The 59669-nt window shown below is 51.0% G+C and overlaps 2 protein-coding genes, 2 non-coding genes and 1 pseudogene across 5 annotated transcripts; 2 read left to right on the top strand and 3 right to left on the bottom strand.

Moving 5' to 3' along the window:
* Nucleotides 1-5931: 5931 nt before the first annotated feature.
* On the bottom strand, nucleotides 5932-6072 carry LOC142429958 (U4 spliceosomal RNA). The gene has a single exon (XR_012780459.1). It is a non-coding gene; the product is annotated as a U4 spliceosomal RNA (small nuclear RNA).
* Nucleotides 6073-6844: 772 nt separating this feature from the next.
* On the bottom strand, nucleotides 6845-6985 carry LOC142429962 (U4 spliceosomal RNA). Its single transcript, XR_012780463.1, has one exon. It is a non-coding gene; the product is annotated as a U4 spliceosomal RNA (small nuclear RNA).
* A 4014-nt stretch (nucleotides 6986-10999) lies between these two features.
* On the top strand, nucleotides 11000-19465 carry SIRT4 (sirtuin 4). 2 transcript variants are annotated; one of them, XR_012780405.1, is made up of 5 exons: nucleotides 11000-11094; nucleotides 14597-15097; nucleotides 16058-16352; nucleotides 16466-16679; nucleotides 18381-19465. XR_012780405.1 is itself a non-coding variant. In XM_075533754.1 (4 exons), the coding sequence occupies exons 2-4, from the start codon at nucleotides 14598-14600 to the stop codon at nucleotides 16616-16618; spliced, it is 948 nt and encodes a 315-aa protein (XP_075389869.1). In that variant the 5' UTR covers nucleotides 11000-11094; nucleotide 14597; the 3' UTR covers nucleotides 16619-17392. The 2 variants fall into 2 exon arrangements, 1 of the variants encoding a protein (XP_075389869.1); XM_075533754.1 differs by lacking the exon at nucleotides 18381-19465 and having other exon boundaries at nucleotides 16466-17392.
* An 11403-nt stretch (nucleotides 19466-30868) lies between these two features.
* On the bottom strand, nucleotides 30869-38025 carry LOC142429474 (phospholipase A2, minor isoenzyme-like). Its single transcript, XM_075534571.1, has 4 exons — nucleotides 37992-38025; nucleotides 33631-33790; nucleotides 32225-32352; nucleotides 30869-30993 (listed from the first exon to the last, which is right to left on the bottom strand). The coding sequence occupies exons 1-4, from the start codon at nucleotides 38023-38025 to the stop codon at nucleotides 30869-30871; spliced, it is 447 nt and encodes a 148-aa protein (XP_075390686.1).
* Nucleotides 38026-41720: 3695 nt separating this feature from the next.
* On the top strand, nucleotides 41721-58937 carry LOC142429605 (uncharacterized; annotated as a pseudogene).
* The last annotated feature ends 732 nt before the right edge of the window (nucleotides 58938-59669 follow it).

The following is a 59669-nucleotide window of genomic DNA, read 5'->3' as shown; positions in this document are numbered from 1 at the left end:
ACTGCATTAGAGCTTTGGTGGTGTGGTGACCTGTTAACTGAAAGGTTAGTAATTCAAAACTCCTCTCAGCCGCTCCTCGGGAGACAGAGGAGACTGCCTCCTCCCCCCAAAATCCAAAGGCTTCCCACTCCAGAGGAACTCCAACAGCTGAGTGACACGCCCAGTCCCAGGGCTGCACCCTGTCGGAGGAAGCAGCTGGGGGCTCCTGGGGGCAGTGTGTGCAGAGACAGTGTCCTGAATCAAACCATAGATGTCCTGGTGGGTGTGGGGCTGGGCTGCCTGCTCCAGATCTCCAGGGGCCACCCGGAGGTGAGGGTGAGTGGCCAGAAACTTCTAGAAGGGGCCTCCTCGCAATGCTCTCTCCTCTCTTCTGACCCCCTGGCCCAGGAGCCCCTGCAGGTCTCAGCAATCCCCACTTGCCGAGGAAGAGACCAGGTCACAGTCCATGACCGGGGAATGTCTTTTACTTCTTACACAGTGTGTTTGACAGGGTTCTCTAGAGAAACAAAACCAGGGCACTAATGATTATATATAAAACATAATAAACAGTTAATTAATCTATAAAGTAGTACAAATGGCTCAGTGTAACTCACTTCCGTGAGACAGTTGTGAGACACTGGCAGTCCTTCGAGTCTTGAGGGCCACGGGGTAGTCCTCTGTAGAGTAACTCAGGCTCTCCGGGCACAGGCAGCAACCAGCAAGGCAGGTCACCAACAGTCAGCCAGATGACAGGGTCCGACAATCCCCAGCTCAAGTGATGTAGACTCCAGAAGCGTGGGGAAGCAGGTCTTGAAGGAATCTCAAACTACAGTGACACAGTCCACGGGTTAGGTGTCCCACAGGCAGTGTAGCTTGCAAACTGGGACAGAGAAGAAGCTCAGGCAGCCAGCCGCACACTGGTCTGGTCATCAAAGAGCAAGAGACAAGAAAGGCGAGGCTCGCTGAGCCATTTATCTTCCCGCCCTTCAATTAATCCCACATGTGTTCATTGACCATGTTGGCACCATAAACCTACCTATCACACACCCAGAGGACCGACCACATGTGCCCACGTCCTAGGGAGGGAGGCCTGAGTCCCCTCTCCTAAGTTCCTTGTTGTGCGAGCTGGGGAGTTAGCACACCTCTGCGCCTCGGTTTCCTCATCTGGAATGAGGCTATTGACACCTACTAAGTGTCCAGAATCAACGGGCATGAAGCACGGGACAGGCCAAATTCCATAACCCAACACTGCCCATATGGGGGTTACTGTGAAGAGAGGGAAGACCCCCCCCCACCCCCATGCCCCCGTTGAAGCCAGCTCAGAACTGGGAAAGTGGAGCCCAACAAGGTTTGGAGAAGGTTCTGGAACACACTGAGCAGCAGAACTTATACTTCAGGGGTGCCTAATAGTTTCTTGGGCAGCATGAGACCCACTGACCCCCTGGGCTCCTGGAATCTGTATTTAGAGAAACAAATCTACAGAAGCTACTGTGGGGAGCCCAGGGCCTCCTTCAGAAACATTTTTCTCTTGGGGGTTTGAGTGGAGACACCTTGGGGGCAGGCAGGGGGTGAAATGGAGTGGAGGATTCAGGTGGTGTCTTATGGCCGGAGAGTCCCATTTCCCTAGGGAAGGAGAGACCCAGATATTTGGGGAGATTTTTCTAAAACATGTTGCTCAGGTCAGACCAAACTCCACACAAGACAGATCAGTGTACAGACCCAACCAGGCTGGGTGGGTGGGGAAGGCAGGTGGGGCCCGAGGCTGGTTGGCACCTCAGCCCGGAGCCCCGAGCCAGAGGGCACAGGGGATGCCGGGAGGGAGGCAGTCTGCTTCAGTGAAAGCTCACAGCCAGGAACACCCCGTGGAGCAGCGTGAGTCAGCGGCAACCTGATGGCATCTAACTGCCCCAGAGCAGAGGGTCTCAGCATGGCTTTTGGACTCAGGCCTGGGTTCCAGTCCTGGTCCTGCTCAGTGCCTCAGCCTCCTTAGCCAGTCTCCCTGAGTGGTCATTCTTGTCTCTGTACACCATTGAGGTCACTTAGGCCACAGTTCACACTTGGAATGGTGTAGCGCTGGCATCTACCGAGCACTACACACACACACACACACACACACACACACACACACACACACACGGCTTCCAAAAGTTCATGGACAAATGAAGACAATGGGATTTTCCCATGAACTTTTGGAAGCCCCTTCCTGCATATGTGCGTCCCCATTTCATCAGAAAACATAAACAAGCAGCCTTCTAGCCGAGAAGCAACAAACTCCTCATGGAAGAAGCACACCAGCCTGTGTGATCATGTGGTGTCCATGGGATTACGTATCAGGCATCTAAGACCCAGAACAAGAAATCATATCAGTGTGAATGAGGGGGTGCGCAGAGTGGCGATCCAAAGCCTATCTGTAGACAATTGGATATCCCCTCACGGAAGGGTCACAAGGAAGAGACAAGCCAGCCAGGGTGCAGTACAGCACCGACAAAACACAACATTCCTCTAGTTCTTTAACAGGTGGAGTCCGACGGACTGCTGGTGTGGGTCCTGGCCGGCGCTGGGGCTCAGCCTCGTCTTCTCCCTCATCTCGGTCCCCATGCAGTGCTTCCAGCTGAGCAAAGCCGAGGGCAGCTGCCTGCTCCTCTTCTACCTGAGCTTCCTGGTCGTGGCCCTCCTCACCGAATTCGGAGTCATTCACTTGAAAAGCGTGTGACTGAGCCCATGCCGGGGTCTGTCCCTGCAGCTGGGCACCCAGCAGCCTCCTGCGAGGGTCCCTTCCATGGGATCCAATGGGCGCGCAATGGAGTGGACAGGACCAGGGCTCCTGCGGGTGGCAGTTGCTGCTGAGGGTCTGAAGGCACCGACCACTCTGTGCTGGGAGGAGAGGGGAGTCAGGACCCCGTTCCTGCCAGCACCCCCAGTGCCCTTTTTGACGCAGACACCACTGTCCTGGGGTCTAGCTCCTGGGCTTCACTGTGGACGGAGCTCTAAGGGAAGCCAGACGTCTTTCTGGAATGACCTCCCGGGCCCGAGGAAGGCTAAGGTGTGGGGTGAGTGGATGAGAGAGCAACGTCCAGGCTGCTTTACAAAGACCCTCGTCGTGTGCGGGGCTGGAGGCCATTGCTGCGGCCCGGGCCCTCCTGCAGGTGCCCCTGATGCCTTCCTGTGTCCCCACTGGGCTCTGGGCCTGCCAGTGTCTTCTTGGGGCTTGGCTGGCCACCATGCCCTAGTGCAGAGATCAAGGGTGACGGCTCCATTCCTCACTAGGGTGGGCCAGGCCAGGGGACACCTAAGGGATGCTGAGCCTAGGCCTGCGCCATCCCTGAGACACACCTGTCATGCTGCGTCCCCCAGAGGCCATGCTCAGGAGGCAGAAACAAACAGGTGACGTGAGTGTGATGCGGTTCCTCATGAGGTGGCGTTGTTGGTCCCGACCCATAGCGCCCTGTGTGGGACAGAACGAAACACCGCCTGGTCCTGCGCCCTCATCACCACTGTCCTTAGGTCTGAGCCCATCGTTGCAGCCATGGTGTCCGTCCGTCTCTTCAAGAGCCTTCCTCTTTGTCGCTGTCCCTCCACTCTACCAAGGGTGATGTCCTGCTCCAGGGACTGACCTCTCCTGACATATCCAAAGTTGGCGAGATGAAGCCCCGCCACGCTTGCCTCTAAGGAGCCCTCCGGCCTTCACTTCTAGATCCAGTCTTGTCTCAAGTGTGTGGTGCTCCCTCCAGACTCTGCTTCAGCTTTGGGCATCCCTGGCTGCAAACAGGGCTCCCCACGACTTCCCTGCACCTACCTCGGGGAGGCCAGGCCAGGGCTGCCCATGCCTACAGACCTCAGGGGGACAGGCCAGAGTATCCCGTGCTGTCTCACTGCAGCTGCCCAATGAGCTTGGTGGCTTTATGAGGGTCATAAAGAAAAGGGACTTTTTTTTCTTTATTCTTGAAACAAAAGATACTGTGTTAGTCTGGGTACTTTAGAGAAACAAATCTACAGAAACTCATGTATAAGAGGGAGTTTTATATAAAGGTTAAGTGTTTAAAATAAATAAAGATTAAGTGTGCATCAAGAAAACATCCCAATCCAGTGCTGCCCAAGCCCGCAAGTTCAACATTAACCCATATGTCCAACACCAATCCACAAAATCCTCCTCCATCTCACAAAACACATGCAATGATGCCAACTCAGGAGGAAAGCTGAGTCAGTGAATGTGTAAGCATGTCAGCGCTGACAGGGGTCTCCACACGGCTGCTCCAGCACCCAGGGCTGCATCAGGGTAGGTCCATGCGGCTTCTCCTCAGGGATGTCTTGCAGAAAGTGAGCCTTGCCAGCTGAAGCAGGGAACTGGCTAAGGCAGCTGCACCCTGATCTGACCATCATATAGCAAGAGACCCGAGAACTAGAAAGTTGAGGCTCACTGAGCCATTTATCCCTCCTCCTTTCATTTAACCCCCCATGTGTTTATCGGCCAGGTTGGCACAATAAACTACCTCAGACACTTATGAATGAATGTCAACTACTCAGGAAAAAATATCCAACTCTGCTGGGTTTTTCTCACTGGGGCTGCTCTAAAGGCTGCTGGGTGGTGGTGGTGGTTTGGGGATGGTGGTGGCTCCTGGGGTGGAGCCAAGGCCAGCATAGGACCCCTCCCTTCTCCCCACAATCTCTGACTATTCTAGGTAGCAAATCAACTACGTACAAACCTTCCGGCATTGCTCCGCGAGTCTTACAAAATGATTGTCTGCATGGTTTGGGTGGGGGGTGGCCGGGGGTTGGGGCAGCTTCACTGTGCCAGAGTGGGGTTTGCCCTACCTCGCACCCTGCTTCTTTCAGCTACAGCAAGGGAGCCCACAGGACACCGGACGCAGTCGTCATCCCCAGGCCTCAGGGAGTCCACAACCCAGGTGAAACCTGTCCCCCTGCTCTGTGGGTTGTGTGCAACATGGAATCTAGTGACCAGCTGCAGGGGGCTGTGGTCCTCAGGCTGGACCAGCCTCTCCTACCTGCGGGGTTGTGGGTGGGGAGGACGAGGCAGGGAGATAGGTAAGACGGGGGTCCAGAGTGACAGTATTGGAAAACCCACTGGGGCAGTTCTACCCAGTCCTCTCTGAGTCGGAATTAACTCAATGGCCATGAAAGCTTGCTGATGGAGTCCTTGGACCATGGAGAGCTGGCTCAGACTCAGACGGCTGTGTGAACAATTGTCCCTTCATCAGAGTCAGACCCTTTACCTGTGGATGTAGACACAGGTGATAGGGTGCCAGTTCTCTGCCAGTAACATTCCAGATAGGTCTTATGGTGGGCGGGATCTCCTTGGTTCCTACTTGGGACTCTCCCTCTGCCCCTGGTGCCCCTAGCACTATGGGGCTAACCTCCGGAGGCTGAGTCCGCTGTAGTGGGGTGGTCCTGCCCCTGTATCCACAGGGGGACACGTGGATAGGGTGGGCAGTAAGAACTGGAGGCCATGGGGAGAGTTGACCAGAACCCGGTTAGTCCCCCCCCAGAGAGTCCACCAGAACCTGCTCAGTCCCACCACAGAAGGCTGACAAGAACATAGCAGAGGGAGAAACACAGTCGGCTTCAGTAAAACAATACAAAACAGACTGCCATGGGGGTTGACGCCAACTCAGAGCAGCCCCTGTAAGAGGTGAGTGGAGTTGGCTCTTTCTATAGTTTCCACTCAAGCCCTATAAGACAGGTGAGTGGAGTTGGCTCTTCCTATAGTTTCCACTATGCCACCGGAAACCCCCTGCGAAAGATATTAAACACTCACTCTTTAAAATACATTGTATAAAGCTTGAAACTCACCTATGTCTCCAAGGTACAGATTACCTGCCCCAAGAATTGGAAGCTCAATGCAATATAACTCACGATTGGTTAAACAAAAGAAATAGAGAAACAAAGCGACAGTGTAACGAAAACTAAGTCTAACTTTGATACACAATTGCTCAGTCTCCGTAGAGACTGTCAAAAATTGCCAATGCCGACTATATTTCAAGTCGTCACGGCGGGGTATTGGGAAAAGTTTTCAATTAGCAATAATCGCGCCTCGGATAAACCTCACTGGCTACGATATTGCCACTGCGCAAAGCTAAAGAACGATGGCGCTCGCCCCACTCCCCCACGGATGACAACGGCCTTTACAGTGACGGTAGGCAAGTGTCAGCGTGTTCGCGGGTATTAAGTGTTCCCCCTCGGTCGGTCACATTTATGTCTCCTCCGCGTGGAAAGTTTCTTATTGTCGGATCATCTCGCGTGAAACATCCCAACTTTGGAAAATGCAGCGCTGCCGCGAAGGATGCTGGGAAACCTTATGCAAATCAACATTACGTCATAGTTGCCGGGGTTGAAACCTGGATCTTGTTAGTGTGAACAAACGGGCGGGAAAACGAGATGAACTGAATGAGAGGGCGAAGAGGGAGTGGCTTGATAAAGTGCAGGACATATCGGGAAGGACCTTGAGGAGGTATGTTCAAGAACGGGAAACAAGTAACATTCCAGTGTAGCAAAAAGCAAAATGGAGAAATACAATGTGGCGGAAAAAACAGCAAGACAATAAACGAAGCAGGAAATAGCAAACTTTCTGCAGCGGGTAAAAGGAAAACCAAGTAAGATTAATTCTCAGGAATCAAAGCCTGAAGATAAAAGATCCATTAAGTAGGTTTTATAAGCCGAGAAAACAACTATGATACATAAAATAGTCTAATTTACAAAGCCTGTAAAACACTCCTGCCCTGCGTACTTCTGTTACTATCAAACACAAAATTAAAAAGACCTGCTGGAATATATTTAACTCAGTATGTATACTTAGTATCTAAAGCAACTACAAGGAAAGCAAATCTTACTTTTAAACCAGATTAATCAGTCTCCGTGGAGACCGTCAAAAATTGCCAATGCCGACTATATTTCAAGTCGTCACGGCGGGGTATTGGGAAAAGTTTTCAATTAGCAATAATCGCGCCTCGGGTAAACCTCATTGGCTACGATATTGCCACTGCGCAAAGCTAACGAGTACCTGCCCCTGCTCATCATCCCCAATAAGTAAAGTTCCTATTACAGAGCAGTGAGTTTTAACAACGAGGATTAAACCACAATTGTTGCTCTGTTGAAAATTATCCCACCGTATGAAAGCCTTCAGAAAACGCAGAAAAGTTTTCTGAAGATTCTGTTCGTGGTTTCTTTGAAATAGCTTTTGGTGGAAAGCGAAGCAGAGCATGATGGGAGATAACATGTTAATAGGCTTAACATTTCGGGACGTAGGAAGGGGCGGTTAAGAAATGAGCTCATTTCTGGTCGGTTTCTCATTGTCTTTGCTATCCATTTGGCTCTGATGCACAGTGTAACTATAGTTTGAAACAGATGTCTTTCCGTCGACGACATAATTCAGAGAGAAGGCCAAAAGATAGAGGCACATTCCAGATGTCCTGTACTTGAAACGAGGCAACTTTCACTCTCACTGTTGGAAGCCTATATATAGTAGGTCTGTTTCCCTGAAGGATGTTCTCCAAAGTATTTTATTTATTGCAATTAAGATGCAAATATGGAAGATTCAAAACACCAAAAGTTCAAAGGATCGCTCAGTAAACATTCATGGACTAGTCACCTAGATAAGAAAATGACATTTTGTCTTTGTCTGTTCCCCCCACCGGCACCCCCCCAACACTGAAGGGTGAGTAAAGGATAGCTCTCTTTTGTTTTTCTTGCTTATCTTTTCTTGGATTTATTCTTTACATATGTCGTCTCATGTATTTTATTGTTCTTGAGACTAGGTGGGTAGGTCAAAAGGACATCGTTCTAAAATCGGAACAGATCCTCCACTGAGGTCTACACACTTGGTGGTAGGGTTTTCTTCTCGCTAACCCGTTCCTGAATAATACTGCGCTCTTCAATTTACACGGGAGTGAGAGGTGGATTTCTACTCCCGTCAGCAGTTACAGGCTCAGAAACCCACTGCAGTTCTATCCTGTCCTGTAGACTGGGAATCGATCCAATCGCGGTGAGTTTGGGTACTCAATTTACATCACGTCCAAAGGGCTGTTTTGGCATCTTTGAGAGAGACTCCATGACTGTTCCTTTTAAATCAGCGGTTCTCAACATGTGGGTCGCGACCCCTTTGGGGGGGTGGGTCAAACGACCTTTTCACAAGGGAAGCACATATTTCTGATGGTCTTCGGAACCGCGACCCTGCTCCTCTATCATCTCCAGGCGGGTCCTCCCACATGTAGATATGCCCACCTAGAGTTACTCTGCCTGAAGACCGTTACCCAGGCTATATCAAGCTTCAAGACAAAATTTCATTGATTTGTCATTAGAAATAAATATTTCAAAAAAGAGAAATATTTCACAATATAGAATTATATATTGTTTTGTGATTCATCACTATGCTTTAATTATGTTCAGTTTGTAACAATGAAAATACATCCTGCCTATCAGATACTTACATGACGATTCATAACAGTAGCAAAATGACAGTTATGAAGTAGCAACAAAAATAATTTTATTTAAAAAATAAAACAATTTTATGGTTGGGGGGATGCACCACCACATGAAAGGGCCGCACCATGAAGAAGGTGGAGAACCCCTGTTTTAAATATTCTTTGAGTTTGGGGATTGAAGAAGATTGAAGTGGGCAGGACCAGGGCTGCAGGGTGGATGGGTAAGGTTTCCCGAAGAAATCCTCATGGGACAACGCTCGAAGAATGGGCAAGATGATGCATTGCCATAATGAAAAGGGGGAAAAATGACTGTGCAGGTTTTCTGGTCTTTTCCTCACCAACACAGCTTTCCATTTTCTTAGGACTTCTTCCTAATAAGCCCCCGCCCCCCGCAGAGAAAATCTAAGAAGACCCCTTTGTGAATTCTAACCTTACGCTGGCCTCTGCCTTGAATGAACTGGCCCAACAGATCCCCGCCCACCTCCCCTAGAAAGGCACTGTTTTGATTGGCCTGGCTCTCTGCATCTTAGTATTCCAAGATGTGTCCCCAGTTACGATTTGTCCCATAAAACCGTCTTCATTAGCTCCATCTCACTTATAAGGATATAGAAAAGCCAGCTCTATGAGCTGGCATACCCTTGCCCACTTTTGTTTTGGTACCTACTGTGTTAGACAGGGTTCTCTAGAGAGATAAAACCAGATTGCTGATTATATATATATGTATATATATATTTATAATGATAGATAGCACAAGAAATGAACTGTTATATTATATACAGATAGATAGATATATAAGAAATGAACAGTTAAATTATAAAGCAGTACAAATGGCTCAGTGCGACTCACTCCCGTGAGAGTTGTGAGACACTGTCAGTCCTTCAAGTCTTGAGAGCCATCAGGTAGTCCTCTGTAGAGATCCAGGCTATCCCAGCACAGGCAGCAAACAGCAAGGCAGGTCACCAACTGTCAGCCAGGTCACTAACTGTCAGTCCATAGCTCCAGAGATGTAAATTCCAATCGTGTAGTCTTAAAGGGACCTCGACTTACAGCGACACAGTCCACAGGCTTGGCGTCCCACAGGTAGTGTGCCTGTAAATGGAGGCACAGAACAAGCAAGGCAGCTGCACACTGGTCCGACGATTTAAGAGCGAGAGACAAGAAAGGCAAGGCTCACCGAGCCATTTATCTCTCCGCCCTTCAATTAATTCCACTTGTGTTTATCGGCCAGGCTGGCACAATAAACGATCTCACCTACCAAACCAAAAAGCTTGCTGAGGCCAAATGTACTCTTAAAATGGAAAATGCTGAGCCATGTGAGATCCCACACGCAGAACTACTGGCTTTTAACAGGTTTGCTTCATCCAGCGTGCAAAACTCCGTGATTTGGGAAGATGCTCCACTTGAGTTCTGTTCAAAACTTCTTAGCCCTGATCACAAAACCATTTGTCTTTCTATGGCACAAAATGTATCCTTTTTATTTTTTGAAGAGACACCTTAATGGAACTAAGACGAGTGTGCTTGCATGAGTGACATAACTTGTCTGCAACCATCCACTGAGCAGGGACATGTTAGGATATGTTTTATGTAGAATAAATTCATGTGCCAAACACATAGGAAGTGGAACTTCAGTAATAATACTTTTTAATCTTAAAAAAAAGCAAATCACTTTATTGAGGGCTCTTACAGCTCTTATAACAATCCATGCATCAATTGTATCGAGCACATGTGTACATATGTTTCCATTATCATTTTCAAAACATTTCCTTTCTACTCGAGTCCTTGGTATCAGCTCCCCTTTTTCCCTCCCTCCTTACACCCACCCTTGTGAAACCTTGATACATGGTAATTTTTTTTTACATTTTAGATATAGTAAATTATTATTATTTTCATATCTTACACAGTTCGCTGTCTCACTTCACCCACGTTTCTGTTGTGTGTCCCCCTGAGGGGAGCTTTTTTACTCACCCATGTGTCAAATATGGCAAAACACATCAATTCAAGTTTCAATTTGTATAGTTCATTCAAATACATTAATCCGCGTGCACATTGTTTGACTTCTGTCAATTAAATCTTTTGTTTGTTTAATTGTGGTGCAAACATATTCAGCAATGCAACAGTTTCACACATCCACAATCTGGTGACACTGACTACACTCTTCACACGTTTGGCTTCAGTTTTCCTGAGATTTGTGAATGCGGTTTCCTCACAAGGCCATTGAAAGAACTCTCTCCCGTGTCTCCTGTCTCTCTTTTTAGACTGTGTAACAAAAGCTTAGCTTGTTGTAAGCTGTTTGGCGGAGAGCCGGGAACTTGATGTGTCACGGTGAGTGGAAAGCTTGAAGTCAGCAAAAAAGAGAGAATTAATTCCTAAACTACAGCGGTTTGGATTTACTATTTCGGACTCAGGATTTTGGTAAGCGGTTACGTGCTCTCTCTCGCAACGAGCCGAAGGCGTAAGAAGGGGTTTAGAGAGAGCGTTTGATTTAGGTAGTTCTCTCTTAAAATAGAACTTCAAATACTGGAGCTAGATTTAACCCTGGGCAATCCGAGCCTCGTAATTGCAAGCGCAGAGGATCGTGGGACTTGTAGTCTTTCCTAACTGGTATCCGCTTCGTGAACTACATTTCCCAAGATGCAACGGTAGTCCACCAGTCTGGCGGTCCGCTGTGAGGGACCACAAGGTAAGTGTGTGCTGTACGAGCTGCAGGTTTCTCGAAGTTGTGAAATTCTTTCTTGTAAGAGGCTCGATTTGTCCTGTTTGCCGTTTGGTGGGACCTGGAAGGGTAGAGGTCGCACACGTTGTCGTCTCGTGTGTTTTCAGCGGGGTGTGCAGTGCCCTTTGGTCGCGGGGAAGCGGACACAAGGTTCCTGCTTTGCTGTTCACGTGCCGCTGGAATGTCAAGGAGAAAGTGGGAAACTGATCGCAGATCTGGAAAGCCAGTCATAAAATAATGTCTCCACTTGGAGCGCGTGCCAGTAGAGAGTTCCTGCGTTGTATCGATCTGTCAATGCCTTGTTTTCGTAGCTATCAAAGCTGACCTGCAAGGGGAGAGCGCCTTAGACATGTTAGCGGGTGCGGTGCTCAAGAAAGAAAGCGATACAGCTGGATTCTAGCATGGCATACCATAAGGTCGATATGTAACTTACATTACAAGGTCTCTATGTATTCTATTTACAGTACAAACTATATTTTATATCGAGTTTCCCTCCAGTTCAGAAAGCTTTGGCAGGCTCACCACCGGCCATTTAAAATTCATCCTCCGCTGATGGTGGTAGTGGAGCAGAGTCCCGGTGATGGGTTCTTAGGGAGTCAGAAGACAAGATGGGCTTAGGCTGGACTGAAATAGTCCGGTGTGCACAAGGGACTTTATTTGTGGAAGCTATTAGAGGTTCTCAACCACAATATAATCTTCAAAAGGAAAGATTATTTAGGAAGCACCAAGTATCTGCTAACGGTGATGGAGAATTTGTCAGGGGATACGGGTTTTGGTTAACTCTGAGCTTGCCACCGCGTATGCAAATAATGTTGAGCTGGCAAATGCTATGTTCAAGGGGCTTCAAAAAGTTCATGGGGGAAAAAAAGTTCATGGGAAAATTCCATTTTCTTTTCCCCAACAGTTTTATTGAAACATAATTTGTGTATCATACAGTTCAGTCGTTCAATCATACCACAATCATTACTAGATCAGCCCGCTCCATGGTTAAATCACCTTTAAACTTTGTTGTGCACTTACAGCCAGTTCTAGTGCTCCCCCCTCCCTCTCCCCCTTTCATTGTTTACTCCTGAAATCTTCTTCCCCATCCCTATCACCCACCCCACCCCTACTTCCCCTCTAAACCCTTGTTTCAGTTATTATCAGTATGCATCCACTCCTCCTGTGCTTCACACACTGGGAAACCCAACAGAAACAATAAAAAGCAAAATGGAAATAAGGTGGTAAGGATAAAATAATAATAATATAAAGACAAAAATACAAATAACGAATAAGAAAGAAAGGACCCCTCTCAACATTCAAAAAGCCAGGGAAGAAATTTCTGTCATGGAACAAGTAAGAGATACTTACACCCAGAAACAGTTCAGGTCAGGTCTATAGGGGGGTCAACTAGCCGAGTATCTACTTTGATCCAATGTAATCAAGATTACAGGTCTCTGCCTGAAAGTAAGGCTGTTCCAGACTCCTGCCTGTGGCTAGAGTGGATCTGCCATCGGCTCATTCTGACTAGATACTCTACAGATAGGTTTGGGGCTCCCACTGCCCTTCATCGCCTGCTACAAATCGGATGTTCATAATTTTAGCTCAGCTACTTTTCCCTTCGCCATATTCGGATTTTGTAATTGTCATCTTTGGATCACACAAGCTGGTGTGCTTCTTCTGTGTGGACTAGTTAATTCCTTGCTTAGAAGGCTGCTCATTTGAATACAAGCCCTTAAGATCCCAGGCACTATTCCGATTGATAGCCGGGCACCATCTACTTTCTTCACCACACTTTGCTGTTGCACCCTTATCTTCAGTGATCATTTCATGAAGGTGAGTATCAAGCAGGGCCATGTTATCAGAACTAATGGTTCTTGGATTGAGGCTCCAGTTAAGTAGGAGACCAGGCTCCATCTGTTTGTCCATGGGGTCTGCATATCTCGGGTTTACATTGGCGGTTGTAATATGAAAAAATCACAACCCTATCAGACCAACTGCATCAATAGCAGCCATAAGCCAACCAGCAACCAAACAAACAGAACACACACACCAAAAAAAAAGAAAAGAAAGAAAGAGAAAGCAAGCTACAAGCCGGAAAGCAAAATCCATATAAATAAAGAAGTACAGCATTGCCAGTCACCCCCTGGGGGACAAGTGGATTGCACTGTTATCATCGTTAATTTTCTCAGTAACCCAGCTCTCCGGACAGTGCATGAGGAGTCTGTGTGAACACAGTTCCACCTTGAGCCGCACAATTCAATCTCCCATTCCATTGGGCCCTGTTGGCCCTAAGTATGGGCATTCATGCCAGCGGGGAACCTTCCTGGATCAGTTCTTCCGAGGGCAGATCTCTGCTCAACAGATCAGACCCTGTCGTACCACTGCAAAGTGGGCATCGAGATCCTGAATATCTGGTGATCCTGGGTCCCTTTCCACTGGCCACCCATCGAGCCGGGTTTTCCCCCCAAGTCCATTCATTATCATTTCATCCCATGTTCCCATGAACATTTTGCAGCCTCCTCCTCTCAGGTTCAGGAATTGGGTTTCTAACCTCAAGGTCAGGAGTTCAAAGCCACCAGCCGATCTATGGGAGAAAGATGAGGCTGTCTACTCTGGCAAAGAGCTTCATAGTCTTGGGAATCCACAGGGGCAGTTCTCCCCTGATCAATAAGGGTGCCACCATGAGTTGGCATGGACTCGATGGCAGTGAGTTTTGGTTTTGTTTGCTTCAGGTTTGCCATAGGGACCCTGATGCTGGGGCCCACTGGTACCTGTGAGGGCTGAGGGTAGACTGGTACCTCAAGGACCTTCTCTTGCTTTTCCCTTGAGGGTGGCGGTGGACGGGGGTGGACGGGGGACAAGTATATTAGCATCACCCTGGCGAGGGGTCTGTTTTCTGGGATCGATCGACCTGGAGCCCCAGGGTCCAATGAAAGCTTGAGCGATCAGATCTTGAATTTACTCACATCCCTTCTACAGGTCACCGCAGATTCCCCGAGAAGACCGATTGTCAGCACACTGTGCTTGTGTGTGTGTGGAAGGAAGGGGGTCACCAGGACCTTTATTTTCATCACCATCGAGAGAAACCTTTGACCCTGTAGCTGCTGCGCCCCCCAAGCTAGCGCCTTCATTCACCCTAAACCTGGACAGCCCACTAGTCTCCTTTCTGTCCATAGAGATTTGTCTTGTGCATTCCATACAAATGCAGCCGCCCGCGGACTTCCAGTCATTTCTCCTAATGGCTTCAGTCTTCATCCACCCCATCGTGTGTAGGAATAATTTTTTGCAGCCCGAAGAGATTCCATTATCACAACAGGCCATGTGTGTCCATCCATCCATCAGTTAATGCTTGGCTTACATATTTTTTTGTTGTTGAAAACATACATAGCAGTTTGTGGTTTGAAAACCTAGTTTCTCACTTGAGGTTGTTTTTTTGTTTGTTTTTACCAGTCTTACTGGCATATACATTTTGTTTTGTTTCTCCTAGAATGAAGATGAGCTTTGGGTGGACTGTCAGGTCAGCGCCGGGTCGCTGGACCACCCCAAGCCCCAGCAGTCGGGGCGCGCACGGATCCACTGGGTTATTTGTACCCTCAAGTCCCCCTGTGGACCCGGAGAAGGTCAAAGAGCTGCAGCGCTTTATCAGCCTTTCCAAGAGGGTCCTCGTGGTGACCGGGGCGGGCATCTCCACGGAGTCGGGCATCCCAGACTACCGGTCGGAGGGCGTGGGACTGTACGCTCGCACGAACCGCAGGCCCATCCAGCACAAGGACTTCTTGCGGAGTGCGTCCATCCGCCAGTTCTACTGGGCCCGGAACTTCGTGGGCTGGCCGTGCTTCTCCTCCCACCAGCCCAACCGCGCGCACTGGGCGCTGAGCAACTGGGAGCGACTGGGCAAGCTGTACTGGCTGGTGACCCAGAACGTGGACGCCTTGCACACGAAGGCGGGGAGCAGGCGCCTGACGGAGCTCCACGGGTGCATGCACAGGTCGGGCCAGGGCCACGTGGTCTGAGCAAGGGACACTTGTGCATGCGCAGGGGATGCTGGGGAGATGCCGGCAGGCCTTTTATTTATTTTTGTCTTCCCCGCCAAACTTTTGTATTGTGTATGAGGTCTGGGTGTGCTTGGGGTAGGGTGGAGGGGGGTTTACATATCAGATCATCCTTTCTGCATTTCACAGCTTAAAACAGCTTCTCGAAGCTCACAGTGGCTTGCCCTGTTACCCCTCCCCCCCTTTATTTTATTTCAATATCCCACTTGTAGTCAATTCTCCTCCCCTCGCCTGAGGAGTTAGCATGCCCGCCTGCACCCTGCAGCCTACTGCTGCTCTGGTAACTAGCAGTCTATTTTCCTTTTGATGTGGAAAGATTTATCTTGTTCCCCCACCCCCCTTTCTTTCAACTGCTTTGGGGTAGTTCTGATAGAATTATAGGATCACTGTGAGCCAGAGTCGACTTGAAATGTTAAGATACAGTCCTTTTTCCGAAGCACCTCTTCTCAGCGATGCCCGTGGGCACATCGCCCTGAGCCACTCGGCCCTTTGGCCTCTGCCAGGCTCGGGGAAGTGAGTGTCACAAAGCTCCTGAAGCGGTGATAGTGTCCACCTTCACCCCCTCTACAAAGCCGGCCTCTTTCCTGCTGCTTGTCTCTGTTCCATGGTGTCTGCTGCCTCAGGGGCTGTGTCTCCACAGAGATCTCAGACATGCTCCGCTGGGGCGCTTCTTCCTGTTCGCTCCTCCTGCTTCCGAGAAGACTCACTTTATACACAGTGGGATTGTAAAACTGACCAGTCCCCTCCTGAGAGTCCTGGGACCCTATTTGCATATCCCCACCCAGGCATTTGGAAGGGGAAATGGGGAGAAAGCAAAAACAGCGCCAAGAACTGAGGACAGGATGGGTGGGGATCAGAGGCCATCGGGCGTCCAGTGACTGCTCCTTTGTTTCCAGGGTGCTGTGCCTGGCCTGCGGCGAGCAGACTGCCCGCGGACAGCTACAGGGGCGCATGGTGGAGCTGAACCCCACCTGGAGCGCGGAGGCCCACGGCCTGGCTCCCGACGGCGATGTCTTCCTCACAGAGGAGCAGGTGCAAAGCTTCCAGGTCCCTGCCTGTGCTCGGTGTGGAGGGCCCCTGAAGCCAGATGTGGTCTTCTATGGGGACACGGTGAACCCCGACAAGGTCAACTTTGTGCACCAGAGGGTCAGAGAAGCCGATGCCCTCTTGGTGGTGGGATCGTCCTTGCAGGTATCTCGTTTGGTCAGGGTGGCAAGTACTGAGGGTGCAGAGCCCTACACAGGTGCCCTCTGTGGCTTCTCTCTTCTGCACCTAGAGTGCTCACCTGGGCTCTCCCTGTGCAGGTGTACTCGGGCTATCGGTTCATCCTCACGGCCCAAGAGAAGAAGCTGCCAATTGCCATACTCAACATCGGGCCCACCCGGTCAGACCCGTTGGCGTGTCTGAAACTGGATGCTCGTTGTGGCGAGCTGCTGCCTCTGATCGACCCGCACTGAGCCGGGGCGGATGTTCCTAAGCCAGACACTGGGGCTTCCACTTGAGTCCGACGCTGTAAAGGTAAATGCACACTCAGCCATCAGACCCCAGCTGAGAGCCGCAGACTGCGCAGACGCCACGCTACCCCAAAGGTTGGGGGTTTGAGGCCACCCAGAGGTGCCTTGGAAGAAAGGTTTGGGCATCCTTCACCCCAAAGGCAACCCTTCGAGATGCTATGGTGCCTCTATTACAACTGCCTCCTTTGCCAAGGGACTAGACGGCCAGTGTTGGGGTACAGGGGTCGAGCGGGCCCTCAGGAGAGACTTTGCGATTGTGGGAAATATTAAAGACGGGCAGACAGACAGCGGGGCACAGGGACTCCTCGTCCCATGTCAGGACTGAGGGTAACTGTATTTTCCAGTGGGTGTATAGAATGCGGCTTACAGATCACACCACACAGCTAACAGACAGACAGACAGTCAATGGGTGATATCTTAAGTGGGTAACGATAAACAGACAATGAGGTGAGTCAGCGTCTTGAACCAGTGCTAGTTGACTCTGAACGACTTGAGCCAGGAGTAGTCATCTCTGCTCAGTATCAGCAAGAGACTTCAAAATAGAGCTTGCTACATTTGGGTTGGCTGTAGAACCTGCTTGCTCTTAGCTACACATAACTTTCAGGCATGGTGAAGTAGCCAGACACAGAAATGATTCATCTATGATGGTAGCTCCTGTAAGACTGCTCCTTTGACACCGGATAGAGCAAAATAACAATCTATAAATTATTAAGGGCTCATGAGGGAGGAGGGAGTGGGGGGAGGGGAAAAAAAAGAGGACCTGATACAAAGAGCTTAAGTGGAGAGCAAATGCTTTGAAAATGATTAGGGCAAAGAATGTAGGGATGTGCTTTATACAATTGATGTATGTATATGTATGGATTGTGATAAGAGTTGTATGAGCCCTTCATGGAGAGCTATTGTGGGGGGTGGGGGTAGGGGGCACGTTATTCTGCCTGGAGAACGTGCATTTGAAAACATTTCTATCAGGACAATGGAAATCTTTCTCAAAATAGGGCTAATTTTCCATGTCCCTGCTTGCGAGTGTATTAATATGGTCAAATACTTAAAAAAAATTAAAATCTCTTTATTTGCAGATGGTATAATCTCATATATAGAAGATCCCAAATATTCAATTAAACAATCACTTGAACTAATTGAAAATTTTGGTAGCAAGATAGGCTATAAGATCAACGGAAATCAATTGAATTCTTGCATATTAAGGAGGATGATACTGAAAATATATTAAAAGAACAATATAATTTACAATGGTCAAACACTTTTTACCAAGTCCTCAGTTTACCACAGACCAGTTAACCCCTGGTGGCCATTACTGAATCTTTTGAACAAAGATTCACTAGAAGAATCCTGATCAAAAGGGGGTGGAGATACAGAACAGAGTTGAAAAATGTTTACCTAATTTAGTAAAGAAGGTCAGCCGAAGTAGCTGTGTGGGATAAATTGACAGTACCAACTCAGTCGATAGGAACCCTGAGGGGCAGTGAGTTCATATGTTAATGAGGGAGGGACAGGACTCAGAACAGCAGGGGGCATCCCAAGTTTGTAACCAGTGACAGATGGTTATGTGTGGACGGTTGACTTTGTCTGTGTTTGGCTATGTCTGTTCTAACCAAATAAAATAATTAAACAAGACAAAGGAAACCCCATGGAGCGGCATTCTACACTTGGGGCTATGTTAGCATGAACGCATTTCATTTCTTCTCAGATCCCTAAGGAGTCATCCCCACTTCCTCCTGACTCGCTGAGTGTGGCCTCTAGAGGGCAGTACGCCCAACACCTCTGCCGTCCCAGCTCTGGACCCGGAGATTGTCGGGCCAGGAGTTCAGGAGGATGTGCCAGGATTTGCCCCTGAAGACTTTTTCCGAGAGGCAGCTGCTCCAGATGGAAAAACCTGCCTCCACTTACGTTTTCTCTCTGGGAGCAGAAGGCCAGGCCAGGGAACGCGGCAGCGAGTGTGGCCTCTGGCGTGTCCACGCAGGGCGTCCACCCAAAGGGGAGACAGAATGGAACGAAACAGCTTCTCATCCCAAGAGGTGAAGTGTTTGAAGCAAGTCCACACGGATGCCTTTCTTTTCAAGGATCTCGTGACAAGAAGGCATTTTTCAGTCACCTCGGAATAAAGGAAATCTCTGTTTTAACACCAACAATGGGTGGGTGGGCTGCCTCTTTAGGGTCTCTTTTTGTCCGAGAGCCAAAAGGAAAGGGGCTTCAGGACACTGTTCTCCATGGATGCGTCTCTGGCTTCCACTGCCAGAATGAGACACCCGTCTGGAACCCCCACCTGTGAGCAGAAGTGCCGAGTTCCCAGCAGGCCCTGGGGTTCATCTGTGTCTGCAGAGGGAAGTGACAAGGGGGGTGGGAGAGTGGCTCCAACCGGCCAGACTCACTGCAGCCAAGGAAAGTCTTGGCAGCATCCCATCACAAAGTGAGGCGCATGAGAGGAAGCCCAGGCCCCTATTCTAGGAGCCTTTTGTCTAAAAGGAGGGCAGGTCAGGAGGGATGTATTCATTCTGCACCTGCCTAGGAAGTCAGTTGAGGCGGCCTGAGATCCTGAGAAGACAAGGAGGTCCTTTCACGGCAGGTTTGCTAATTCACTCGGAACCAGTGGTGGATGATGGGGAGCCTCATTCCAGCATGTTGTTTGCAAAAGGTTAAGGACCAGGTTGTAAGGGCCCCTGAAGCAGGTTGATTGCTCCCTTACCCACAGGCAGGAAACAGGAAGCCCTGGGTCTTTTGAATATCCACCAGTGTCATCTAGAGTCAGTGACTGGTGGAAGCAGCCAGCCTCCCTTTTCTCCCTCAGGGCAGCTGGGGAGGGGTGGTGGTGGTGGTGGTGGTGGTGATGGGTGTGTGTGTGTTTCACTCCTGGTGCTCAGCAGCCCCATGCTCAGCCCACAGTGCCGCCGGGGCTCCTGACAGTGATTAGGAAGGACTTGGCACCCTGTCTCCTAAGAAGGGGAGAAGGTAAAGAGTGCCCCCCCTGCCCCACCATCGAGCCTCACTGAGCCAGCCAGAGGGATGACGCCCTGAGCCAGCACCACTCGCGTGGACCTTGAGATGCCAGCTGAGCACAGGGGCCCAGTGTCTGCCATTCACCGGATGATGTCATTCTCCTGGGAGGTCCCCGCTGGGCTGAGACACAGGCACCCAAAGGAGAGCAGTGATTGCTGAGGGCTGTGCGGGGAGGTGATGGAGCTCGGCCACGGAGACAGCCCCGGGCACACTATGTCTTTTGGGGGGTCATGACAAAGTTTGAAAATGGACTTTGGGGGTGTTTCCCAAACTCTGAGTCTGGTGAAAAGCCTGATATTGTACACTTTAAGGGGAACTTGTCTGGTCTGTGAATTTTCTCTCAACCGATCAGTTTCTAACAAACCCACAGTGACACACACTGTATTGAGGTCCTGGGGCCACAAGCATACAGCTTCCTGCCCTCGTGTCCAGAGTAAAGCCACCTGATGCCCAGAGTCAACTGTTAGGTTCATGAGCTGTGGCCTTGTGGAAGTGGACTACCAAGCCTTTCTTCTGAGGACCCTGCGGGCAGCCTGGAACCAAGCCCTCTCCATGCGAGTCCAGCGCTCACTGCACACGGCACCGAGTGTGTGGAGGCCGCCTGATCCCCTCCCAGCCAGCAGGAGAACCCAGCCTGCAGACTGCATGCGGGATACCTGGCTTGCAGGGCGCTGTGGCATCTGTGTTCAGGACAGGAGGGCAGAGATTCTGCCTGGTAACAAGTACCAGGCGGCAGTCACAGCGGCCAAGGCATGTGCCGGTGGGAGCTGGACAGGCTCTTCAGAGCCTTCACACAGGCACGGAGCAGGCAACCAAGTCGTGAGGGCCTTGGGCCTGTTCGTTCTGTCCATTATTTCCTCCCCAAAGGGAAAGCTCTTTATTTAAAAAAGAACAATGCACAGAGGAATCTGGCACTTTGTGACTTTCTCCTTGTTTTGACATCGTGTGTTTTCAAGCAGTGCGACACTTTGTAGCCCCTTCTAAGTGAGGTCAGCTGGAGAATCACGCATCTTCTGGGGATTGTCAGCTCTCACTCTGCCCTCAGTCTGTGGGCCCAGGGCATCGGCCCGGCCTGCTGCGTGACACCAAGGTGTGCCGTGGTCACTCTGCCTTGCGACTCCAACAACCACAGCGCTGTCAGCAGAGTCAGAGAGGCAGCAGGTCCCATCCCTGTGACGGCGCTCCCCCTGTGTCACTGGGTCCCACCGTCCCTTGCAGAGGCCACATAGCACTCAGATGGTGTCTAGGATTGTGAAGGGAGCAGGTTACAGCTGTGCAGAGAAATGCTCAGGACTCAGACCTTCAATCAGGACAGCTGCTTTGCTGCCGTGCCCGCAGGCAGGGCCCTCTGGCCCTCAGCCTCTTGGCCTGGCCTCTGCCCTGCTGGTGCAATAGGGCAAAACTCTTTTAGGGCTACCAAGACTGGTTCAAAGGGCACTCTGCTCTTCTGTCAACCTCATTCCAAAGGCACTCAGCTCCAGCTCCCACAATTCAGTGTCCCAGAGTCACCCCACTCCACAGTCCAGACTCAGCTCTATTTGTTTGTGGGCTGGATGATGCACCGCGGTGACCCAGGTTCTGCTGCCCCCGCTCCTCGGGCACTTCCTGCATCCACTAGGTTCAATGTGCAGGGACCTTGGGATACAAAGGACGGGCTGTGCTCAGGGCTCTGCTCTCTCGCTGGCAGCGAGGGCTCCACTTGTGCTCCAGAGAGAGCTATTGCACACCCAGTGGAGGGGCAACCCCACACAACCCTGTGCCAATGGAAACCTGTCACCCAATCCGCATTCCCGTACCCGGCACCCCCCACTCTGCACCCATCCAGCGAACAAACATGTCAGCTACATCACCCTTGAAACTTCCTTCCCAGGAACTCAGTCCTTCCCAGGTGCTGTCATGAACTTCTTCTCCTTTAAAAAAAAAAAACGGGCGTGCATGGGTGGGGTCCAGCAGCATTTCCTGAAGCCATCTTAGTAGATCCTAAGCATTTCTGTGAACCTGTGATAGAGAATGCATCAGCTCATGGAAGAATTTACTCCCTAAGAGATGCTGGGGGGACTGCGAGTCTCTCTGTGTTGAGTGCTGATGTTTCCTGAGAGATTCCCAGGAAGGGCCTGCAGGATGCTCCCCACTCCTCAGCAGGCTCCAGAATGACCAGGGCAGGGGCTGCCAGAGCCACAGCCTGGACGAGGGGGTCGGCCTGCTCTGAGGGGCAGCAGAGGCTGCCACCAGATTTCCCATCTGTTGTCCTTGATGACATTCAAGAGGCCGCAGTGAGATCCATTTCCTCCCGTTCATTTTTATGTCAAAAATCATGCATGAATAAAAGACAAAGTAAAAGTAACTCACAGAACCAGGCCTTGGGGGGATCTGCTACCTTCAGGGGGTAAAAATCGCAACTTGGAATTACTCTCAGCTCAGAGTGGACCACTTCCTGGCCCACCAAGCCTTGAGGATGATATTCTCGCTCAGAGCAGCCAATGCACAGAGAAGACCATGTGGTTGGCCCCATTATGAGACAGGACATCCCTCACTGATCCATAGTCCTACAGTGAACAACACTGGAGACACAGTATGGGAATTCCGGTCGATCTGATCCCACCACACTGAGGCAAAACACTAAGGGCGTGGAACAGAACAGCAAGGGGAACAGAGCAACGAAGTCCCCAGGGAATAGCAAAAATAGACTTTGGGGCTAGGGCTTGACACCCCATCAGACTCAACTGGAAAACTCTCTGAAAGGCAAACAAACAGTCCTTGAACTAACGTTTCTTTCTTGTGTGTTTTTTTGGTCATTGGCTTTTTGTTGTTGTTTTGTTTTATTTTGTTACTTTGTTTTTCTCTGTCTTGTTTTTGTGCATGTCATTATCTCCTCAGGTCTGTCTAAAAAAAGAAGGCTGGATGAACAATCTGGAGGAGAAAACAACAGGACGGACAGTTCCGGGGGGACATGGGAGAGGGGAAGGTGGGGAAAAGCAGTGGTGTAAACAAACCCAGGGACAAGGGAACAAGTGATCCAAATCAGTGGGGAGGAGGGTGTGGGAGGCCTGGTAGAGTATGACCAAGGGTAATGTAACTGAGAGGAATTACTGAAACCCAAATGAAGGCTGAATGTGATAGTGGGACAAGAGGAAAGTCAAAGGAAATAGAGGAAAGAGCTAGGAGGCAAAGGACATTTATAGAGGTCTAAATAAAGGCATGTAGATATGTAAATATATTTACATATGAGGATGTGGAAATAGATCTATGTGCATATATGTATATGTTTAGTATTAAGGTAGCAGATGGACATTGGGCCTCCACTCAAGTACTCCCTCAAAGCAAGAATACTTTGTTCAACTTCCCGACACAATCGCTGAAGACAAAGTGGGTGCATAAGCAAATGTGGTGAAGAAAGCTGTTGGAGCCTGGCTATCAGAAGATATAGTGTCTGGGGTCTAAAAGTCTCAAAGGTAAACAAGCGGCCATCTAGCTCAGAAGCAACAAAGGCCACACAGAAGAAGCACACCAAGCTGTGTGATCACGAGGTGTCGAAGGGATCAAGTATCAGGCATCATCAGAACAAACATCAAATCATTGTGAATGGGGAGGAGTGCAGAGGGGAGACCCAAAGCCCCTCTGTAGGCAATTGGACATCCTCTTACCGAAAGGTCTCAGGGAGATGAGCTAGTCACAGTGCAGTGTAGCAAAGATGAAGCATACAATTTTCCTCTAGTTCCTAAATGCTTCCTCCCCTGAACCTAGTACCACGATCCTAATTCTGCCTTATAAATCTGGCTAGACCAGAGGATGTACACTGGTACAGATAGGAACTGGAAACACAGGGAATCCAGGACAGATGATCCCTTCAGGACCAGTGGTGAGAGTGGCGGTACTGGGAGGGTGTAGAGAGGGTGTGCTCGAAAGGGGAAACCTGTTACAAGGATCTACATATAACCTACTCCCTGGAGGAGAGAAAACAGAAAAGTGGGTGAGGGAGACATCAGACAGTGCAAGATATGATAAAATAATAATTTATAAATTGTCCAGGGTTCATGAGGGAGGAGTGAGCAGGTAGGGAGGGGGGAAAACTGAGGAGCTGATGCCCAGGGGCTTAAGTGGAGAGCAAATGTTTTGAGAATGATGAGGGCAATGAATGTGCAAGTGTACTTTACACAATTGATGTATGTATGGACTGTGATAAGAGTTGTATGAGCCCCTAATGATTTTTTTAAAAAAAGAAGAAAAAAAATGAAGAAAATGTTCTAAAATTGATTGTGATGACTGTACAATTCTCGATGTGACTGAATTATTCAATTGTGTGATATGAGTTATATGCCAATAAAACTGCTAATAATAATAATAAGAAATTACTTTCAGCTCAACTTGTTTTACGTTTTTATCTCCTCAATGTATTAGAAAAGGACTACAGCATGGATCTCAAACTTGGGGTACAGACAAGGCTTGGATTTCAGCCCATGCCTGGCTACTTGCTCCTTCCCGGGGCTCACGCAGGTGATTTCCCGTCACCTTCATTTTCCTGCTCAGTAAATGGGAACAAGAGGAGCTGTCACACCTGGTTGTGGCGATGGTTAAACAAGATGAGGTGTGTGAAGCCCAGACACCTACTAGCAGAGGGAATGAAGGTCAGTGTGGGATATGGGAAGAGGGGAGGAGAGTGAGCTGGGAAGCTGTACCACAGACTGCAGGTACAACATCCGTACAATGGAACAGGGACAAGGTTGGGTCTTTGTGATCTGTAGGTTTATTGTGCCCACCTGGCCAATAGGAACATGTGGGATTAGTAAGGTCACAGTTTGATCAGAGAGTAAAAAGATAAATGGCTTGGCAAGCCCCACTTATCTCTTGCTTTCTGGTGATCAGACCAGCATGTAGTTGCTTTTGCTCAGTGGTTCTCAACCTGCCCAATGCCGAGACCCTTCAATACAACTCCCAGTGTTGTGGTGACCCCCCAACCCTAACATTATTTTCATTGCTACTTCATAACTGTCATTTTTCTACTGTTATGAATCAGGTGACCCCTGTGAAAGAGTCATTCGACCTCTGAAGAGGGTGCGACCCACAAGTTGAGAAATGCTGCCTTAGCTAGTTCTTTACTTTAACTTGTGAGCTACACTACCCATGGGACACCCAACCCGTGGATTGTGATCCTAGAGCTTGAGGTTCCTTCGAGACCTGTTTCCTCATGCTGCTAGTGTCTACATTGCTTGAGCTGGGGACTGTCGGATCCTGTCATCTGGCTGACTGTTGGTGACCTGCCTTGTTGTTTGCTGCCTGTGGCTAGACTGCCTGCATTACCCTAGGGAAGACTCAGCTGACCTTGGGCCCAGCAGCCCTCATGAGTTGAAGGACTTCCAGTATATTAACTGCTCAATGGAAGTGAGTTGAACTGAGCCCTCTGTATTGCTGTGTGGACTAATTAGGTGTTATATTTCTTTGTGCTGTATACATCTAACAATATCTCTAACTATATGGTTTTGTTTCTCTAGAGAACCCTGTCTAATATAGTCTTGCCCCGGCCTCACAATCCTTGCGATGCTGCGGCCACTGTCCCCGCCTCACGGAGGGTCTTCCTCTGTTCCCCTCCCTGCCAGAGTGTCTTCGTCAAGTCTGATGACAGGTCTGAAACCTGGGAGGCAAAGTCTTGCCAGCTTCCCATCCAAGCAGCAGTCTGACTCTAGGGCTTCCAAGCCAGACCTGTTCATTCTTCTGGCAATCCATGGTCATGCCAATATTTCTTGCCAACCCCTAATTCAAAGCATCCATTCCTCTTAGGTCTGCCCTCCTCACTGACGAGTTTCACAGGCATCTGAGGCAATGCAGAAAGCCATGCCGTGATCAGGTGCATCGTAGTCCTGAAAGTGACGTCATGATCTGTGTGATGTAACACTTGAAAGAGGTTGGTGCAGATTGGCCCAGTGGAATATGGGGCCCGGTTTCTGTCCTGTCTCATCTCTAAGATTCAGACCTGCCTGCAGAGCAGTGGTGTTGGGTTTGTGAATTCTATCGCACGCTGAGAGAACTCACGCCAAAGCACGTTGTGTGATCCAAGTGAGCTTTTATGAAGGGTTAAAAAACTCAGTCTTAAAAGGGTGCCCGCTCTTTCTGGGAAGCATGCCAAGCTGCGGGGAAGGCACTCTGGGGTTGACAACTGGGCACAACAAGCATGTGGAAAAAAGCACCCACATGTGAGGAACTGGGGTGACCCTGGGGGGGGGACAGAAGCCCAAGAACCCTAGTGGCTAAGAACATGTGCGCCAGAGCCTGGGAGCCCAGAGTAGGCCTGGAGCCGGCCGATATGCCCCAGCACGGGGGAGGGAGACCCTCACCTTCCACCTGGCACTGACCAGGAGCACGTAAAAGAGAGCAGGGCCTTCTCACAGCCAGGGGAAACCAAACCTCTGGCTGGGGAGGTGTGGTGGATGGTATTGGTTGACCCCATTGGCCGTGTTAGGGCCACCTGTGTGATGTCCCTCAGGTGGTTTTGTCCAAGATATTAGTTTTGCCTGGGCCAAAACACCGTGTCTGTGCAGGATTAGTTGGGGTCTTTATAAGTGTTCAATGGTTGCCTGATTTCTTCCCGGCCTCCTCTATGGGGGCCTTTGCAGGCATGGGAGGGACAAATCCTGTCCCTAAATCTAGCTCCCCTAAGAGTAGGTCCGCTGTTGGTTCTCCTTTCTGTAGTCCTTACAAGAAATTCCTGAAGCCCCACGTTCACTGTCATGTGTGCGGTCTCTGTGTTTCTCTCAATACCAAAGCACACTCACTGCATGGAGGCCAGGCTGACTCATACATAGCCTCCCCCAGGGCTTTCAGAGACTGGAACTGTTTACTTCTCCCACGGAGCTGCTGGTGGTTTTGAACTACCGATCATGCGGCTCACAGCCCAACGGCTAACCACGGGACCACCAGAGTCCCATAAGGCCCGATGCCAGTCCTGCTCACTGCAATAAATCCTTTCTAAAGATAGTGAAAAGGAAGTGCCCCTTCCATCTCCCCAAAGCATTTTACAACACATTCCCTGATTTAATCCCCACATTCCAATGACACAAGCCCTCTGACTGATTCTGAAACATGAGCATCCTGAAGCCCGGAGACCTAAAGTAACTTGCCCAAGGGCACCTAGGGTGATCAGGCCTGAACTCCAACCCACTCTGTCCGGTTCTGGTGGCCCCCCTTTCAATGCTGCAGAAAGCCGATGCAATAAAGAACTGCTCTAAGGCACCTTGGGAAGAAAGAGGGGCAGGCTCAAGAAACATCCACCAGTGACCCAATCGAGGTCCTGAAAGATGAAGCCGGGTCCCCTGATCAGCGGACGGGGAGAGGGGGAGAGGGGAGTTCTCTACAGACAGGGCACTAAGTCACCCCTATGTTTGAGGGTCAGACTCCCCTCTCTTTATCCCCCGTAATGGGGGAGGGGATTTGAGTATAGACTTTGGGGCCACAGAGACCCTTGGTTCGCTCCACATCCACTCACCTCTCCTCCTAGCCATCCCTGCTCCCTAGGCCCTTTGTGGATTACCCACAATCCACTTTCTTTTTCTTAAAATCATTTTTATTGGGGGCTCGTACAACTCTTATCACAATCCATCCATCCATTCATGTCAAGCACACATGTAGTCATTTTCATTTTCAAAAGATTTCCTTTCTACTTGGTATCAGCCCTTGGTATCAGCTCCTCACTTTTGACCCTATCCTCCCTCCCTCATGAACCCTTGATAATTTATGAATTATTATTATATTTTCATGTCTTACACTGACCGATGTCTCCCTTTACCCATTTCTCTCTTGTTCATCCCCCTGGGAGGGGGTTATAGCTAGGTCCTTGGTTCTCCCTTTCTTGCCCCACTCTCCCCTCACCCTCCTGGGTTTGCCACTCTCAATGTCGACCCTGAGCGGTTCATCTGTCCTGGATTCCCTGTGTCTCCAGCGCTTATCTGCACCAGTGTACCTGCTCTGGTCTAGCCAGATTTGTAAGGTAGAATTGGGGTCATGATAGTGGGGGGCGGGGAAGCACTAAAGAACTAGAGGAAAGGTGTATGCTTCACTGCTGCTAGACTGCACCGTGACTGGCTCGTCTCCTACCCGCCACCCTTCTGAAAGGGGATGTCCTATTGCCTACATATCAGTTTTGGGTCTCCATCCCACACTCCCCCTCATTGACAACGATATGATTTTTTGTTCTGGGTCTTTGATGACTGATACCTGATCCTACCGACACTCATGATCACACAGGCTGGTGTGCTTCCTCCATGTGGGATGTGTTGCTTCTCAGCTAGATAGTCGCTTGTTTATCTTCAAGCATTTAAGACCCCAGATTCTACATCTTTTCATCGCTGGGCACCATCAGCTTTCTTCACATTTGCATATGCACCTATTGTCTTCAGCAATGTGTCGGAAAGGTGAGCATCACAGAATGCTGGCTTCTTAGAACAAAATGTTCTTTCATTGAAGGAGTCCTTGAGCAGAGGCCCAAGGTCCATCTGCCACCTTAATATTAAACTTATAAATATATGTACATAGATGTATTTCCCCATCATCATATAGAAATGTTTACATATGCACATGCCTGTATTTAGACCTCTGTAAATGCCCTTTGCTTCCTAGTTTTTTGTTCTACTTCCATTTACTTTTATTTTGTCCCCCTACACGTTCAGCCTTCCTTTGGGTTTCAGCAATTCCTCTGGTCACATTGCCCTTTTCTTTTTTGTCTCTTTTTGGATACATTGCCCTTGACTGCACCCTACCAGTCCTCATACACCCTTCTTGCCATGAATTATATATCACTTGTTGTTCCCTCCTCCCTGGGTTTGCTAACACCCACTTCCTTTCTGCCACCTCCCCCTCTCCCATGTGCCCCCACCCACCTGGGAAGCATCACTCTCTTGTTTTCTTCTCTGGATAGTTTATCCTGCCTATCTTACCTCGATAGACATGGAGAGGTAATAATACGCACAAAAACAAGACACAGCAAAACAAAGCATCCAAGAATACAGGTCAACCAGCCTCCCTGAGCTGTGGGAACAGGGGAGGAGAATGCGGAGGGGGGGGTGGGGGCTCTGAGTGACCCCGGAGGGACAAACAGCCCTGCTAGACCACTTGCTTTCCACATTCAAACCTGTCCCTTGGTCTTTCCGATGAGATTCAGGCTCCGGACTGGAAGCAGCCAGGAGGGTGGGGGGGATCCCAGCGGGTCTCAGGGAAAACCACCTCCGCTGCCAATGCACTTAAGGCAACCCTCACACTAGCCACTGCGCCTGCGCAAGAGGGGGGCGGGCCTGAGAAGGGTGGGGGGGCCTAAGCAGGGTGGGAGGGGCCTGGGCAGGCCGGGGGCTGGGCCATCCTGATCAATAGGAAACAGAGACCAGACCCAGAGACAGGTGTGCTCAAGCAACCTACCTGCTCCCTTACTCAGAAGTCCCTCTGGCCCGAAGATGATCTACGTTGGGATTATTGCATTAGTGATATTTTGGATTTCATTTTTTGTCAAAGGAGTGTAACTCCAGGCTTGTGGTTTTCCCGAAGCTGCCTCTGTTGGTGCCTAAATCGAACAATTCTTTCAGGAACGTGTGTAAAGTGCTGGGCGCTGTGAGGAGATTGGCAATTCTTGGTTGAGGGCCCGGATGGCGGTTCCTTTCAGTTCGGCTTATTTGGTGATTACTGAGGCCCTCAAACGGAGCCCTGGTAGCATCGTGATACCAGGTGGGCTGCAAACCTCAAGGCCAGCAGTTTGAATCCACCACCTGCTCCGAGGGAGAACGATGGAGCTTTCTACTCCTGTGATGAGTTAGGTTATTGGAAACTCATCGGAGCAGGTCTACCCTGCCCTATAGGGTCATGGTGAGTGGGCATCAAAAAGGTGACAGTGCGTCTTGTCCAGTGTAAACCCTCTAGAGACACCTGGGAAGACAGGCCTGGTGAGCTGCCTCCCAAAGGCCTCAGCCTTGACAGTGGGCAGGAGCCTCGTCCTATGGCCGGATCTGAGTGGACTGGACAGCAGCCAACAGCAGCCCCATTATTAACTGGACAGGAGGCTGTTGTGACCATCAGGTGAACCCACACCTCTGTTTGCTCACTTGGCATGCTTCGGTGCCATGAGTCAGTTCTGACTCACAGTGACCCTGGTTTCCCCAGAACAAGACCCTGCCTGGTCCAGGCCATTCTCACAATGGTTCCTGAGCTTGTGGTCTTTATCATGTTGAGGTCTTGCCCTTTTCTCTGCCCCTCTGCTTTCCCAAGCATGATGTCATTCTCTAGGGATGGACGCCCCAGATAAAATGGTCCAAAGGATTGAAGGCGACCTCTCGTCATCTTGGCTTCTAAGGAGCATTCTGGGCTGGCCCTGAGCAAAGCAACATTCACAGCAAAGGGGATGTGGGCCCCAAAGTGCAATTCCACACACAGGCCCTCTCCGTCAGCCTCTGATGGTGTGAGGAGCCCGTTGGAGGTGTTTCAGGGCAGTAAGCGCCTTCCTGGTCACTGTTTTTCTGATAGACTTTCCTCCTCTGCCTGTCCCTACTCACTCTGCTGCCCTGCAATGTCCGAGTAGACATAACTGAAACCTGGTGGGCAAATGGGCCAGCGACTTAGTCCTTCAGAGTTCAGGTGTTTTCCATCTGATCCAGAGCAAACCAATCACTGTCCACTCACAGTGACCCTCTAGGACGGAGTAGAACCACCCCCATCCTGGTTAGCAGACCCACAGGGACGTGAGTGGATTCTGACTCATAGAGACCTGACAGGACCAAGTGGACCTAACTGCTCCCATGGGTACTGAGACTGTGCACAGTGTAGGGAGCAGACAGCTTCACCTTTGTCCCTCAGAGGTTCTGCTCGGTTGGGACGATTGGCCCCACCCACACCCAACATCACTACGGAGACACCTTCCCATCAGACACATGTGGTCCTATCCTGACTCCCCCATCTCTGTGCTCTTGGGAACGAGACCTCCTTCTCGGAGGTCAAGGTCCTCGTGCGTCATGCAGATGAGCGCCCATCACGTCCATGACTGGCAATCTGTGCGGAGCTGGGGATTCCCCTACGGCCAGCCTCACGGAGCTGCTTGCAGGATGCTCCCAGGCTAGAGACAAAGCACCTGGAGACACGGGCCTTTCCACAGGTGCTTTAATGGAGGCAGGGTGTACGCAAAGCACCTGGAAGGCTCCAGTCTGAGGGGGGTGCTCAGCTCTGACAGTGCTCCCAGAAGTTCAGATTCTTGTTAGCTGGGTTGTATGGTGCCTTTGAAAAGCAGATGGCAGCATTGCGGTCACACTCACAGATGAAGGCCTGGCATTTGTTGTTGCTGCCTGGGGAAGGACAAGGAGACAGGAGGACAGAGTCAAGGCAGATCCTGGATGGGACAGTTAGGGACTTGAAGGCAAACATGAGGCCTAAATAGGGTATCTGGGATCTGACTCTATCACAGAGGGCTCACCGTGAGCACCAGCTGCATAGCCTGATGGTTAAGGCCAGAGCCTTTGAGAGCACATGCGACTGGTTTCCAATGGCCGGGTCCACCACGCGTAAGCTCTGTGGTTTGGGCACCAGCAAGTGTACTGAACCTCAGCTCCCTCATCTGGTAATTGGGCTACATGCTTAGCTCAGGGCATATGCCCCAGGCCTCCTAAACGCTGATTCTCAGGCAGCGTTCTGAATCAGGAAGCAGTGTAGCCAGGCCGCCACGCAGAGAGTCAGCGACCAGCAGAGAGACCATGGAAAGCCAAGCACCACCCCTGGGACGACGTGGGGAAGGAGAGCAGAAATGGATGCCCAGCTTGAAGACTGTAAACAGCATCACTGACTTGGATATGGAGAGGTCTTTGAGATTGTGTTTGATGTCACTGAATTGTGTCCCCACCTGCCCTGCCCCCCCATGCCCTAAGTCCCTGTTGTACGCTGCTGCAGAGTCACAATCCCAGTTGGGGGTGGACTGACTGTGAAGTGCAGGAGTTCAGGATCAGTGCAGGCTGGGTGTGAGTCAGTGTCTTTGGAGATATAAAAGAGATAGACTTCTCAGGGAGGGGCAGAGAGAGAGGTCAAGTCACAGGCAAGGCACTCCAGGATTGAGGCCCAGAAGGGACAAAGGCTTCCATCAGAGCAGACAGAGAGAAAGCCTGCCCTGGGTAGCCCCTTGAAATCGGGCTCCTAGCCTCCTACAGTGTGAGAAAATAAAGTTCTGTTGATGAAAGCCACCCCCTTCTCACGATTCTGTTCCAGCAACGCTAGCTAGGTGTGAAGGTGGATAATTTGTTCCACGGTGAAGCAATAGATACCGACATAGAGACATGAACACCACCCTCCGGGAGCTTCCCCAGCTCCATGACTGAGCCTCAGTTTTCTCATCTGGATAAGAGAGATAATACTAGTCTATCTCATAGCGATGTCATAGTATTAAAGAGACACACACTGACCAAAGGAAAGGGAGCAATAGATGATGGGCATCATAACGCTTTCAACTCCCCCTGCCCCTAGCCCCCTCTTCCTTCCCCCCCCCAACACACACTGGGGCCTAGAGGCCAATGAGGAGGGGGTACATACTGCTGCAGATGATTTCATTGTTGGAACATTTATATTTGTAGGATGTGGTGTAGGCATTTCCTGGGGTGAATTTACAGCTTAACAGATCATCGGCCCGCTGGTAGCAGGAGTCATGAGCCTGGCAACACCTGGAGGGGGAGGGGAAGAGAACTGAGTCTGCAGCAGGACCCAGGGCCATAGGTCCTCTTTCCTCTCAGCACCAAGTAGAGTTGAGATGTTCCAAGTCAGAAGGTCCTGTGACCTGCAGGAAGCCAACCACCCCTCCTCCTCCCCCTGCCCCACCTTCTTAGGTCCTTTCATCACATGTTTGTTGACAGCGATTTTAACAGGGTCATAGAAGCGACTGACAAGTCAAAGCCATTGAGTGGATTCCAATGCAGAAGGAAGCTACAAATCTTCCTAAGACTGTGAGTCATTGTGGAAGCACCAAGCCTCCTCTTCCTTGTGTAGCGCGGCTGGTGAGTTTGAACTGCCCATCTTGCAGTGAAGAATGGAAAACCCAATGCACTGTCATTGAGGAGATGCTGAGTCATAGGGACCTGTACATAGGGCAGGTAGAGCTGCCCTGGAGGTTCTGCTAGCCCGCCAGTCTCTGTCAGAGCAGATACCCCCACCTTTGCCCCACAGACTGGCTGGTGGTTTTGAACTGTACACCTTGCGGATCACAGCCCAACACGTAACGACTACGTCACCAGGGCTCCTTAGAAATTAATATGGTAGGAAAGTACATGTCCTAAAGATGCAGTGATAGTTTTGAAGCAGGACTTCAAATCATTTCATTCAGGCGTGAATTTCCATGGCTACAGACTGAATCAGAATCTATGCTGTTAAGAGCCCAGAATCACCTTGTTAAAATGTAGATTCAGGATCAGTATATCTGGACTGGAAACAGCAGTTCTCCATGTGAGGGGACAGGGAGCTTACCCCGCTGGGAGCCCCAGGCCTGGGGGTAGAGTGGGTAATAACCCAGCTGCTAATAGAAGGTCAGCGGTTTGATTGCACCAGCTGCTCCGTGGGAGGAAGCTGAGGCTGTCTACCCTGTAAAGGGGTCCTCTCGGAAGCCCTGTGGTGAAGATCTAGTCTGTACAATAGATGCGGGTCCCTGGTGTGAGAATGGGGTCCCTCGGCGCAGGCAGAAGACACCTGGACTGTTGGGTTGATGTGCATTACCGTTCGGTGCCGCTGGAGGGCAGTAGGAGGCGCGTTCCCACAGCCCCAGCTCCTTCAGGAAGCACAGGATGGACACAGGGTCCTCTTGCAGCTGCTGGGATCTCCGCAGCCCACATGCCACGTGCAAGTCCTCTCCCTGTGCCTCGCTTCCGGGTCACGTCAGGTCCTTGTCCCGTGCCCGTTCCCGCCTGGCCCCTCACCCACCAAGCCCACCCCCTTCCCTCCAGATCACCCACCTGTCCAGCTCATCGACTGGAGTGCCGGATCCGCCCAGGCCACAGTAGCAGCCGTAGTCGCTGTAATCCCAGACGTTTCTGTAGGGCTTGGGACAGTGGAGCATGAAAAAGAAATCCCACAATGCCCGAGGTCTTAAGTCCAATTCCATTGAGGCAGTCACTGCAAGGAGAGACAGTTAGAGGTCAAGTCCTGCCTGGCAGGGTCAGTGAACCCACAGTGCCTGCTGGCCGGCCTCTCAGACTGTCGCCTGGCCCAGTGTCACCTGGGAAAAAGAGCTGCCCACCAGAAACTGGTAGGGTGAGTGTGCTTAGTTGGTTGGTGTGTTTACAGGAGAATATTTAAAGATATTTACCTCAGCACTGAAGCTACCGTTCAAGAAGGGAAACTTTTCAGATCAGAGCAAGGAGGATCCAATGAGGGCGGAAAGGGAAGAAAATGAAAGAGTGAAGGACATCCTGGCTCACCAAGCCCTGCGGACAATGTTCCTGCTCAGAAGAGCAATGCACAGAGATGACCCCAGGGCTGGCCTCGCCACGGGACACAGCGTTCCTCATTGACCCAGAGCCCCATTGAGACAACACTAGAGACACACAGCGGGAATTGTGTCTGCTATGAGCTCACTACCCCAAAGCCAGCCATGGGGGCATGCAGCAGAGCAGCGGGGGAGCCGAGCAACGAAGTCTCCAGGGATAGAGGCGGTGCCTAGCATGGCACCCCATCAGACTCTACTGGAAAGCACCTGGGAAGGACAACACACTGACCCTCAACTATTCATATGGTCGTTTTGGGTGTTGTAGCTATTGTTCTACTTTCTACTGTTGCTTCCTTGTACTCAGTCTTGTGATGGGACATAGCATGTCTACCTGGAAGGATAGGTGGGCTAACCAAGCCAGAAGAGAGAACAACAGGATGACAGTTACGGAGGGACATGGGAGTAGGGGAGGTGGAGGAAAGGAAGTAGGTTATTAACAAACCCACGGACAAGGGAACAACAAGTGATCCCAAATCAGTGACAAACAGGGTGAAGGAGGTCTGGCAGGGCTCCATCAAGGGCAATGTAACTGAGAGGAATTCCTTAAACCCAAATGAAGGCTGAGCGTGATAGTGGGACTAGAGGAAAGTACAAAGAAATAGAGGAAATAACTAGGAGGCAAAGGGTAGTGATAGAGATTTAAATATATGCAGGTGCACACAGATGTAAATCTATTTATGTATGTATGACCTGGGGAAATAGATCTATGTACATATATTTATAGGTTTAGTATTAAGAAAACAGATGGACAGCGGGCCTCTGCTCAAATACTCCCTCAACACAAGAACACTCTTTTCTAACAATTTGGCAGTCTGAGATGCTCACCTTCCTGGCACGATCGCTGAAGACCATGGATGCAAAAGCAAATGTGATGAAGAAAGCTGATGATGTCTGGCTACCAAAAGATATAGCATCTGAAGTCTTAGAAGAGTGATCAATCGATACCCTCACAGAGGGGTCTAGGGGAGGAGATGGGTCAGTCAGGGTGCGATGTAGCACTGATGAAGAATACAGCTTTCCCCCAGTTCCTAAATGCTTCCTACCCCCCAACTACCATGATCTGAATTCTACCTTGCAAGTCTGGATAGAGCAGAGGTTGTACACTGGTGCATATAGGAGCTGGAGGCACAGGAATCCAGGGTGGATGATACCTTCAGGACCAGGGGTGTGAGGGGCGATACTGGAAGGGTAGAGGGTGAGTGGGTTGAAAAGGGGGAACCGACTACAAGGATCTACATGTGACCTCCTCCCTGGGGGATGGACAATAGAAAAGAGGGCGAAGGGAGACGTCGGACAGGGCAAGATATGACAAAATAATAATTTATAAATTATCAAGGGCTCATGAGGGAGAGGGGAGCAGGGAGGGAGAGGAAAAAAGAGGACCTGATGCAAAGGGCTTAAGTGGAGAGCAAATGCTTTGAAAATGATTAGGGCAAAGAATGTACTGATGTGCTTTATACAATTGATGTATGTATATGTATGGATTGTGATAAGAGTTGTATGAGCTCCTAATAAAATGTTAAAACAAAAGAAAGAGTGATCAATCAGTGGCCATCTAGCTGAGAAACAATAAAACACCATGGAAGAAGCACACTAGCCTACCCCAACACAATCTCTGAAGACAAAGCGGGTGCCTAAGCAAATGCACGAAGAAAGCTGATGATGCTTGGCTGTCAAAAGATATAGCATCTGGGTCCTCTAGGTGGGAAGATAAACAAAGGGCATCCAGCTAAGAAACAACAAAGCCCCCTGGAAGAAGCACACCAGCCTGTGAGATCACAAGGCTTTGAAGGGACCAGGTAACAGGCATGAAAACACACACAAAAATTTTTTTAAATCATAGCACTGTGAATGAGGGGGAGTGCGGAGTGGGGACCCAGGACCCATCTATGGGAAATTGGACATCCCCTTGCAGAAGAGCTACTGGGAGGAGATGAGCCAGTCAGGGTGCAGTGTAGCAATGATGAAATATACAATTTTCCTCTAGTTCTTGAATGCTTCCTACGCCCCACTATCATGATCCTAATTCTCTCTTAAATATCGGGCTGGACCTGAGGATGTACACTGGCACAGATAGGAAGTGGAAACACAGGGAATCCAGCACAGACGACCCCTCAGAACCAGTGGTGAGAGTGGTGATACCGGGAGCGTGGAGGGAAGGTGAGGAAGAAAGGGGGCACAGATGACAGGTCTATATATATAACCTCCTCCCTGGGGGACGGACAGCGGAGAAGTGGGTGAGGGGAGAGGTCAGAGGGTGTAAGATATGACAAAATAATAATAATTTATAAATTTTCAAGTGTTCATGGGGGAGGGACATGGGGAGTGAGGGGTAAACATGAGGAGCTGATACCAAGGGCTCAAGTAGAAAGCAAATGTTTTGAGAATGATGATGGCAAGAAATGTACAAATGTGCTTGACAGAATTGATGTAGGTATGGATTGTGATAAGAGTTGTTTTGAGAATGATGATGGCAACAAATGTACAAATGTGCTTGACAGAATTGATGTAGGTATGGATTGTGATAAGAGTCGTATGCACCCCCTGATAAAATGATTTTTTGAAAACATTTCATTGCAAAAAAATCACATGGCGTTGACTATGTTGTTGGATAAGCTTCGTGGCTGATATGCGAGCATCACCACGGCCATGTCAAACATGTTCATGCTCTCATGAAGTCATCTCCGACCTGTCGCTGTTACAGCCCAAAGCCTGGGCAGCTACCGAGCTCTGCTCTCGCTCTATGCCTCTGTCCACTAGGAACACGGCACATGAATCCCATGCTGTGTAAGGACTTTCAGTCTGACTCCTTTGCTTACAACAGGGGTCCCCACACTTCTATGCAGGGGCCAGTCACTGTCTCTCAGACCTGCTGGAGGCCCGGACTATAGTTTAAAAAAAAAAACCCAAAACTATGAACAACTTCCTAAGCACACGGCACACATCTTACTTTGAAGTAAAAAAATGATCGGGGCTAAAACACCCGGCGGACCGGATAAATGTCCCCGGCGGGCCGCATGTGGCCACAGCCGTAGTGTGAGGATGCCTGGCTTAGAATAGTGCTTTCTGGGCTCATCTGGGTGGGGTTCACTCTGATGCTAACAGAGCGTCCACTGTAGGGATGGACCACATTCTGTGCATCCGTCACTTGGGCTGTTTCTGCTGCGGGGTTGTCACACACAGCTCTGCTGGGACATTCAGGGACAGCCCTTGGGTGAACGGGTTTCAACAGGATGCTTTCCGCCATCCCTCTCAGTCAGCATTGGCTGCGTGGCAATGAGAATGAGTCATCCTTTCTCCAATAACTATTTCTGGGGCATCTACTATGTGCCCTGGTGGCAGCGTGGGGTAGGCATTGGGCGGCGAGCTCAGGTTAGTGTTTCGAACCCACCAGCCGCTATTCGGGAGAAACAGGAGTCTGTGTTCTTGTAAAGATTTCCTGACTCAGAAGAGCCTCGGTGAGCTGGACGGGACCGGGGGCAGCAGGTTTGCTTGGGGTTTCCTGTGTGCCAGGTATGGTGCTCAGAGCAGAAGAGAAAGCTGGGCAGAAGTGGGTCCTGGGACAGAGTCTCCTGGGACACTGTGGGGGGAGTGGTGGGGAGAAACAGGGGTCGCTCAGCATGATAGGGTGGGGTTGAAGGGGGTGGCTGGCAGTAGGGTAGGTTCTTCCCAAAGGACCAGAGAGCTTAGAAGACATCGTGGGGACAAGGAAGAGAAGGGAACCCCCAAATGCCCAAAGTAGGGCCCTCAGGGCCTGTGGGGAGCCCCACAGTTGCTGGGACTGTGGCCCCATGGCCTGCATGGAGGGCTGAGCATGGTGGTGCCTACCTGAGAGCAGAGCAGCCAGCACAAGGAGCTTCATCCTGCTGCCAAGGAGGTGAGTGGAAGGAGCCAGTGGCCTCGGTCCTTATAGCTGCTGCCATGGGAGCCCAGGACAAGGCTGGAGTGTTTGCTTTGCTCCCATTGGCCTGAGTCTGCATGGGCGAGGTCATGGAAGCAGTGGGGGCCACTGTCCGCAGCTGAGCCTGGGGAGGAAGGACAGGGGAGTGGCTGCTCCTGGAACCTGGACCCTCAGGCCTACACTTTGGCCCCTGCCCAGCATCCTCACTGGGTGGCCCAGGCAGCCCACCTCACTGCACAGCAGGGGACTGGAGAGGGGAGGGGCAGGAGTGGTGCCTCCTGTCTGGCTGGAAGTTGGAGGGGCACAGGGCAGAGCCCATCAGTCTGCACTGTGCTCAGGAGGAAAGGGGGTCAGAGAGGCAGTGTCCCCCGCCCAGGGATGCACAGCTGGGGAATGGCAGCACAGAGGGGACTCCAGCTGAGGCCGATCTGAGGGGGAGACCCGGGCCTTCTTTTTATGTACAGAACCGGCACCCGCACACCTCCTTGTTCTCTGTCTTGGGTTTTGGAGGAGGCCCTGGGCTTGGGAGCGCCGAAGGCTCAGGTGGGACCTGTTGGGGGATGAGCAGGGGTTACAAAGGTCAGGAGTTGAACCTTGATCGCCTAAGCTAACACAGTATTTTTTTTTTGTAAGCGCCACATAACATACAAATAACCAATGTGAAGTATCACCTATGAAGTAATATTTGTTTCACTGATACATTTGTCAAATCAGCGACTCCTTTCTTGGAATGTTTGCTGGTGGTTTCACCCTTCGGACCGTGCAGATCATGACGACGTCACCAGGTTCCTTCCATAGCAAAGCCAGCCTGCTTGTTGCCATCAATCTTCCCAAAGGAAATCACTTCCCCTGAAACACTTCACATTCACTTTCCTTCCCCTGAAACACTTGACTTTCCTTCCCCCCGAAACACTTGACTTTCCTTCCCCTGAAACACTTCACAGTCACTGACTCGATTCCCACACTCCAGTGACACAAGCCTGTGAGTGATGCTGAAACGTGAGGCTCCTGGAGCTCAGAGATCTTAGGTAACTTGTCCAAGGTCAGCGAGGTTGCTCAGGCCTGACCTCCAAGCTAGTCTGTCTGGTTCTGGGGGCTCCCCCTTGAACGCTGGAGAGAGCTGGTGCAATAACAAGCGGCTCAGGGGCACCTTGGGAACCCGGAGGAGCAGGCTCAGGAAACTTCCTGAAGGGATGCTATCTCGGTTCTGAATGATGCGTCCCAGCTCCAGGGCCGGGGTGTGGGTGGGGGAGAAAGGGAACACTCCAAGCAGAAGCACTCAGCAAACTCAAAGCATGGAGGTCAGGCTTCCATGTTGTCATGCCCCAGGATGGAGGGATTTCATTACGGACTTGGGTACACGGGGAACCTTGCCTCGCTCAACGCCCACTAACCTCTCTTCGTCCCTTCCCCTTCTTCTCAGGTCCTTTGTGGAGAACCCACATTCCACCCTCTGGCCATCACTAAGCTGCCTCCCTTCCTAGTCTGGCCTCTGCCAGAGGAGGTCTGGGAATAGGGGATGGAGTGTGCTGGTGGCAGGGGGACGAGGTTGGCATAAGGGTCCCCACACCAGGTGGACTGCTCCATTCCAGCCAGGCAGGAATCAGGAAGTGCTGGGTTTGTGAATCTTGACTCCTTCTCCTCCACCAGTGTCCTCCAGAGTCAGTGCCTGGGGGAAGCAGACAGCCTCCCTTTTCTCCTTCAAGGAAGCTGGTGGGGTGGGATGGTGTGTGTGTGTGTGTTTGTGTGTGTGTGTGTGTGTGTGTTTCACTCCTGGTGCTCAGCAGACCCATGCTCAGCCCACAGTGCCGCCGGGGCTCCTGACAGTGAACAGGAAGGACTTGGCACCCTGTCTCCTAAGGAGGGGAGAAGGTAAAGGGTGCCCCCCCTGCCCCACCATCGAGCCTCACTGAGCCAGCCAGAGGGATGGCGCCCTGAGCCAGCACCACTCGCGTGGACCTTGAGATGCCAGCTGAGCACAGGGGCCCAGTGTCTGCCATTCACCGGATGTTGTCATTCTCCTGGGAGGTCCCCGCTGGGCTGAGACACAGGCACCCAAAGGAGAGCAGTGATTGCTGAGGGCTGTGCGGGGAGGTCATGGAGCTCGGGCACGGAGACAGCCCCGGGCACACTATTTCTTTTGGGGGGTCATGACAAAGTTTGAAAATGGACTTTGGGGGTGTTTCCCCAACTCTGAGTCTGGTGAAAAGCCTGATATTGTACACTTTAAGGGGAACTTGTCTGGTCTGTGAATTTTCTCTCAACCGAACAGTTTCTAACAAACCAACAGTGACACGCACTGTACTGAGGTCCGAGACTACAAGCCACAGCTTCGTGCCCTAATGTCCGGGTTCACACCCCCCCTCCACGCCCAGAGTCCTTGCTTTCATTCCATGGGCTGTGGCCTTGTGGAAGCAGATCACCAAGCCTTCCTTCGGAGGATCCTCCAGGCAGGCTGGAACCCACACCCTCGCCATTACTGTCCGGCGCACACTACACAGTACAAGGAGGGCCGAGGAGACCCTTGCACCCTGTCTCAAACACCACCGGGGCCCAGTGTGCTGGCAGAGACGGGGTCTTTAGACCCACTCCTATGGACACAGTCATCAGTTCAAGTTCAACTTCACTGCGCCTTATTTTCCGCATGTACTGGGACTTCAGATTATGATACTGGGGTTCTCTTGTCTCCTTGTTTCATTTTCTGGATGGGCAAAGAAGGGTCTGTTTCCAGGGGAACAGCGTGGCACAGTACCCTGTGTCATTGACATGCATTTGACCCGAAGACGCTAGAGAAACAGCAGCTCATATCTTTCTGCAACACCATCTGGCCTCAGTACTTCCCAGGTGCTGGGGAATCCTAGGTGAGGAACGGCGTACTTTCCCTTCCAGTCCTGGTCCAGCTGGAAGGTTTTGGCAAAGGGACGGGGAAGTGTGTGCAGTCCCGCCTGTTAAAGCATTTTTCCTCTTGAGAAACAGTAAACACCTTTGATCCACGCCACTGCCCAGCCACGCCACCCTCGGTCCCTGAGCCTACGGAAGATGGGGGAAAGGTGGCCCCGTCAAAGTGCCAACTTTAACAGAGGCAGCTGAGGAGTTGGGTCCCCGGGCCCTTCACAAGCCTTTGACCCTCATGGAGCTCAGGCAGATTAAGAGTGAGCGAGGCAGTTAAGCAGACAGGCTAGGACTGTACATAGAGACCTTTCAGCACCTCACCCTAACCTATGACTTCACTTGGAACGATATAATGTTTATTCTGGGGCACGCTGTGACGAACTTTGAGAAACAGCGAGTGCTGGAGGAGCTAGCAAGTTTGCAGAAGATTTACATGTCATGAATGTAAGTATCCAATAGGAGAAACAGCTGTGCCTCCGGCTGACCCCACCTGGCGTTATAATGATCCCAATAACAGGTGGGCATGGGAGCATATTCTGGAGTGTATCAAAAATGGACTAAAGTCATGGCAGTAGAAGGCCATCAGCTGCACTAGAGTGACCGCTACGAACCTATTCAAAGTCCCGGACTCACACCACGGCAGACATGGACTCATTCGAAGGACAAGTGCTATTCAGAGACAAATTTCTCACACAGGTCGCACCAGACATTCGGGAAAAGCTCCAGGAGTTAGTGCAAAGCCTGAGGGACTGACCCTGGACGAGATGGCCGCTAGTGCCAGTGCACGCTTTGACCACAGGGCCAACGAGCGGGACGTGCACGCTCAGGAGAAGGAGAGAAGGAAGAATGTTGGGCACGCACAGGTACTGGCCACCATTGCTGACCGATGCCCATCGACTGCCTCCCAGCTTTCCAAGACCCCTGAACAAAGCACCACGTGTTATGTGGGCCATCGCCGGGCCACTGGCCACCGGATTGGCTGAACGCTGTCTCTGCAAATAAACTGGCCATTGGGCAGCACTGTGACCTCTGGGCACCCCTATTAGGGCAGGTACCCAGGTGAGTGTGTAGCTAGACTGAGGATTCAAACGGCCCAGCCCAGATGGCCCAGTAGCAGGAGACCGCTGTTCCTGGTCTGGTCTGTGCATGGATGTTTGAAGGCGGGCCAATCCATTTTCTCTCAGTTGGTGCTGTCTACTCTGTCCTGGCCTCCTTCCCGGACTTCTGGCACCACACGTCTGCACCGTCATGGGTGTGTCAGGAACACCTGTAGTCAAACACCTTGAAGAACCCTTAGGTGCCTCCGGGACCACTTGTACTTCTCTCGTAGCTTCCTTGTCGACCCTGAATGTCCAGCTGCTCGCCAAGGCTGAGATGTACAGTCTGAGCCACACACCGCCATGGCCACAGGCCTCATCCAATTCCCACTGTAGCTTTCCAAATGTCCCTTACCTCAGTCCGCTGGCCACCCTGCCTGTGCGCAAAACCTGCCGTGGCACTCTTGGTCCAAAAAGCAGTTCAGATCCCCAGAGCAGGAGCTCTAGAGGTCCTGACTAACCACAGGATTGCTCAAGAGCTACAAGCTAAAGTCGATAATTGGCTTTCTAACATCCGCCAATTAAAGCACCACATCCTTCTCAGAGAGAACTCTGTTGTCACCATCCAGACTTCTAGCGCCCTCTATCCGGCAACGTTACTCCCCGATTCTGCATAGGATTGTGAGCTCCTCCACTCCTGCGTTGAGCTACAATCTAAGAACTGGCCTCGGCCAGACCTTAAAGTGTGTTTAATAAAGACCAACCGCTTGCTCTCACAGACTGTGTCTGGTTCTCTGACAGTAACAGCTTTATGACCGATAGAGTGCACGGGGCCGGTTATGCCAATGTTTCCAGCAACCAAGGCAGTGAAGCCAATCCCCTGGCCCAGGGTACTTCAGCCAGCTGGCTGAACTCGTGGCTCTGTCAGGGGGCGTCAAGGTAGCAGAATGAAAGTTATTAACTCTGTGTACGGATTCAGAACATGGATTTTTAGCTTTCCATGCACACTCATCAGTCTGGCACAAAAGAGGGTATCAAACTATGCAGGGAAGCGCCGTTAACGGTGGGAACGGAACCAAGACAGTGTTTTTGATTAATTGCTTGTGGAATAGATGTTTCTGCTCCCTGCCCCCCCCATGATTTTATTGTGGGGTCTTACAACTCTTATTAACATTTCATACATCAATGTTATCAAGCCTGTTTGTACCTATGTTGTCATCATCATTTCCATGACATTTTCTGCATTGGCGCTTGATATAAGCTCCTCTTCTCTCTCCCTCCCCCACCCTCCTGCATGTTCGATCAATACTTGATATATTTCCTATATTACACTGTCTTTTGTCTTCCTTCACCCATATTTCTCTTTTTTGTCCCCTTGGCAGAGTGGGTGGGTACTATATATCCAATCTTGTGAAGGCTTCCCCTTTCTCCCCCTTCCCCCTTCTTGACCATCCCTCAACCCTCCTGAGGGGTTTATCTCTCCTGAACTCCCTGTGTCGAGAGCTCTCATCTGTACCAATGTGTGTTCTCCAGTCTAGCCAGATTTGTAAGTTAGAACTGGGTCATGGTAGTGGGGTGGGGTGGGGGGAGAGGGAAGTGTTCAGGAACTAGAGGAATGATGTGTGATTCGTCAGGGCTGCGCTACACCTTGATTGAGTCATCCCTTCCATATATCACTTCTGCGGGGGGTGGGGGCATCCAGTGATCCACAGACGGGCTATGGGTCCCCACTCCAACGGCCCTCTTCGCTCGGGGCCCTCTTAGAGGCTGCCTAAAAAGCTGCTGAGGTGGCAGTAGTGCATTGCCAGGGCACCACAAGAGGGACTTGGAAGTTGCGTGGGCAACCGAGCAGCTGACAGGGCAGCCAGACTGGCAGCAGTGGGCACAAACCCCTTAGCCTCCTCAAATGCCTAACTTCTCTAAAATCAGCGCCCTCTTCCAGATTACTCTCCAGAAGAAATGGAACAGGCTAAAACTCAGGAATGCTGCCTCCGGCTTGATGGGTAGCAGGAGAAAAGCAACAAACTCCTATTTCCCAAAGGTGCAGTGGAAAGTTGCAAAAGCTGTCCATGATGCCACCCATCTTAGCTATAAACCCTCTTTGACCCCGCACACTCAACAGTTCTGAGGGGCAAACCACACCTCGACTATCAAGTCAGCCACCTGTCACGGTCCCATCTCCAGACCGTCAGTCTCCAAGGGACACTTAGAAATCACCTGGGTCAGCCTGCTCAGCGCAAGGGATCCTACTCTGGGGAAGACGGGCAGATAGATCTTACTCAGGTTCCTGCCATCCAAGGATTGAAGTATCTTTTTTTTTTTTTTTTTTACATTTTATTAGGGGCTCATTCAACTCTTATCACAATCCATACATATACATACATCAATCGTATAAAGCACATCTGTACATTCTTTGCCCTAATCATTTTCAAAGCATTTGCTCTCCACTTAAGCTCTTTGCATCAAGTCCTCTTTTTTCCGCTCCCTCCCCGCTCCCCCCTCCCTCATGAGCCCTTGATAATCCACAGATTGTTATTTTGTCATATCTTGCCCTATCCGGAGTCTCCCTTCCCCCCTTCTCTGCCGTCCCTCTCCCAGGGAGGAGGTCACATGTGGATCCTTGTAATCAGTTCCCCCTTTCCAACCCACTCACCCTCCACTCTCCCAGCATCGCCCCTCACACCCCTGGTCCTGAAGGTATCATCCACCCTGGATTCCCTGTGCCTCCAGCTCCCATATGCACCAGTGTCCAACCTCTGCCCTATCCAGTCCTGCAAGGTAGAATTCGGATCATGGTAGTTGGCGGGAGGAAGCATCCATGATCTGGGGGAAAGCTGTGTTCTTCATCGGTACTACATCACACCCTGACTGACCCGTCTCCTCTCCTAAACCCCTCTGTGAGGGAATCTCCAGTGGCCGACAAATGGGCCTTGGGTCTCCACTCTGCACTTCCCCCTTCATTCACTATGGTGTGTGTGTGTGTGTGTGTGTATATTTTTTATGATGCCTAATACCTGGTCTCTTTGGCACCTCGTGATCGCCCAGGCTGGTGTGCTTCTTCCATGTGGGCTTTATTGCTTCTGAGCTAGATGGCCGCTTGTTCACCTTCGGATTGAAGTATCTTCTGGTGTTCATAGACACTCTTCCTGGGGAGATTGCAGCATATCCCACCTGCACTAAGAAGCTCACCAGTGTCTAAAATGTTACTTTGGAAAGTGACTCCTCGATTTCGGCTTCCCAAATCACTGCAGAGTGACAGCAAGCTAGTTTCCCCAACAAATCACTCAGGAAGTGTCTCAGCACTTAGGAATAACCTATCATCTCCACTGTGCCAGAAGCCTGCAGTCCTTGGGGGCAGGTAGAGAGAATTAACCAACACTTAAATTAATCCTGAGTTAACTGGAACAAGACACTCAGATGAACTGGCAAGATGCACTGCCAGTAGTTCTGTTCAGTCTCAGAACTGGTCCATGTCATCCTACATGTTTCAGCCACTGTGAACTCTTATATGGGCGATGTTTCCTTGTCCGTGAGCCAGGTGTAGACACTGAAGCAGCTGTAGGACAGCAGTATGCCATGAGGGAGGCCCATGCCAGGGGGCATTCCATCCGTGTGGGCTCCTCCACGCCCAAGGGGGCGAAAAGCTACCAGCCCTGTGCCTGCCTGTAGACCAAGTTCCTATAAAAACCTGGAAGCACGGGGCCCCAATTCCTAGCTCAAGACAGTGTGGAAGGGTCCTTTGCCAGTAATTCTCTCTACCCCAATGGCATTAAAGTTCCCAGGGAAAGTGCTTGGATCCACCATTCACGGGGGAAAGGGTGGAAGCTGTCACAACTGTACGCTCAGAAGCGGAGCCTGCAGACAAGGCGTCCTGTGATCCGCGGACGGTCTTCAGAGGGCGCTTCTCCGCCGCCCCAGAGGGCTCAGTGCTGACAGAAAGCCTGCCCCTACACCAACAGCCGGTACCCCGTGAGGGCTCTCCCACAAGGCTGGTGTTTACAGGAAACTGGCTCCCTTGCCTGTCTGTCCTAGGACTGTTTTCCTTTCTCCATTCCCTCCTTTTCCGATTAGTTGTGTTTGTTGTATCATGTTTTGTCTTTTTTTATGTTTTCGCCCCGTGTCTATCTGTATCAGCTAGGTAGGACGAACATTCCCGAGGAGAAAACTATGGGTCCACGGTTCCGGGAGACCATGGGAGAGGAGCGGATAGGAAGGGGGAGAGGGGAGCCCAAAGCTAAGAAATCATGGAACAATGAGATCTGAAACTGATGATGAGGCGGGCGTAACATGTCAGGTGGAGCTTGATGAAGAACAATGTATCTGAGGGGAAATGCTGAGAGCTGAATGGAGGGTGCGCATGATAATGGGATAGGAGGAAGGTATAAGGAAAGGGAGGAAAAATGAGAAGAAAAAGCTATTTACAGAGGTATAGCTAGCTACTGGCATGTACGTATGTAAATATATTAATTTATAAAGAAAGGGATAAAAGCCAATGTACATATATTCATATGGTAGGTATTAAGAGAGCAGACAGACGATGGGCCTCTACTCAAATTCGCCCTTAACAAAAGAACACCTTGTTCTGACAACAAGGCACTCCTGGATACTCACCCTCCTACATGATTGCTGAAGACAACATGGGTGCATGAATCAATGTGGTGCACAGAGCGGATGGTGCCCGGCTATCAAAAGATAGAGCGTCTGGGATCTGAAAGGCATAGAGCCAAACAAGTGGCCATCCAGCAGGGAAGCCCACACGGAAGAAGCACACCAGCCTGTGTGATCATGAGGTGTCCATGGGATCGGGCGTCAGGTGTCAAAATAATCTACTACAGACAAATCTATGGATGCGCAAGAGAAGGCTGGAGTGGAGACCCAAAGCCCATCTGTAAATAACTGGATATCCCCCCACCGACCCCCGCCACAGAAGTGGTATGAAAAAGGGATGATTCAACCAAGGGAGAGTGTAGCGCTGACATATCACGCATGATTCCCCACGTTCCTGAACACCCCCAACCACATGGATGAATCATCCATGCCCGCAGAGCAATGGTGCACGGTGGGTCCTCCTTTCTCTGGACCCCACAGGACCTTCCTCAAGACCCTACTTCAAGATGCACGTGTGCAGGCCCGTGTGTCTGATTAAACACCAAAGCCGCGCTCACTGCCCTGCGGTCAGTGCTGACACAGCCACCCTGTGGCTTGGGGAGACAGTAACTGTTTACTTCTCCCACGGAGCTGTTGCTGGCTTAGAACTGCCGAGCAGGTGGATCACAGCCACATGGGTAACCATGACCCACCAGGGAACCATGAGTACCAAAGCCACTCAGGTTCATTCCAAGACATCCTTTCCAAAGACAACAAAAAGGAAGTGTGTCTTTCTTCCCCTTTTAGCATTTCACAAGGCCAGGCTCAAACAACCCACAGTGACACATACTGTACTGAGGTCCTGAGGCTACAAGCACACAACTTCCTGCCCTCTTGTCCAGAGTAAAGCCACCCGACGCCCAAAGTCAATTGTCAGGTTCATGAGCTGTGGCCTTGTGGAAGTGGACCACCAAGCCTTTCTTCTCAGGACCCTGCGGGCAGTCTGGAACCAAGGCCTCTGCATGCGAGTCCAGCGCTCACTGCACACGGCACCGAGTGTGGGGAGGCCGCCTGATCCCCTCCCAGCCAGCAGGAGAACCCAGCCTGCAGACTGCATTAGTGTTACTTGGCTTGCAGTGCGCTGTGGCCATCAGTGTGCAGGACAGGAGGGCAGAGATTCTGCCTGGTAACAAGTACCAGGCGGCAGTCACAGTAGCCAAGAGACCTGCAAAAGTGGGCATGTGCCGGTGGGAGCTGGACAGGGGGCTGGACAGGCTCTTCAGGGCCTTCACACAGGCACGGAGCAGGCGACCAAGTCGTGAGGGCCGTGGGCTTGTTCGCTCTGTTCATGATTTGCTCCCCAAAGGGAATGCTCTTTTTTTAAAAAAAGAACAATCCACAGAGGAATCTGGCACTTTGGGACTCTCTCCTTCTTTTGACATCGTTGGCTTTCCACCAATGCGACACTTTCTAGCCCCTTCTGAGTGCGGTCACCTGGAGAATCATGCATCCTCTGGGGATGTCAGCTCTCACTGTGCCCTTGGTCTGTGGTCCTAGGGCATCGGCCCGGCCTCCTGTGTGACACCAAGGTGTGCCGTGGTCACTCTGCCCTGCAGCTCCCCCACCACAGCGCTGTGAACAGAGTCAGAGAGGCAGCAGGTCCCATCCCTGTGATGGCGCTCCCTCTGTGTCAGTGGGTCCCACCGTCCCTTGCAGAGGCCACATAGCACTCAGATGGCATCTAGGATTGTGAAGGGAGCAGGTTACAGCTGTGCAGAGAAATGCTCAGGACACAGACCTTCAATCTGGACAGCTGCTCTGCTGCCGTGCCCGCAGGCTGGGCTCTCTGGCCTTCAGGCTCTTGGTCTGGCCTGCCCTGCTTGGGCTATCGGCCCAAGCTCTTTAAGGGCTCCCAAGGCAGGTCCAAAGGGCACCCACCCTTCTGTAAACCTCATCCCAAAGTCACTCAGCTCCAGCTCCCTAATTCGGTGTCAGAGGGTCTCTTGGCTACATGAGCCAAGCTTCTGGCCCCAAAGCGTTCAGTTTAATTTGCTCTGTGGGCTGGACAATGCACCATTCTGAGCCTGGCTCTGTGCCACCGCTACTCAGGCATCTCCTGGATCAAGGAGGTTCAATGAGCAGGAACCTTGGGATCCAAAGGTCGGGCTGTGCCCTGGGCTCTCTGTTGTGCACAGTGGAGAGAGCTCCCCTTCCTGTTTCTGAGACAGCTGATCTCCTATCCGTTTTGAAAGTGGATCACCAGGAGGAATAGTGAGTGGTGCCACTCCAGCTTCCATCCCTTGGTTCCTGGACCCATGAATTCTGGCTGTTAGAGACACAGCACCAAGTATTGCCCACTGGTTCTGAACTGATACAGCCTCCTGGAGAACACTGTCCTAGACCCGCAAGTTGCTGCCACCTAGCTGGCACCGTAATGGTGTCTTTAGAGGCCATGCCATCATTGTGTCAAGCCAGCTGCTTCAGGATGATGAGGAACAAGATACGACAGTAGATTCCCTGATTCTGGCCCCAAGGCTGCACTGCATTTGCTGTGAAGTGAGTCCTTGATCTGAAGCAATGCTCTGTGGGGTGCCATGCCTGAGGATGAGGCATTCTGTGAGTACAGGAATGGAGGTAAGAGCAGAAACACTGCCGGCATGGAAGGCACATCTATATCCAGAGTAGGTGTCTGTTTCAGTAAGAACAAAGCCACGGCCCCTCCATGACGGAAGTGGTCCTATGAGATTTCCCCGAGGAATGGGCCCATATCTGGAACTTAATTTTGGTTCCTGCTGCTGGCAGATGGGCCACTCAGCAGTGGCAGTGGCCAAGTCAGCCTTGGTGAGTGGAAATTGATGATGCTGTGCCCATGCATAACCTCCATGCCTGCCAACATGTCTACTTTGTTCATGTGCCCATTGGGCGATGACAGGAGTGGCAGAGAAAGAGGAGAGCCAGTCTCCACAGCGCGAGTCACCTGATCCACTAGATGGTTAACGTCATCCTCTTCAGAGGTAACCCTTTGGTACTTTCACATGAGACCCAATTATCTTCACTTTCTCAGCCCATTCAGAGAGGTCTAGCCACAGACCTCTTCCCCATACCTCCTGGTCACTAATTTTTCAATCATATTCCTTGCAATTCCCAGACCTGAGCCAGTTGACAAACCCACAGCTCCTTGATGAGGGGAAGGCCAGGTCCCTTTGAAGAAGGACTCTAAGTTTGTTGTTCTTTTGTGGTACGTTGTTGCTCAGTTTTGCTCTGTCTCGTTTTTGTGCATGTTATTATCTCCGCAGGTCTGTCTAAATAAGATAAGCTGGATGAATAATCTTGAGGAGAAAACAACAGGAGCCACAGTTCCGGGGGGACATGGGAGAGGAGGAGGTGGGTTAAACGGTAGTGGTGTTAAGAAACCCGGGGACAAGGGAACAACAAGTGATCCAAATCGGTGGTCAGGAAGGTGTCAGAGGCCTCGTAGGGCCTGATCAAGGGTAATGAATGTAACTAATTGGAATTACTGACACCCAAATGAAGACTGAGCCTGATAGTGGGACAAGAGGAAAATCAAAGGAAATAGAGAAAGATCTCGGAGGAAAAGGGCATTCAAAGAGGTCTAAATAAAGGCATGTACTTATGTAAATATATTTCTATATGAGGATGGGGAAATAGATCTATGTTCATAGATTTATAAATTTTGTATGAAGGTAGCAGAAGGATATTGGGCACCACCCAAGTACTCCTCAATGCAAGAATACTTTCTTCTATTAAATTGGCATTCTATGATGCTCACCTTCCTGACACAATCGCTGAAGACAAAGCAGTTGAAAAACCAAATGTGGTGAAGGAAGCTGATGGTGCTCGGCTATCAAAAGATATAGCATCTGGGGTCTTAACGGCTTGAAGGTAAACAAGCGGCCATCTAGCTCAGAAGCAACAAATCCCACTTGGAGGAAGCATATCAGCCTGCGTGAACACGAGATGTCAAAGAGATCAGGTATCAGGCATCATCAGAACAAAAACTCATATAATTGTGAAAGATGGGTGAAGTTCAGATGGAGACCCAAAGCCCATCTGTAGACAATTGGACATCCCCTTGCAGAGGGCTTTTGGAGAGGGTGTGGGCCAGTTTGAGTGCAATGTAGCAACGATGAAATATACAGCTTTCCTCTAGTTCCAAAATGCTTCCTTCACTCCCACTCCCCACTATCATGGTCCCAATTCTACCTTATAAATCAGACTAGACCAGATGATGGACACTGGTACAGACAGGAAGTGGAAACACAGGGAAGCCAGGGTGTATGATCCCTTCAGGACCAGTGGTGTGAGTGGTGATACTGGGAAGGTGGAGGGAGGATGGGTCGGAAAGGGGGAACCGATAATGAGGATTTACATATAACCTACTCCCTGGGGGACAGACAACAGGAAAGTGGGTGAAGGGAGACGTCGGACTGGGCAAGATATGGCAAAACAATAATTTGTGAACTATCAAGGGCTCATGAGGGAGGCGAGAGGGGCAAGGTAGGGAAAAAATGAGGAGCTGAAGCCAGGGGTTTAGGTGGAGAGCAAATGTTTTCAGAGTGATGAGGTCAATGACTATACAAATGTGCTTCACATGATTGATGTATGTGTGGAGTGTGATGAGAGTATATGAGCCCCTCATAAAACGATATAAAAAAGGAAGAAGGCTCCTCCTACATCACTGAAGGTCTGTACTGTTGGTCTGTTTCCTAGCCTTCCCCAAGGGGACCAGCCACTTTTCACAAGCGTGTCTGTTCATTGGGGGAAAGGAAATCATCACACTTTTTGGGGTTACTGGACACTGGCTCTGAACTGACACTATTTCCAGGAGACCAAAAGTTTTTCACGACATGCCAGTCAGAGGGGGGCATATGGAAGTCCAATTATCAATGGAGTTTTAGGTCAGATACACCTTACCAAGGGTCCAGTGGGACCCCTGTTCTCATCCTGTCATTATTTCTCCAGTTCCAGAATGCATCATTGGGATACACATATTAGAAACTGGCAGAACCACCATATTGGATCCCTGAAATGTGGAAAAAGGATATTATGGTAGGAAGGCCAAGTGGACACCATTAGAACTGCCATTGCCTAGAAAACTAGTACACCAAAAGCAGTACCGCATTGCTGGAGGGATTCCAGAGACCAGTGCCACCATCACAGATTTGAATGATGCTGGGGTGGTGATTCCTACCACATCCCCAATTTATTCACCTCTTTAGCCTTCAAAGAAAACAGATGGACCCTGGAGAATGACAGTGGGGACTCCATTGCAGCTGCCATTCCACATGGGATTTCATTGCTTGAGCAAATTAATACTTCTCCTGGTACATGGTATGCAACTATTGATCTAGCTAATGCCGTCTTCTCAACACTAGTCTCAAAGGACCACCAGAAGCAGTTTGCCTTCAGCTGGCAGGGCCAACAATACACTTTCACACTTCTCCCCCAGGGGTACAACAACTCCTCTGCCCGCTGCCATCATTTAGTCCCCAGAGACCTGAACCTTGTCTAATCCACAAACTCTCACACTGGTCCATTCTAATGAAGACATTATGCTCATTGACCACTAAGGAGGATGTATCGACGACTCTAGATTCATTGGTACAACATCAGTGTGCAAGAGGTTGGGAAATTAACCCAACGAAGATTCAGGCATCCTCCACCTCGGTAAAATATCTAGGGGTCCAGTGGTGTGGGCAGGTCGAGACATTCCTACTAAAGTGAAGGATAAGCTATTGCATCTTCCCCACACCCCAAACCACTAAACAGGAGGCACAATGCCCAGTGGGCCTCTTTGGATTGTTGGAGGAAGTATATCCCTCATATGGGGGTTCTACTTCAGGCTATTTATCTAGTGACACCACAGGCCTCCTATTCTGAGTGGGGCCCAGGACACGAGAAGGCTCTGCAGCAGGTTCAGGAGGCCGTGCCAGCTGCTTAGCCGCTGAGACCATGTGATCCAGCTGACCCGATGGTGCTAGAGGTGTCAGTTGGAGATCGAGATGCAGTGTGGGGCCTTTGGCAGGCCCCTGTAGGTGACTCACAGTGTGACCACTGGGATTTTGGCATAATGTCCTGCCATCCTGTGCAGACAACAACTCCCACTGTGAAAAACTGCTGTTGGCCTGTTACTGGGCCCTGGTGGAGATTGAACACTTCACCATCGGCCACCAAGTCACCATGAGGCCTGAGCTGACCATCGTGAACCGGGTACTGTCTGACCCACAGAGTCATCAAGTTGGACGTGGGCAGGGACACTCCATAGCTAAATGGAAGAGGTATATATGAGATCCGGCTAGAGCAGGACCTGCAGGGACAAGTAAAGTGTATGAAGAAGTGGCCCAAATGCCCACAGCTCACTCCTATCACAGTGTTCGATGGTTGTCTGATTTCTACCAGCCTCCTCTATGGGGGCCTTTGCAGACATGGGAGGGACAAACCCTGTCCCTACATCTAGCTCAGAGTGAGTCCGCTGTTGGTTCTCCTTTCTCTGGACCCTACAAGACAGTCCTGAAGCCACAGTGACACTGCCACGTGTGCAGGTCTCTGAATTTGTCTCATTGCCAAAGCACACTCCCTGCATGGCGGCCGTGCTGACTCTGAGCCTCCCCCCGGGGCTTTCTGAGACTGGCACTGTTTACTTTTCCCACGGAGTTGCCAGTGGTTTTAACTGCTGACCAGGTGGGTCGCAGCCCAGTGGCTAACCATGGACCGCCAGGGTCCTACAAGGCCCGATTGAAATCCCGCTCAGTGCAGTAAATCCTTTCTGAAGACAATGAAAAAGAAGTGCCCCCTTCATTCCCCAGAACATTGTACCACACATTTGCTGACTTCATTCCTACACTCAGTAACACAAGCTCTCTGACAGCTTCTCCAAAATGAGGATTGAGGCTCACAGACTTCAGCAACCTGCCCAAGGTCAGCAAGGGGTTTATGGTGAACTGCATCCCATTCTGTCCGGTTCTGGGAGCTCTCTGTGAACGCTGCAGAGAGCTGGTGCAATAAGAGACTGCCCTAAGGCACCTTGGGAAGAAAGAGGGGCAGGCTGAAGAATCATCCACAAGTGACCCAATCCAGTCCTGAAGATGAAGCCGGGACCCCTGAGCAGCAGACGGGAGAGGGATAAAGGGGAGTTCCCCACAGACAGGTACTAAGTAACCCCGATCTATGGGGTCAGATTCCCATCTCTTTATAAGCCCAGTAACGGGGGAGGGGATTTGAGTATGGATTTGGGTGCCCAGGGACCCTTGGTTTGCTGAACATCCACTCACCTCTCCTCCTAGCCATCCAGCTCCCTAGGCCCTTTTTGGATTACCCACTCTTCTTTCCAGACCATTCCTAACCAGCCTCCCTCCCTAGACTGCAATCAAACCCTGGTCTGAGTTACCAACTGGAATTGACAGGAAGAAGCTTGGGAACATGGGAGGGGAGTGCCGAGGTGGGGGAGGGGGGCACAGAGTGATCCCCAGAGGGACAAACAGCCCTTGCTAGACCACTTGCTTTCCGCATTCAAATCTTTTACTTGGCTCTTCCGTTGGGATTCATGCTCCCGCCTGGAAGCAGCCAGGGACCTGGGTCGCCAGCAGAACCTCAGCTGCCCACTACTCTGTTAGCCAACCCTCACACTGGCCACTGTGCCTGAGGAAGAGGGGGGCGAGCCTGTGTAAGAGGAGGTGGGCCTGGGCGCGGTGGGCGGGGCCTGAGCAGGAATGGAGGGACCTCACCAGGGTGGGAGATCCCCAAGCAGGGTGGGAGGAGCCTGTGCAGTCAGGAGGGCTGGGCCAACCTGACCAATAGGAAACGGCGACCGGACCCAGAGACACCTGTGCACACAGCAATCTACCTGCTCCCTGACTCAGATGTCCCTCTGCCTGAAGATGGTCTAGGTTGCGCTGAGTCAAGTGGCTTGTTTGTTTTGCCCAAAGGAGGTAACCCTGGTCATGTTTTCCCCGTGACTGCATCAGTTGGTGGCTAAATTGTAGGATTCTTTCATGAACGTGTGGTAAGTGCTAGGCGCTATGAGGAGACTGGCAATTCTCGGTTGAGAGCCCGGATGGCGGTTCCTTTCAGTTCGGCTTATTTGGTGATTACTGAGGCCCTCAAACAGAGCCCTGGTAGCATGGTGATACCAGGTGGGCTGCAAATCTCAAGGCCAGTAGTTTGAATCCACCACCTGCTCTGAGGGAGAAAGATGGAGCTTTCTACTCCTGTGACGAGTTCTGTTCTTGGCAATTCACCGGAGCAGGTCTGCCCTGGAGTATAGGGTCGGGCTGATTGGCATCAACTGGGTGACAGTGCGTCCAGTCCAGTGTAAACCCCCTTGCGACACCTGGGAAGACAGGCCTGCTGAGCTGCCTTCAAAAGGCCGCAGCCTTGACAGCGGACAGGAGCCTCCTCCTCTGGCCGATCCGAGTGGACTGGACAGCAGCCAACAGCAGCCCCGTTATAAACTGGACAGGAGGCTGCTGTGGCCATCAGGGAACCCACACCTCCGTTTGCTCACTTGTTGTGGTTCGGGGCCATGAGTCAGTTCTGACCCACAGTGACCCTGCTTTCCCCAGAATAAGACCATGTCCTGAGCCTGGCCATTCTCACAATGGTTCCTGAGCTTGGGGTCTTTATCACATTGAGGTCTTGCCCTTTTCTCTGCCCCTCTGCTTTCCCAAGCATGATGTCCTTCTCTAGGGACAGACGCCCCAGATAAAATGGTTCAAAGTATGGAAGGCGAACTCTCGCGATCCTGGCCTCCAAGGCGCATCCTGGGCTGGCCCAGAGCATAGCAGCATTCACAGCAAAGGGGACGTGGCCCCCAAATCCAATTCCACTCACAGGCCCTCTCCGTCAGCCTCTGATGGTGTGAGGAGCCCGGTGGAGACGTTTCAGGGCAGTAAGCGCCTTGCTGGTCGCTGTTTTTCTGATAGGCTTTCCTCCTCTGCCTGTCCCTATTCACTCTGCTGCCGTGCAATGTCCGAGTAGACATAACTCACACCTGGTGGGCAAATGGGCCTGTGACTTAGTCCTTCAGAGTTCAGGTGTTTCCATCTGATCCATAGCAAACCAACCCCTGTCCACTCACAGTGACCCTCTAGGAGGGAGTAGAACCACCTCCCTCCTGGTTAGCAGACCCACAGGCAAGTGAGTGGATTCTGACTCATAGAGACCGGACAGGACTGAGTGGACCTAACTGCTCCCATGGGTACTGAGACTGTGGGAGCAGACAGGTTCATCTTTGTTGCTCAGAGGGCCTGCTTGGTTTGGTCTCCCGGCCCCAGCCCCACCCAACAGCACCCCGGGCCGCCTTCCCCTCAGACACATGTGGTCACATTCTGACTCCTCCATCTCTGTGCTCTTGGGAAAGAGACCTCCTTCTCGGAGGGTCAGGTCCTCATGCGTCATGCGGATGAGCGCCCATCACGTCCATGACTGGCAATCTGTGCGGAGCTGGGGATTCCCCTACGGCCAGCCTCACGGAGCTGCTTGCAGGATGCTCCCAGGCTAGAGACAAAGCACCTGGAGACACGGGCCTTTCCACAGGTGCTTTAATGGAGGCAGGGTGTACGCAAAGGCAACTGGAAGGCTCCGGTCAGAGGGGGTGCTCAGTCCTGACAGGGCACCCTGTAACCAATATTCCTGTTGGACGCATTGTAGGGCGCGTTGGACATGCAGATGGTAGCATTGCGGTCGCATTCGCAGACGAAGGCCTGGCATTTGGTGTTGGTGCCTGGGGAAGGACAAGGAGAGAGGAGGACGCAGTCAAGATAGATCCTGGATGGGAGAGTTAGGGACAGGAAGGCCATCATGAGGGCTAAATTCGGTATCTGCTATCTGACCCCGAGTATCACAGAGGTCTGATCGTGAGCGTCAGCTGCATAGCTTTTTGGTTAAGCCGGGTCCACCACGCGTAAGCTCTGTGGTTTGGGCACCAGCAAGTGTATTGAACCTCAGCTTCCTCATCTGGGAATTGGGCTACATGCTTAGCTAGGGCATATGCCCCGGGCCTCCTAAACGCTGATTCTCAGGCAGCATTCTGAATCAGGAAGCACTGTAGCCAGGCTGCCACGAGCACACAGTCAGCAACCAGCAGAGAGACCATCGAAAGCCAAGCGCCACCCCTGGGACGACGTGGGGAAGGAGAGCAGAAATGGATGCCCAGCTTGAAGACTGTAAGCAGCATCGCTGAATTGAATGTGGAGAGGCCTTTGAGATTGTGTTTGATGTCACTGAATTTTGTCCCCACCTGCCCTGCCCCCATGCCCAAAGTCCCTGTTGTACGTTGCTGCTGAGAGTCACAATCCCAGTTGGGGGTGGACTGACTGTGATGTGCAGGAGTCCAGGATCAGTGCAGGCTGGGTGTGAGTCAGTGTCTTTGGAGAAATAAAGAGATGGACTTCTTAGTGAGGGGCAGAGAGAGGTCAAGTCACAGGCCAGGCACTCACGGATTGAGGCCCAGAAGGGACAAAGGCTTCCATCAGAGCAGACAGAGAGAAAGCCTGCCCTGGGTAGCCCCTTGAAATCAGGCTCCTAGCCTCCTAACGAGTGAGAAAATAAAGTTCTGTTGATGAAAGCCACCCCACCCCCCTCACGTTTCTGCCTAGTAACGCTAGCTTGGTGTGAAAGTGAATAGTTGGGCCCAAGCGAAGCAACAGATACAGACATAAAGACATGAACACCACCTCCCAGGAGCTTCCCAGCTCCATGACTGAGCCTCAGTTTTCTTATCTGGATAATAGAGATAATACTAGTCTATCTCATAGCGATGTCATAGTAGTAAAGAGACACACACTGACCAAAGGAAAGGGAGCAATAGATGATGGGCATCATAACGCTTTCAACTCCCCCTGACCCTGGCCCCCTCTTCCTCCCCTCAACACACACTGGGGCCCAGAGGCCAATGAGGACTGGGTACATACTGCTGCAGATGATTTCTTTTTTGGAACATGTGAACTCATACAACTTGAAGAAGGGATTTCTCTGGAGGAAATTACAGCTACTCAGGTCACTGACCTTCTCATAGCAGGATTTCTGAGTCTGGCAACACCTGGAGGGGGAGGGGAATAGAATTGAGTCTGCAGCAGGACGCAGGGCCATAGGGCGTGTTTCCTCTCACAACAAGTAGAGTTGAGATGTTCCAAGACAGAAGGTCCTGAGGCCGTCAGGATGCCAACAACCCCTTCCCCCTCCCCCTGTCCCACCTTCTTAGGTCCTTTCATCACGTGTTTGTTGACAGCGATTTTAACAAGGTCCCAGAAGCGAGAGAAAAATCAAGGCCACTGAGCGGACTGCAACGCAGAAGGAACCAGAAAGGGTTTCCTAGACTGTGAGTCATTGTGGAAGCACCCAGCCTCGTCTTCCTGATGTAGCGCGGCTGGTGAGCTTGAACGGCCCACCTTGCAGTTACCAATGCAAACACAATGGAAGGCAAAACCCAATGCACTGTCATTGAGGAGATGCCTAGTCTGAGGGACCTGTACGTAGGGCAGGGAGAACTGCCCTGGAGAATCTGCTAGCCTGTCAGTCTCTATCAGGCCAGAAACCCCCTCCATTTGCCCACATAGTGGCTGGTGGTTTTGAACTGTTGACCTTGCCGATCAGAGCCCACCACATAACGACGATGTCACCAGGGCTCCATAGAAATGAGCATGGTAGGAAAGTACATGTCCTAAAGATGCAGTGATAATTTTGAAGCGGCACTTCAACCCTGTTCACACATTCCCTGGCTACAGACTGAATCAGAATCTACGCTGTTAAGAGCCCAGAATCACTTTGTTAAAATGTAGATTGAGGATCAGTATATCTGTGTCCAGAGCCATGAGGCCCGGCCATTGGTTGGAATTTATTAGGACATGCTTGGAGCCATGAGGCCTGGCCATTACTTGGAATTTATTAGCCTGAGCTCTGGGCATTCTTCTACCCCAGCCTACGTGACAGAGCACTGCAGCTGTAAAGATAAGCACCCATGCCCTGCATCCCCTTGATTGGGCAAAAGATTGTCCTCCCTTATGCTTGATTTGCGTGTACATGCCACTCCTCTGCATACCTAATTGAAGACTGTAAGCCCTTACTGACTCATGGGCAGGGCTCTCTTCCCTGAACTCCCTGATTGGCCTGTTGCCAAGGTAGCCTAATCTGCATGTGCGGCTGAGGCTCCGCCCCTTGGCTGGCCATTATAAACTGTGACTCTTTGTTCATTAAATCAGGACTTGGTCAGGATATTGTCTTGTCCTCATTATCCGTGCCTCTTGTACCCCCCAATTCCCACTCTCTCCTCCAGGATCCACAGTGAACGTCGCGTGGGACGGGACATATCTGGACTGGAAACAGCAGTTCTCCACGTGAGGGGACAGGGAGCTTACCCTGCTGGGAGCCCCAGCCCTGGGGGTAGAGTGGGTAATAACCCAGATGCTAATGGAAGGTCAGAGGTTTGATTGCACCAGCTGCTCCGTGGGAGAAAGCTGAGGCTGTCTACCCTGTAAAGGAGTCCTCTCAGACACCCTGTGGTAAAGATATAGTTTGTGCAATAGATGCGGGTCCCTGGCGTGAGAATGGGCTCCCTGGGCGCAGGCAGAAGACACCTGGACTGTTGGGTTGATGTGCATTGCCGTTCGGTGCCGCTAGAGGGCAGTAGGAGGCACGTTCCCACAGCCCCAGCTGCTTCAGGAAGCTTGGGATGGACACAGGGTCCTCTTGCAGCTGCTGGGATCTGCGCAGTCCACATGCCACGTGCAAGTCCTCTCCCTGTGCCTCGCTTGTCCCGTTCCCATCCCCCGCCTCGCCCCTCACCCACCAAGCCACCCCCTTCCCTGCAGAGCGCCCACCTGTCCAGCTCATCGACTGGAGTGCCCGATCCAGGGAGCCCACAGTAGCAGCCATATTTGTTGTAGTCCAAATAGTTTCTGTCGGGGTTGATACAGAAGCTCATGAAAACGAGATCCCAAATCACCCGAGGCCGTAGGTCCCTTTCCATTGAGGCAGTCACTGTGGGGAGGGACAGTCAGAGGTCAAGTCCTGCCTGGCTGTGTCAGTGAACCCACAGAGCCTGCTGGCCGGCCTCTCAGATTGTCGCCTGAC

The sequence above is a fragment of the Tenrec ecaudatus genome, chromosome 16 (assembly GCF_050624435.1).
Source record: "Tenrec ecaudatus isolate mTenEca1 chromosome 16, mTenEca1.hap1, whole genome shotgun sequence".
Lineage (NCBI taxonomy): Eukaryota > Metazoa > Chordata > Mammalia > Afrosoricida > Tenrecidae > Tenrec > Tenrec ecaudatus.
Note: the sequence above shows the minus strand (reverse complement) of the source record. Positions and strands in the feature narration are given on the sequence as shown.

Bases quoted from the DNA above. Each gene is read 5' to 3' on its own strand.
- SIRT4 (XM_075533754.1), top strand. From the start codon at position 14,598: ATGAAGATGAGCTTTGGGTGGACTGTCAGGTCAGCGCCGGGTCGCTGG. The intron at 15,098-16,057 runs GTCGGGCCAGGG...CTTTGTTTCCAG, and splicing joins CTCCACGGGTGCATGCACAG to GGTGCTGTGCCTGGCCTGCG. The intron at 16,353-16,465 runs GTATCTCGTTTG...CTCCCTGTGCAG, and splicing joins TGGTGGGATCGTCCTTGCAG to GTGTACTCGGGCTATCGGTT.
- LOC142429474 (XM_075534571.1), bottom strand. From the start codon at position 38,025: ATGAAGCTCCTTGTGCTGGCTGCTCTGCTCTCAG. The intron at 33,791-37,991 runs GTAGGCACCACC...CTCTCCTTGCAG, and splicing joins GCTGGCTGCTCTGCTCTCAG to TGACTGCCTCAATGGAATTG. The intron at 30,994-32,224 runs GTATGTACCCCC...GTCCTTCCCCAG, and splicing joins CAATGAAATCATCTGCAGCA to GCAGCAACAACAAATGCCAG.